Genomic DNA, 72,089 nt, shown 5'->3' on the forward strand with positions numbered 1-72,089 from the left:
TCTGGTGTTCGAGCTACAGTCATCCTCGTTCCATACCGATCGGGCCATGATCACCTACATCATATCTCTGCTCTCGTGCAAGGCCCTGGCGTGGGCAACGGCGGTGTGGGAACAGCAGCCACCATCCTGCAGCTCCGTATTAGCCTTCACTGCCGAGCAGCGACGAGCCTTCACTGCCGAGCAGCGACGAGTCTTCGACCACCCAGTCGGGGGACGAGAAGCGGCCAGCCGACTGTTCAACATCCGCCAAGGGGCCAGACAAGTGGCTGACTTCGCTATTGAGTTCTGCACCGTCACCGCCGAGAGTAGGTGGAATACGGAGGCACTGGTCACCACTTTCCACCAGGGGTTGTCTAACTCCATCAAGGATGACCTGGCCTCTCGGGAACTGGAAGAGGACCTCGAGTCCCTGACAATCAGGATCGACAACCGCCTCCAAGAACGCATGAGACAGTGCTTTTTTTGACACCAACCAAATATCCCGGTTTCCTGAGCACCCCAAGCCCCCCGAATCCAGCATTGAGGAGCCCATGCAGCTGGGACGCGCACGTCTGAGCCCACCAGAGCGTGACCAGCTTATGCACGAAGGCTGAGCCTCTACTGCGGAGGTCCAGGCCACCTCCGTGCTACATGCCCAGAGCTGACGGAAAACGCTAGGGCTTGCCAGGACAAGGGGAGACCCTGACGTGCTGTGCAGTTACCCCCCGGCTACCCAGTCACCGTCTGTCACTACCTGTAACTCTCCACTGGGACAACCATCAGCACCAGATTTAAGCCTTTGTAGACTCCGGAGGCCGGCAGATAATTTAATTGATCAAGACTTCACCAGAGAATACAAATTCCCTGCGTGAAATGTCCCTCAATGGAGATTCAAGCCCTCAATGGACGCCCCATTGGCTCCAGCCAGGTGGAATATCAGACCAAGCCCATTCTACTGCAGGTTGGGGTGAATCACTCAGACTCTTAGTTTTCTTTTGATCACAGCTCCTGAGAACCCCCTTATCCTAGGGCACCCCTGGCTAGTGCTACATAACCCACTACTATCCTGGTCCATGGGACACCTACTAGACTGGGTTAAGAACTGCCAGACAAAATGTCTAAGACCCCCACCGAGAGCCTCACCACATCCCCCTGCATCCATTGAAGACCAATACTTCTTTGCTCTCCCTCCCCAATACTTCGACCTCCGGGAGGCCTTCAATAAGAGGCAAGCCGCCACCCTCCAACCTCATCGTCCATATGACTGCGCAATAGAACTCCTACCCGGCTCCACCCCTCCTCGGGGCCATCTTTACTCCCTCTCGATCCCTGAAGCTGCAGTCATGGACAATTACATTTGGGAGTCACTGCAGGCAGGTTTCATTCACTCCTCAACATCCCCAGCTGGTTCAGGTTTCTTCTTCGTGGGAAAGAAGGACGGAGTTCTGCATCGACTACCGAGGGCTGAACAGGATCACGATTAAGAATCCCCTCCCCCTGATGTCCACCGCCTTGGATCTGGCCCAGGGGACCAAATTCTTCACCAAACTGGACCTCCGCAATGCTTACAATCTGGTGAGAATCAGGGAGGGAGAAGAATGGAAAACTGCCTTTAACACCCCTAGTGGCCACTGAGTGTTTAGCCATGCCATTTGGATTATCGAACTCACCGGCAGTCTTCCAAGCATTGGTCAATGACACTCTTAGGAATATGTTGAATCATTTCACATTTGTTTACCTCGACAACATCCTGATATTCTCCAAGACCCTTCCAGAACACATCCTGCACGTCCACCAAGTCCTAAGATGCCTTCTGCAGAGTCAACTATACGTCAAGGTTGAAAAGTGTGAGTTCAATGTATCCCAAGTCTCTTTCCTGGACCACATTATCTCTACCGCCGGCATCCAAACGGACTCTGTTAAGGTTAGTGCGGTCACTGACTGGCCCCCATTCCGCCTCACTCAAACAAGTCCAGCGGTTCCTCGGGTTTGCCAATTTTTACAGGTTTTTTATATGCAACTTTGATGCGGTGGCAGTGCCTCTCACGGCCCTCTCACAAGTCCCAGACCCGTTTTGGCTGGACCCAAAGGCTGACAGGGCATTCATGTAGCTCAAGGGAAGTTTCCGGACCCATTGTTCATCCTGATTCTACTCGTCCCTTCGTGGTAGAGGTGGACGCCTCAGACAGTGGAGCAGGGGCGGTCTGTCACAGTGGAATGAGGGGGACAGAAAACTGCACCCATGTGCCTTTCTTTCTTGCCAGCGTAACGCAACTACGATGTAGGCAACCGGGATGTCTTGGCAGTCAAGTGGGCCCTTGAGGGGTGGAGACACTGGTTGGGGGGGGAACCTCATTCTTTCGTGATCTGGACAGACCATAAGAACTTGGTCTCCATTCAAAAATCCGAGAGGTTGAACGCTCGCCAGGCTAGGTGGGCTCTGTTTTTTAACAGGTTCAACTTCACTCTAGCTTATCGCCCGGGATCCAAGAATCAGAAAGCAGATGCCCTGTCCCGCCAACACGATGTCTCTAACGAGGAGAGGGACTCTGAGCCCATCATCCCCAGCTCCCGCACTGCGGCTCTTGTGTTATGAAGTATAGAGACCACGGTACGACAAGCCCAGACCCAAGATCCTGACCCCGGCGGGGGTCTCACTAACAGACTTTATGTTCGGCGATCAGCCCGTTCTCGAATGCTACAATGGGAACACTCCTCTAAATTAAATGGGCATCCAGGGGTTAATCGGACACTGGAGTTTCTGAGGCGGAAATTCTAGTGGCCCAACATGATTGAGGATGTGAGATCCTTTGTTGCGGCCTGTTCCACCTATGCCCAAAGCAAGTCCTCATGACAGTGACCGGCTGGGTTGCTCCAACCTCTGCCCATCCCCAGCCAGCCCTGGTCCCACCTGTCCGTAGACTTTATTGCAGGGTTACCTCCATCCCAAGGGCTTACCACTATCCTGGTGGTCATTGATTAGTTCTCCAAGGCAGCCAATTTCATTACCTTACCCAAGTTGCACTCAGCGAAGGAGACCACTGATCTCATGATTACCCATGTCTTTCGACTACACAGACTTCCCCAGGACATTGTCTCAGATCGTGGGCCCCAGTTCTTCGCTCGGTATTGGAAAGCCTTCTGCTCCCTGTTGGGCAGGGAGTCTCTCCTCGGGGTTCCACCCACAGTCTAATGGGCAAACGGAGCAGGCCAACCAGGAGCTGGAGAAGTTATTTTGCTGTTTCGTCTCCAACCAGGCCTGCAACTGGAGCAAGTTCCTCTTCTGAGCGGCGAATGCTCAAAACATACTGCCGAACTGTCACCATTCGAGTGTCAGTTCGGATTCGCCCCCCCCCCTCCCATGTTTCCTGAACAAGAGGCCGAAGTGGGTGTGCCATCAGCCGAGGATGTCGCCGCACCTGGATCAGAGCGCGATCCTCCTTGCTACGCTCCTCTGCCTGACACCAACACCAGGCAAGCCGGCACAAAAGGCCTCTTTGGCTCCTCCGACCGGGGCAACGAGTGTGGCTGTCCGCCCGTGATCTTCCCTTAAAGGTGGGCTCACGGAAGCTAGCTCCACGCTACATAGGACCATTCAAGATCCTGAGTCACCTATCGTCTCCAGCTTCCCAGGTCTATGAGGGTCTGTCCATCCTTCCATGTCTCCCGTCTCAAACCCTTCTCTCCCCCACACCTGCCCCTCCACCCCCTCGACTTGTTGATGGTCGCCCGGCCTACACTGTCCGGCATCTGTTGGAGGCTCGTCAGGTCCGAGGCACCCTGCAGTACCTGGTGGACTGTGAGGGCTACGGCCTCAAGGAGTGGGCGTGGGTGCCTACCCCGGACATCCTGGATCCGGGACTTGTTCGGCACGTCTACTAACTACGTGGTGCTCATCCTGGCTCTGCATCTGGAGCCGCTCCTAGAAGAGGGGGGGGGGGGGGGGGGGGGGTACTGTCATGGTTCCACCTGTCACCAGAGGGCGGCAGAGACCCTCCTAGAGACATGAACAACACTCAGGTGTGTCCTATTCACTCATTATGATTTCCCTGTTAAAATAGTTGTTTTCTGTTGTTCTTTGCAGAAGCTTGATTTGTGTGCAGTGCGTGTTTGTCTCCTGAGTGAGTTTGAGACTTAGTGTTTGTTGTTTTCCCAATGTTACTGTGATCCTTCCGTTACCGTTTCTCAGTAAAGTATTATGTTTATCCTTATCCACTGATTCCTCGTCTGGTCTCTTCTCTGCAGCTGGGTCCAAACTCACCATATCACAATCAATGGACGATTACATGCCAGCGGGAGCGCAAAATATTTGGAGTATCTCAGATTGTTCTGGTAATTCTCACAAACTTCATTTGAAGGAAGGATGTTTAAAATGCTTTTTATATTTGTATCACCATTTATGTGAATATCATGAAGACGTCTTACAGGAGGCATGTACACCTTATGATCTGTGAACCGTACATGATTAAGACAACATCTTACAGTGTGCTCTAACATATGGATTATGTCTAGATTCTAAAATAAAAAATGTTCACAATAATTTATTCAATACAAAAAAATGGAAGTGTTTGAAGAGTATACTGTTCCCCAAAAAATATCTTAAAAATGAACCAAATCTAAAAGGGTAGTTTAGAGATATTAATATTTTTTATGTTAAATAAATGTGTATTTCATGATCTAGACATACTCCAGACTATAAGGAGTATAACAACACCAAGATGTTGTCCGGATCATAAGGTCTTACAGGAGGCATGTACAGGTCTAAAAAGGTCCTGACATGTTCAATTTCATCCTGATTTTCAAAAACATGGTTTGTGATACAAATGTAAAAAGCATGTTAAAAAACAATCCTTTCTCCCAAATAAGTTCCTAACGTTGGATTTACCAGAACAATGTGAGATAGCAAAAATATTTTCCGCTCCCGCTGGCGTGGAATCGCCCCAATAAATGTCACAAAGAGCAATGAAATGACAACTGAAAGCATTTATTTGCTAGATGATATTGTTCATTTATTAGGTGTTTTTCTAAGTTCCTGCTCCCTAGTCAATCTGAGCACACTTGTTTCATACTGACATAACTCAAAACTGGCTTTCTTTGTAGGTCTAGTTACAATTCCCTTTGAATGTTATTAATACTATCAACAAATGACAAGGAAGACAATTGGTATCTGAGTTTGTGTCAAACTGAGTCAAATAGACATCAATAAGGATGAAATAATGAATGCACCCTCAAAGTGAGCTGCAGCTATCTTACTACAGCTCCTTTCATCAACACCCCAACCTCTCATGTCCTGCATCCTCAGCCAAGCCAACAGAGAGCTCGGAACAGAACAGCCAGTCTCATTATTTCTATTCCATTTCCACATAACATTTTCATGCCAACTGTCCACTGTGAGGCAGCATTGTAGGGATGCACCCACAGAGCTGATAGAGGACGCAGCAGTATAACCTTACCAAATGGAGAACTTTGTGGAGAGACCTTTCAGTTCACCCGGTAAAAAAGAGAAAGGTTTATGATTGTCAGATATTTATATATGAGTACATCAATTACATAATCCCCATTGTAGTTGCTGTGATTATGTATCACACCTGCCTTGCAAACCCCCTGACACACCACATTACAAGTACTGCATGCAAGATATGGTTACATACATTCTATGTATTATTATTCCTCTGTAAAACAGAGTATAAAATGAAGGTAAAATGTCTCAATTGTAGAACAGTAGCATTATTATTCATTGCTTGAATAATGCATTACTTTTGGGCAGTGGCATCCCTGCTTTCCTTGCATTGTAATGTTTGGTTTGACCTCTCTCTTATACAATCAATTATGCCCGCCTGGGTGCCAGTGTCCCACTCCTGGGCAATAAATACTCATCTGGTAGGTGAGAGGCCCGGAAGTGGGTGGAGGTCAAATCTTTAGCAGAATTACCATACCACTTTGTTAAAACGTTAACTCAGTAAATTATTGATTAGTGCCAACAGTGTTGGTGCATTGTGAGCTGGAAGCAAGAAGATGCTTACTGTTTTAGCAAGCATCACATTATTGCTGTCTGTCAACGTCTAATATAGTATTTCTGCATGCAGGAAATGGTAATGGCGCAATGACATTAAGATATTCACAATTAATATGGGCACACACATAACCACACACCACCACTGCAGCATGCACACTAGCACGCGCACGTACGCACACACACGCACACACAGACAGACATACACACACACACAGTTTGAAAGTCTGAACATCCCTTCCACACTAGACTCTTCCTTCAGTGTCTATATTAGAGTTTTTAAGTGCCAACTTCAAAGAGGCTTTTAAAAATAGCCTTTGGGGTAAAAAAGTAAAGTTTCCAGAGTTTGTCTCTCTGGGCAAGGTCATGGATTGTCTGAGACTGTCGTCAATGCTCTGCCCCACTAGTACACCCCTTCCCCCTCTGTCTTTCTGGGCTATATATCTCACTCCTACTATGCATTGGGGATCACACATTTTGGAGACGCTCTGGAGATGTGATAGTTGGCTAATATCATACTATGTTGCCCACAGTATGACCTATACACCACTTTTCCCTTTGACAGCTGTCTCCCAACCCAAAATTTTATTGGGGAGATTGAAGGACTAAAGGACCAAGGACTGCAGCTCAGAGAAGACTGTTTCTTTTTACGACTTAAGGGGGTAGACTAATTAATCAAGTTGACCTGCTAAGTTACTGTAATTGACCACTGCTTAATTCATCAAGACCACTCAATACGGAGCTATCAGTCTTCCTCCACTGACTGAAAACAAGATGTCAGCCTCCGTACACTCACTGGGAAAATAAGACAAGAATAAGAATATAATGTAGATATGACCAACTATTGTACAGTCTGTTATAATGTTGTACAGGAGACTCCAAGATTCCAAAATGGCAATGTGCAATACTCCTTTACTCCTGTGTACTGAGAGACGAGAGAATAATAAGGGATGAGAGAGGAAAAGAGAATACAGTAAGGGAGACAGATATTGGAAATGCCATTTCCTCCACTGTGCAAGTCAAAGGGAATACTCTATGACCCCTGGGAGCGGAATCACCCTGGTAAAAACTGTTCCACTGTAAATGAGCAATTCTCTCCCCTTCCCCCTCTCCTTCCCTCTCTTTCTTTCTTTTTCTCCATCCCCTGTTCTCTGTCATTGTTGCAGCACATAGCACAATCGATATGTGGTGAGCTGTCCAGTGATGGGCGAAGTAATGAAATTGGATAACAATTAGCCTGGAACTAATTCGCAGGCTTCCTGTGAGGAGGAAGGAGGATATAGGATGAAGGGGACAAGGAAGCTGAAATCTGAAGTTCTCAAGCTAACCCCTAGTTCTAGACGCAGCATTTAACAACAAGCACTTCAAAGTAAAAGGCGAGAGTAGGCAGTGACTCCAAAACAGTTTTTACTGTATCGTCAACATCACTAAAGAGACATCTTTAGAGCGAAGCAGATTACTTTTAAATCACATCAAAGGAGGTCTTTAAACTTTTGTCTCTTCCTCTACTGAGCAAGCCCCTCAGAGCATTCTGACACCCTTATCTCTCCCGACCAGACCCTGCTGCAAATACATCACTTGGCTGCAGCAACATACAGTACACCACAGTCAGCATGGACTTTTTTTTGTTATGATTTTATTTTTCAACTGTGTTTATTACAGATGGAATGTGTTTTGGCATAACCAGGTTGAATGAATGGTTTCCAACTCACTGCAATCTCTCTTTTGACTTGGCAAGGAACAGACATGCAAAATAATTGGTAAACATTAGACAAGCAATACAGCTCTTTGCAGGCAAAGCTCTGCCTCTTATCAGGATCCATAAAACGCTCCAACATTTGTGTGGGTTTCAGGTTTAATGTGAGAAGAAAAGCATGATACTTCAGACTGTTGACACCAGCTTGTGTCCATTTGTCCTGAGTGGCTGTTTGCTCCTCTATGGCTCTGTGCTTAACGCTTTGGTGTGTGAGTCAGCATATCATGAGGATTTTAGAACTCACTGCAGTAATGGTAACGCATAGCGGAAAACTGGCAGACCTTCTGAATTTAGCTTTTGATCATTTCAAGCACCCATCACTGTATTTTACTGTTTGTGAAATAAATGGATTTGATTTGGTTGTAATATCTCACAGGTCCAATTGTCTAGTCTAGTCTCATGTGAAGGGGCCACACTGTCATCTAGTGGGCATAGGTGGTACTACCTCTGTAGAGGCAGCCCTCTCTAGTACCATTCCAGATGAGTCATTCAGTGTACCGTCTGCTGTCGTCTCAGAGGAGGAGGAGGAGGAGGAACAGTTGCAGGGGACTGAATACATTTCCTGTGGAGAATGTGTACATCAAAGCAGAGCCGTCAGTGCGTCTGCTGTCATTAATCAGCAAGGCTTTGTGTTGCCTAACCCCGTGGGACACCAGCCTTCCTCTCTGCTCAGGTGTTACCCTCAAACAGACACCTTACATTTCTCCTCCGAGAGCGATCTCTCTCTGCCGTGGCGTGAAGGAACACTGACTACAATGCAGATACACAACTCTCTCTGTGGGGAGGGGGAATAAGGATTATTTTTTGGCCAGGGGAATTCAGGAGGAATGTGCTATTCTCATACACCACATGCAGCACCTTTTAACAGTGCTAATGCCTCAAATATTTCACCTAACCAGAACTACTACAGGTTAGGACACCTTTTTCAGAAGTGAAGTAAAGCAGTAGCATACTGTACCTTTCCAAGTGTTTCTGGGATTGATTTGTAAAAGTAGTTAATCTGTAATAAATATTACAAAAACTATTCTAATCACATACTGTGAAATTCTAATGGAAAAGTCTATAAGTAATTTGAAAATCCAATCTACAAGAACATATAATATATGGTTTAAATACATACATGTACTTAGGACAAGTATTGTACTTTTCGGGTGTTTCCAAATGTGTTCTCCTGTGTTAATAGGAATCACTATAAGCCAGGTCAGAGCTGTTTACAGAATGCAATTAACCCAAACATTCTGACTACCCTGCATTTTCTGGCCTCCATCGTCTTCAAAGTGCATTTGCCCCTAAACATTTGGCAATTCATTATAGGCTACACGTCCACACAAATCTATATTCCATCCATGGATATATACAATGACGTTGTCTAATCTATGCATTTCCCACAACATTACCGGTGCATACACATATCAGCAACAGCATTAATGTTAGGTGTCGTGCAGTAAAAGTGAAACTGCCCATGGATAAAAGTGCCACAATGTTATAATTAATAAATAATAATAATTTGGTGGGTTCTTGCATCATTGACAGAGGCGTCAATCATGCCTATAGGAGGCACAGGAGCACGTGATCCCTCAGATTTGTCTTCTAAAAATAAATAAAAATGTGTTGTTTTTTTGTCTGTAATATTAGCCACTTAGCAATTTTATCATAACCAGCTACCAAAAAGCAATTGCAGGCTATCAATCTAGTTAGAGTAGCTAGCTTGTCTAACTATCTTAGCGGGCATGCCTCCTGGCAAGGTTGGTAGACTTTAGAAAAACAAGCAATAACTAAATGTACTGAATAAGACTCACATTCCTTTCAATATTTTACCCAGATTTGAGCTGAGATGCTTTAACAGTCAAAGTGTCAGGGTTAGAAGTTCCAAAATCCTTCTATGGATTATATCTATTGCCACAACGCAACAAGCTGTTCTATATTTGGCTGCGTGCTGCCCAAATTGCAGCCTTCCCGACTGAAAGTGTTTTTACTCCACAGCTATTTTTTAGAAGCTGTTGATCCTGTGTAGGCAAAATTATTTCAATTTATCAAGCACCCCTACTTCCCGCGCCTATGAGAGGAGCTACTATGTATCCAGTTTTAGTGGCCATTTAAGCAGTGCAATCAAACAATTTCAGCTAGGCCTATATCTTTAGGCGTTCTTGTTTGTACAGATTTATAAACTGTCAACTGTCATCTGTATTTATAACCCCCTTTTTATACTATAATTAGACTATAATGTAAGGTGTTAATGTTTTAATTCCACAAGGCTATGCCTGATAAAGCTTTGAAAACACATGACGGGACACATACATGGAGTGACGTCACTGACTGATCGGCCTGGTCTCATAGACCAGACATAACATAGTAAATGTAAATCCAGGACACTCAAATTAGTATGATATGTTATTTGTGGTATGGTTACATAAGATAGACCAAAACAGCCTGGTCTCAGAGCATTTCATATTATTCTGTATGTAAATCCGAGACACTCCATTTAGTATGATATGTTACGTTTGGTATGGTATGTATTAATTTGTGAATGTCCATCACCCATTTTGTATAATATATTAGCTAGGCTAGGGGTTAGGGTTAAGTTTAGGAGTTAGGTTAAAGGGTTAAGGTTAGGGTTAGGTTAGGGCAGTCCTTCTCAAATAGTGGGGCGCGCCCCCCTGGGGGGGCTCGGAGCGATGCCAGGGGGGGGGCGCGTGTGACCCCGGGGAACATGCTTTTTTTTGCCGCAGGGAGCAGGTTTTTTTTGCACCGAACAAGAGCACACAGCACAGAGCAGGAGATATGAAGTGCAGATAACAAACCCTTAAGAGACACCATGGAAAAATATTTAACAGGGATGAAAAGAAAGGCGGAGAGAGACGGAGATAATGAGACAAACGTAAGTCTCCCGAAAGCTAAGACGAGGAAATATGACGACGCGTATATGGAGCGCTTGGCTTCACTGTGACTACGGTGGGAGACGAGGAAAGACCGGTATGTTTACTGTGTCTAAAAATGTTGGCAGCGGACAGCATGAAGCCAAATAAATTAAGGCGTCACATAAAGACATTACACCCCAATCACGCTGATAAGCCGCTTGAGTTGAGTTTTTTCAGCGAAAACGTGCCGAATATTGCCAACAATCGTCCCACTTTGTGAATGCTACTTCAGTAAACCAGCGAGCACTGTTAGCATCATATAAGGTGGCGTACTAAATTGCTCAGTGCAAAAAAAAACTCCATAGCAAAAGAGCTGATACTGCCTGCAGCATTAGACATGGTCTCTGTCATGCTGGATGACGCAAGTGCTGCAAAAATAAAAACTATGACTTCCTCATTTTGATTTTAAAAAATCAGCACAAATTGTTTTATTCATTTTTGTTTTATAGGTCAAAGTGTTTCATATATTGTGCTCCTGAGTTAATGTTGCTGATCAATTTGAATGTATTATTATTTATTGATTATATTTTATTTTATTTTTCAGTATCAAATAGTTTTTAAAAAATTACAGTTTAAATAAGGCTTGAAATGTATTTTTTTTCAGGCAAATCGATGCACTTTAAGTCTTTTCTGTTACAGACTAAAAAACAATGTTAATAAAGTTATTCTTTGTTGTAAATTGATCTATATTTCTTTCTTTTTTGTTTTCTTTAATGTTAATACGGATACAATGTTATGCAGAGGTGTACTTATAACAATTTTATAGACAAATGATACTATTTACAGTCGCGGCGGAGAGTTGGGGGGCGCGAAATGTTTACTTCTTCCTAGGGGGGGCATAACAGAAAATAATTGAGAAGCACTGGGTTAGGGGAAGGGTTAGCTAACATGCTAAGTAGTTGCAAAGTAGCTCAAAAGTAGTTAGTAGTTGAAACATTTTTGTTGCTAGACGTTCGCGTTTTTGTACCCAACTTTCGTTTTTTGTCTTAAATAACTATCTGTTTTATGTAAACATATGAAATGTAACATATCACACTACTTGGATTGTCCCTGATTTACGTACAGAATAATACGAAATGCTTTGACACCAGGTTGGGCAAAATGAAAGTAGGGTGGTTGGTCGTAGCGGATGGGTAGTTGTATAATGTGACGGTCTAGCAACACAAAGGTTATGAGTTTGAATCTCATCACAGACAACTTTAGCATTTTAGCTAATTAGCAACGTTTCAACTACTTACTACGTTTTAGCTACTTTGCAACTACTTAGCATGTTTGCTAACCCTTTCCCTAACCCTAACCTTAACCCTTTTAGTGAACCCTTCCCCTAACCATAATTCTAATCCTTTAACCCAACTCCTAAATGTAACCCTAACCTTAACCCTAACCCCTAGCCTAGCTAACGTTAGCCAGCTAGAATTCATAACATTACATACGTTTGGCAAATGCGTAACATATAGTACGTTTAGCAAATTCGTAATGTATTCTACGTTTTGCAAATTCGTAATATATATAATACAAATTGTAATTATGAAATGGGTGATGGACATCCACAAAATAACATATACCATACGAAATGTAACATTAAATGGAGTGTTTTGGATTTATATACAGAATAATACGAAATGCTCTGAGACCAGGTTGCAGTGATGGGATGGGGTAGCCTACTTTTGATCCTCTTCTTGTAACATGACTGTAACACAATCCAACGGGAAAGTCACTTGCAGTGACTCATGCAGGCAATATTAGCTAAATTTGCCTCGACAATACTTGCTCTTGTTCACTCTTGCATCAGTCTACTCTATAACTTCCGACCAATAGCATTGGCTGCGCATCTTAGAAGTGAAGCACCCCAGGATTCCCACTCCAATAAACCACGTTTCCTATGGGCAGGGCACAACAGCATTGGGAGGCAATAGAGAGCAGAAGTAAATTTACAGTAGTACAGGAGCTAAACCAAAGCGACTGAAATATTCTATCTAGTGTAGGCCTATTCTTCTCATAAACATTTAATAATACGTTTAGAAGATTTTTGAAGTGACACAGGACTGTTATGAACAATGATGTTGAATTATTTTGATCTCACTGCCAGTTTTATCATAGCCTTTAATTGTATGCTACAATAGAAATTTACAAAACATATGATCTATATCAAGTGTGACATTTCAGGGTGTTCTGGTAAAGCAGATAAATGTTATCGTTCTCCTGGCATCCGCAAAACCCAGATTCATCCATCGGACTGCCAGATGGTGAAGTATGATTCATCACTCCAAAGAACAGTATCCACTGCTCCATAGTCCAATGGCAGCGAGCTTTACACCACTCCAGCCGACGCTTGGCATTGCGCATGGTAAACTTAAGCTTGAGTGTGACTGCTCGGTCATGGAAACCCATTTCATGAAGCTCCCAACACTGTTGTTTTGCTGAAGTTACTTCCAGAGGCAGTTTGTAACTCGGTAGTGAGTGTTGCAACCGAGGACAGATGATTTTTACACGCTACGCGCTTCAGCACTCGGTGGTCCCCTTCTGTGAGCTTGTGTGGCCTACCACTTCGCGTCTGAGCCGTTGTTGCTCCTAGATATTTCCACTTCACAATAACAGCACTTACAGTTGACTGGCGCAGCTCTAGCAGAACAGAAATTTGACAGACTGACTTGTTGGAAAGGTGGCATCCTATAACGGTGTCATGTTTGTTTTTGTATTTATTATGGCTCCCCTTTAGCTACTGCCAATGCAGCAGCTACTCTTCCTGGGGTCCAGCAAAATTAAGGCAGTTATTAAAAAAAATGTAACATTACAATACATTCACAACAGATTTCACAACATATTAAGTGTGTTCCCTCAGGCCCTTACTCTACTACCACAAATCCACAACACAAAATCCATGTGTACGTGTGTGTAAACTGCATATGTTATTGTGTGTTTGTATGCATGTTTCTGTGCCTATGTTTGTGGTGCTTCACAGTCCCCGCTGTTCCATAAGGTATATTTTTGTTTGGTTTGTTAATCTAATTTTACTGCTTGCATGAGTTACTTGATGTGGAATAGACTTCCATGTAGTCATGGTTCTATGTAGTACTGTGCACCTCCCATAGTCTGTTCTGGACTTGGGGACTGTGAAGAGACCACTGGTGGCATGTCTTGTGGGGTATGTATGGGAGTCCGAGCTGTGCCCCAGTAGTTCAAACAGACAGCTTGGTGCATTCAACATGTCAACACCTCTCACAAATACAAGTAGTGATGAAATCACTTTGAGCCAGGAGAGATTGACATGCATATTATTAATGTTAGCTCTCTGTGTACATCCAAGGGAGTCCATGCTGCCCTGTTCTGAGTCAATTGCAATTTTCCTAAGTCCCTCTTTGTGGCACCTGTCCACACGACTGAACAGTAGTCCAGGTGCGACAAACCTAGGGCCTGTAGAACCTGCCTTGTTGATAGTGCTGTTAAGAATGCAGAGCAGCACTTTATTATTGACAGACTTCTCCCCATCTTAGCTACTGTTGTATCAATATGTTTTGACCATGACAGTTTACAATCAAGGGTTACTCCATGCAGTTTAGTCAACTCAACTTGCTCAATTACCACATTATTCATTGCAAGATTTAGTTGAGGTTTAGGGTTTAGTGAATGATTTTCCCCAAATACAATGCTTTTAGTTTTGAAATATTTAGGACTAACTTATTCCTTGCTACCCATTCTGAAACTAACTGCAGCTGTTTGTTAAGTGTTGCAGTCATTTCAGTCACTGTGGTAGCCGACGAGTAGTGTTGAGTCATCCGTATACATAGATACACTGGCTTTACTCAAAGCTAGTGGATTGTCATTGGTAAAGATTGAAAAAAGGAAGGCGCCCTAGACAGCTGCCCAGGGGAATTCCTGATTCTACCTGGATTTTGTTGGAGAGGCTTCCATTAACGAATGTGTTCTGTGTTAGACAGATAACTCTTTATCCACAATATAGCAGGGGGTGTAAAGCAATAACACATATGTTTTCCAGCAACAGACTATTATCGATAATGTCAAAAGCCACACTGAAGTCTAACAAAACAGCCCCCACAATCTTTTATAATCAATTTCTCTCAGCCAATCATCAGTCATTTGTGTAAGTGCTATGCTTGTTGAATGTCCTTCCCTATAAGCGTGCTGAAAGTCTGTTAATTTGTTTACTGTAAAATAGCATTGTATCTGGTCAAACACTATTTTTTCCAAAACTTTACAAAGGGTTGGTAACAGGCTGATTGGTCGGCTATTTTAGCCAGTAAAGAGGGCTTTACTATCCTTAGGTAGGAAAATAACTTTTGCTTCCTTCCAGGCCTGAGGGCACACACTTTCTAGTAGGCTTAAATTTAATATATGGCAAATAGGAGTGGCAATATCGTCTGCTATTATCCTCACTAATTTTCCATCCAAGTTGTCAGACATGGGTGGCTTGTCATTGTTGATAGACAACAATATATTTTTTAACCTCTTCCACACTTACTTTATGTTGAAAGTCACTACAGTATGCTCTTCAGTAAGGCCATTTTACCGCCAATGTTTGTCTATGGAGATTCCATGGCTGTGTGCTCGATTTTATACACCAGTCAGCAATGGGTGTGGCTGAAATAGACAAATCCACTCATTTGAAGGGTTGTCCACTTACTTTTGTATATATAGTGTATGTGTATTAGAGCCTTTTGTGAGTAAATGATCAATAATGTATTCAATACTGTGAAGTGTGTTGAGTTTTAGACATCATTGTATGTATAGTAATCATTGACCAATGTATCTCAGCTCACAGCAGTGTGCAGGTGTTTGGATTAGATATGGCAGGACATAGTGGTCAGCGTGGTCCTCTTCTACTGGGTTCAGTAACTTTCACTGCTTTTCTGAGGCCAGAGGGGCCTGCAGAGGGCAGTGAGGCTGGAGACTCCCAGAGGGCTACAGAGGACAGTGAAGTTGGAGCCTGTGACCCCAGGGCCCTCTCAAAGCTGGCCACAGACATGGACATCCTGGTGCATCTGCTGGACTATGATGACAGACAGAGGCAGAGAGTGTTTCATCCTGCTGTGCCAACATACAGGTAAGCCTGAGCCCTATAACCAGCCTATTGTAACTTTGACATTGTTTGGCATTCCATGGCTTGAATTCATCCTCTTGACCAGTGTGTATCCTCTTATTACAGAAGAATGGTGGCTGCAACAAGATGGCCTGTTTCAGTGGTCAGTACTTCTGCTGGGTGTATGCCTTATTATCCTGGACAAAAATAACCCTTACAAGCACTATGAAAACCCGAACACTGCCTGCTATAATGCCACATTTGGTAGACAGTAAGATTGTGCTACAGTTTGAGAACCCTGTGCATATTATTTTACAGTTCATCAAGTTCAGATCAGGTCATCTTTACAGTCAATGTTATCAGATTACTATGAACTACATGAACACAAAAGCATGTGGAAGAAATGCGTGCCAGGACACGCTTTTAAGATCATTGACAAGTTACGTATATTTGTAGCAAACAGAGTGCACAGTGGTGTGAATGGGAGCCTCAAGCAGCACAGCACAGGTGTCAAAGTCATTCCACGGAGAACCTAGTGTCTGCGGGTTTTCGCTCCTCCCTTGTACTTGATTGATTAATTAAGGGCACTAATTAGTAAGGAACTCCCCACACCTGGTTGTCTAGGGCTTAATAGAAAGGAAAAAACTAAAATGTGCAGACACTATGTCACGCCCTGACCGTAGAGATCCTTTTTATGTCTCTATTTTGGTTGGTCAGGGCGTGAGTTTGGGTGGGCATTCTATGTCTGGTGTTCTATGTTGTCCTTGTTTTGTATTTCTGTGTGTTTGGCCTTGTATGGTTCTCAATCAGAGGCAGCTGTCTATCGTTGTCTCTGATTGAGAATCATACTTAGGTAGCCTTTTCCCTCCTGTGTTTGTGGGTGGTTGTTTCCTGTTTAGTGTTTGTTTCACCTTTCAGGACTGTTCGTTTGTCGTGTTTGTTGTTTTGTCAAGTGTTGCGTATTTCATTAAATAATATGAACACTTACCACGCTGCACCTTGGTCCTCTTCTCCTCCCGACCACGTGCGTTACACACTAGGCCCTCCATGGAATGAGTTTGACACTCCTGGTGTATAGTATAGCCCTCATTGATTCAAGTTGAGTTTGGGAACGGAGAAAAAATATATATATTTCTTTAAGACATCTAAATCTTTCTCTAATATATACCTCAAAGTCTTTTGCCAAATATGCAGTCAATAATGAAGCTTCATGCTATGCTACAATACAGTGTAAATTAATGTCTAAAACCTAATGCTTGATGGACTCTCGCAGTGTCTGTATGTAATGTCATGCTTATATTTTAATCATGTACACAATTGTTTGTTCATTTCTCTCTTTAATAATAAATAACCTCTCTTTAATAATACATTTTCTATGAACTCAGAATTCTATAAATGTTTAGGATTCAAAATGAATAAATTATTCAGAATAATGACTAGTGAGTAATACTTTATATATGAGACTTGAATGCACAACTTACACAATGCTTGGAGCAAATACAACATTAAGGATTTGTGCTCTAGACTAGAGTAATGATTTCCTAACCGTCTCTTTCATGTATCAAAGTTAATTCTTGATACATGAAAAGTGAGATGTATATGGAGGGTGCGGGGCAACAGAAGATGAACAGCATAGGGGCTAAGGATCTTAGAGATGGGGAAAGGTCCGATAAAACGGGGGGAAAGTTTGCGGGCCTCCACCAGGAGGGGCAGATCCCGAGTGGACAGCCATACCCTCTGCCCGAGACGATAACGGGGAGCCGGGGTCCGGTGGTGAGCCGACTGTCATTGATACCTGAAGGTGGTATTGAGAAGAGCAGACCGGGCTCTCTTCCAGATACGGCGACAGCGGCATCTGGGCAGGGGGATGCTGACCTCTTGCTCAGGAAAGAGCAGGGGCTGATAATCCATCGAACACTCGAAAGGCGAGAGACCAGTGGTTGAGCAGGGGAGGCTGTTGCAGGCGTATTCCACCCACACGAGTTGCTGGCTCCATGTGGTAGGGTTGGCAGAGACGAGGCAGCGAAGAGTTGTCTCCAGGTCCTGATTGGTTCGCTCTGACTGGCCAATAGACTGGGGGTGAAACCTGGAGGACAGACTGACCGACGACCCAATGAGTGTGCAGAACGCCTTCCAGAACCAGGACGAGAACTGAGGACCACGGTCAGAGACCATGTCCACCGGAAGTCCATGGATCCGGAAGACGTGCTGCGCCACGAGCTGGGATGAGAGTAGCTTGGGGAGGGGAATGAAATGGGCGGGTTTGGAAAACCTGTCCACCACCGTAAGGATAGTGGTGTTGCCTTCAGATGGAGGGAGACCAGTGACGAAGTCCAGGAAGCTTTACAGCTGGAAACCCCAGGAAGCTTTACAGCTGCAATCAGGAGGTGGGTTGTGGACAATCCACCACTGCTCTCACCTTTCCAGGATCCATCTGTATGTTGCCTACAGCTATGATGTATCCAAAGAAGGAGATGGTGGAGTGATGAAATTAGCATTTCTCTGCTTTGACAAACAGCTGGTTCTCCAGAAGAAGCTGGGGTGCTTGTCAGATATGGATGACAAGTTCTTAAACCAGCTCAACATGTCACGGAGAACGTCGTTAACCAGGGCCTGGAACACAGCAGGAGTGTTGGTCAGTCCGAATGGCATCACCAGGTATTGGTAGTGCCCGCTAGCCGTGCTAAAGGCAGTCTTCCACTCATCCCCTTTTGGTATCCGTATCCCCACAGCAGGATGGCATGGAATGAGGTACGAATAAGGGGAGACTGGACATTCGTAATGCCCATCAGCATACTCACACTTCCTGATGAGCCGGGTCTTTTTACAGGACAGGTAGAAATGTAGTGACCTGCAGTCCCACAATACAGACAGCTCTTGGTGTTCAGTCTGTGTAACTGTTCGGCAGGAGACAATCTACCTCTGCCAAGTTGCATAGGCTCCGTAGTGGGCGAGTCGGCAGACCTCTGTGATTCCCGGGGGAACTCGGGTAATCTCGGATTCTCTCGTCAATGTAGATGCCAAGCACTTCCAGGATTCCTCAGAGGCGAGGTGGGATCCATTGACGAGCAAGGGGGAGTGAAAACAGACCTCTCCCTCCAACGTTCCCGTAGGTGCCCAACGATCTAAATGGTCAAGGCGATGAAAGAGTCAAGATCGATGGGCAGCTCCGGGCTGCGAGCTCATCTTTCACCTCTTCTGATAACCCGTGAAGGAATGTGTCGAACAGGGCTTCCGGGTTCCTGGCACTCTCGGCTGCCAACGTGCCAAAATTGACTGCATAGTCTGCCACACTACGGGAGTCTTGGCGTAGCGGGAGTAGCTTCCGAGCAGTCTCTCTCTGACAACAGAGAATCAAACACTCCCCATGAACTCCTCCAGATTGAAACACAAGGTGGCTTGTTGCTCCCACACTGCTGTAGCCTAGGCGAGAGCCCTCTCGGACATCAGTGTTATAAGGTATGCTAACTTCGAGTGGTTCGAGGGAAAGAAGAGGACTGTAGCTCAAAGATGAGGGAGCACTTGGAGAAAAACGTCCGACAGGTCCCTGAATCTCCAGCGAAGCATTCCGGAGGAGGTAAGCAGGGATCTCGGGAAGCCGGGATGGGCTGGGGGATTTGCTGCTGACAGCTGGGTTGCTGAGAGGCTGGGAGGTTACGGTAGTGGTTGGCTTTCTAATGGACTTGCTCCAGTAATGTATGGAAAGCATGGTCGTGGCATTCCGCCAAGTTCTGGAATCCTTCCAGAAAACCTTGAAGAAACTCCTCGTGTCTCCCAATGGTGGCTCCTTGGGAGGAGACAACGTTATGGAGCTGTTCCGACTCTGCTGGGTCAGTCAGAGCCAGTTCATACTATCACGACTCAGGATAAAACCCAGATGCAGACCGTTCGAATCATGGATGTTTATTGACCAAACAGGGGGCAGGCAAAAGGCAGGTCAAGGGCAGGCAGAGGTCAGTAATCTAGGCCAGAGTCAGAAAGGTACAGAACGGCAGGCAGGCTCAGGGTCAGGGCAGGCAGAATGGTCAAAACCGGAAGAACTATAAAACAGGGACTAGAGAGAACAGGAGTACAGGGGGAAAAACGCTGGTAGGCTTGAGGAGATAAGACGAACTGGCAACAGACAAACAGAAAACACAGGTATAAATGCACATAGAATAATGGGAAAATGGGCGACACATGGAGGGGGGTGGAGACAAGCACAAGACTGGTGAAAAAGATCAGGGTGTGACATGGGGTATTTTTTCCCCTTAATCATATCACAAAAAATTATTTGATGTCTCATTAATATGCACATATTTTTCTGGACACTGGATGAAGTCAACCTAAATATTTAGTTTTAATTTTGTAAAACACTCCAGGACCAGATTTACACATAGCCAATTGTAGATTAATACTTTTTTCATCTTTCTATCTGTAAAATACTAAAGAAAGTAAAATGCATTTTTGGTGAATTCTTTTGAAGAACATGTCATCAAGAAAAATTTGACAACATATCAACAATTCCCTATGTATAAGTATGAAGAATATGTCTAAAGATAACCCCACAACATTTGGTGAATGCAGATGCTTCTAAGGCTGAGAAAATGAGTTGGCGTGTGGGAAATGACAGTTAACCTCTGAATTGCAGGGCGCAAAATATTACTACAAATATTTATAATCATGCAATCACAAGTGAAATATACCAAAACACAGCTTAGCTTGTTGTTAATCCACCTATCGTGTCAGATTTTGAAAATATGCTTTACAGCGAAAGCAATCCAAGCTTTTGTGAGTGTATCAATCAATGCTACAACAGCTAGCCCCAAATTAGCATGGTCACGAAAAAGCAATAAAATTAATCGCTTACCTTTGATAATCTTCGCAATGTTTGCACTCACGAGACTCCCAGTTACACAATAAATGTTATTTTTGTTCGATAAATATTACTTTTATAACAAAAAAAACGCCATTTGGGTTGCGCGTTATGTTCAGAAAACTACAGCCTCGTTCCGTTCGACAAAAATTCCAAAAAGTATCCGTAATGTTCGTAGAAACATGTCAAATGTTTTTTTATAATCAATCCTCAGGTTGTTTTTAACATACATAATCGATAATATTTCAACCGGACCGTAACCTATTCAATAAAAGAGAGAAAGAAAATGGAGAGCTACCCCTCTCGCACGCAGGAACTAATCAAAGGACACCTGACTAGTTTTGAAAAATCTCGCTCATTTTTCAAAATAAAAGCCTGACAGTATGTCTAAAGCCTGGTCACAGCCTGAGGAAGCCATTGGAAAAGGAATCTGGTTGATACCCCTTTAAATGGAAGAAAGACGGGAAATGAAACACAGATTTATTTATTTTTAAATCACTTCCGGGTTAGATTTCCTCAGGTTTTCGCCTGCAAAATAAGTTTTGTTATACTCACAGACAATATTTTGACAGTTTTGGAAACTTTGGAGTATTTTCTATCCTAATCTGTAAATGATATGCATATTCTACGATCTGGACCTGAGAAATAGTCTGTTTACCTTGGGAACGTTATTTTAAAACAATTTTAAAAATCTGACCCCTAGTGTCAAGAAGTTTTAAAGACAAGGACACTGAATTCAGACTACCAAACGCCAAACACCTATTTAGACCCAATCACCATCTCTTCAAAGGAGGTTACTACATATAGTCCAGTTTGTAACATTCTCTATGACTGTGGTTCCCAGCCAGGGGTACTAGGACCCCTGAGTGTACTTGGCCTATCCACAGGGGGTACTTGAGAAGACTCATGAGATCATAGGCCTACTGGTAAAATGTACATGAGGGGGCACTTCAGGGGTACTCTGGACAGAGCAAAATTCAGTTGGTGGTACAGTAACCGAAAAAGGTTGGGAGCGACTGTTCTATGAAATGGTCTTTTAAATTATGTGTGAATCATTTATGGATGTATGTCCATTTTAAAAGTGTTTACAATTCATTACATTTTAATGACGGCAGTGTGATAAACTAACGAAAAGATAAATGTTTATCGTCTTTTTTACATAATCTTTTTAAAAATTATAATATTAAAGTGGAGCTGACAGCCGTTTTGCACTGTTTCACTAAGGCTTTAGTAATCAATCTAGCAAGAGGGCAATATTTTATTGAGATGGTAGTGTCACCCCCCCTGGAAAACTATGGCCTTTGGCTTAAACCTGGAATATGTCTGAGAAAAAAATTAACTATTCAACCCATATGATCTAGTACACAATAAAAGTATAATAAAACATATACAAATATGATGATATGATTTTTTTAAATGAAATGGAATGAATAAGCCTTTTCATATTTTATAATAGGTCCATATATACTGCAGTTATCATCTTTTTAGGAACATCTACCCAAAATATTTCACCTTCTTTACTACTTTACCAAAGATATCATGACATTAGAAATAGTCCAAATCTGTTAAATTCGTGAATGTTTAAATCAACATTTGTGACATTTAAACAGCATGCGTCCCTCCTATAGACAAGGGGAGAAGGGCTGTCTATGTAAGGGCTCGATTTTGTAATTCTGAGCATATGCAATGTGTCTGCCTCCGACGTAAAACAAATGTTTGACTTCCACACAAAATTACTTCTTTACTTATTTTAGATTTAAGTAAGTGTGTAGGTCGCATTATTTATCATAGAACTATGAAAGTTATGTATTTAGATCCACCTGCTCTAGAAAAATTTTGCAATTTCTTTGCCTTGTCTGTGCCGTGAAGCAGTCGAGCTGGATAAATATGACTTAACGTTGCAGTGAAGTGATTTAAATTGATGTAATGATGCAGGGTGGTCGGCTGCATCGGAACTGGTCAGATGACGCAGATGCCATGCTACAGGACTGTTTTGCTAGCACAGACTGGAATATGTTCCGTGATTCATCCAATGGCATTGAGGAGTATACCACCTCAGTCCCTGGCTTCATCAATAAGTGCATCAACGACGTCGTCCCCACAGTGACCGTACGTACATATCTCAACCAGAAGCCATGGATTACAGGCAACATCCTCACCAAGCTAAAGGCAAGAGCTGGGGACACTAATCCAGACAGTTAAGAAATCCCGCTATGCCCTCAGACGAACCGTCAAACAGGCAAAGCATCAATACAGGACTAAGATTGAATCCTACTACAACGGCTCTGACACTCGTCGGATGTGGCAGGGCTTGCAAACTACAAAGGGACACCCAGCCGCGAGCTGCCTAGTGATGCGAGCCTACCAGACGGCCTAAATACCTTTTATGCTCACTTCGAGGCAAGCAACACTGAAGTATGCATGAGAGCACCAGCTGTTCCAGATGACTGTTTGATCACGCTCTCCGTAGCCGATGTAAGCAAGACCTTTAAACAGGTCAATATTCACAAGGCCGCGGGGCCAGACGGATTACCAGGATGTGTACTCAGAGCATGCGCGGACCAACTGGCAAGTGTCTTCACTGACATTTTCAACCTCTTCCTAACTGAATCTGTAATGCCTACGTTTCTAGCTGATCACCATAGTCCCTGTGCATCGGAAAGCTAACTTTTTAAACACATTTCATCAAGCTTGGAGTTGCATATTTACAGTATTTAACTTTTTAATGTGTATAGTATTGCTTACTAGGTGTTGTCAAATTAATGCTGTAACCACTCCCTCTTCAAATCAGGGATGATTGGAAAAAGCTGTTCTAATGAGGACATTGTATTATAATTTCTTTGTACTCCCTGACGAAGGCCATGCAACCGAAACACGTCAGAGTTTTTAAACTTTGTTTCCATTGAACATGCCATACAAATAAATACATTTTAATTAATTATATGAAGTGTCTTGGTCCTCCTTTCTTTTTGATGACCGATTTACCCCTTTTACCAAGAGCAGCTTCTGTCTACCAAAATCTACTATTGTGTACCTTAACAGCATTTCCCTTCCTCCTTTTTCTACATTTCATCAAGGCTTTACATTTAACCTTCCTGTTCCAATAAAATGTGTTTTTCCAATCTCCCTAAAGGAAATTGTTCTGCGCAGCCGGCCCTGTGCTGTAAAGGCACTAACGTGAACTGCTTCAAAGGGTGCTTCTGTGACGAGTCTTGTCAGACTCAAAATGACGGCTGTCCCGACTATGCAGATACCTGCACAGAAGGTCAGAACCCTTGATACCTATTTTTGAAATCATTGATTACAGTTACAGTGTACATGACGTGATTCATAGTATTTTGTTTTATACCTATCTTGGGTAACACCAAAAACGCCTGAGTTTCAATGTCAAGTGTCTTAAAATCACAGGACACCAACATCAAAGCGGAGTGGGTGAAATAGAAAAAAATGTCTGCCATTAACTCAAAGTATGTCATACCAACTCAGTGGCCTTGGGATTAGAGTGCCCACCCTGCGATTGGAAGGTTGGAAACTGGGTTTGATAATCGACCAAATCATACTAAAGACTGTAAAAATGGGACCTGATGCTTGACACTCAACATTAAGGAGATAGATTGGAGGTAAGGCCCTGTGATAGACTAGCGTCCTGTCCAGGTGGTGTATTTGTACATCAAGCTGCCTGCCTCACTCTACAGAAACAGGTGATAGGCTCATGATCCTCTGAGCTTTTCCAGTTCGCTCGTGCAAAGCTACTTATGGCATATCTTTTAGATATTCAGACTTTGATTGGTAGTTTGAAGGTATCCATTCTCGCTCCATCCCATTCAACTGATGCATTTCTTGAAGTGGCAATTCAGAATGTAAGTGCATCTGTTTTCTCTTTGCCTATCTCAATCCTCAGTTTGAAATAACAAAAAATGCATAAGTTACACACAGGTGACATAGATCGGAATAAGTCAAAGAAGACTGGAAAGACTTGATTTGTGAATCTTCTCAAACACTTCAGAAATATGTATTTAGGTTTTATCACTCACTTTTCACTTTGTCCATCTCCCTGTCAACAACGCATTCCTCTACCTCCTCCATCTCAGGCTGCTATACGGCAGCAGGCCTATCCCACTGGGCAAAAACTGGTTGAATCAAAATTATTTCCCCATCATTTCAACCAATTAATTAATTAATTAATATTAATTATATTACATTGTATTGATTATATTACATACGCCACTTGTAATAGACGCTTCCGATATACAGTACCAGTCAAAAGTTTGTACACACCTACTCATTCAAGCGTTTTTCTTTATTTCTATTATTTTCTACATTGTAGAATAATAATGAAGACTTCAAAACTATGAAATAACACATATGGAATCATGTAGTAACCAAAAAAGTGTTAAAAAAAATCAAAATATATATTATATTTGAGATTCTTCAAAGTAGCCACCATTTGCCTTGAGGACAGCTTTGCACACTCATGGACGAGATGTGTATCTTTAATGTGATTTCTCAAATAATTTGCCAAAATTTTAGGATTAAACATTGAACATTATATACTATAAATCATATAATAGTGTTCATCCCTGAACAAGCAAGAAGCTGCCAGCAGAGGTCCTAGTAACACAGTGTTCCATTGCATGATGCCCCGCTCCTGTCTAGAACACAACCACCTTTATTGATCTGGGTAGCTTCCTAAGTCTTACCAGCAGGCGACCCCAGTCCCCTATACAGTAGTGGACATTTTTCGTATGCCTAAAAATTGCTTTTTGTCTCAATATCCTGAAACTCTAAGACACCACCTAATTTGCCTTTGGATCCAGGGATATTTGTGTTGTGTTTATCCCAACTCACAGTGTTTGTCACATAAGCCCATTGTGGCCCAAAATGGGCATATATTGAGAAACACCTCATGCATTTAAACTAGTTAATATCACTGATCACATTACTCACTCATTGTATTTGTCTCTCATGAAGGAATATAAGGATCCAGTCATGGATTACCACCTACTATCCTAAATCCTAATGGTTACAATCCTCCTTCTCCTCCTTCCCCTCCTCATTAAAATGGATTAGGAAAGTCTGGAATAGATCACAGAAAACAAAAGGCAAGAAGGAAACAAAGCAAGTGTAACAATTCAACTTTAACGCTGTTATGTGATCCATTTGAGAGAGAAAGGGAGGGGCTAGAGACGAGGAACGTAGCGAATTGGATGACACCGTACGAGCGCAAGAAGGTTGACAAGATAACATAGGATGTTAAAGAAAAAGGAGAAATCCTGATTCATCAAAATAATTTTGCATTTTTTGGATTACAAGTCTATCGGCTTGAAGCTTCTATTTTGGAGTGTGGCCGTATACTGTAGCCTTCACGTATCGGTTATTATTCTTTAGCCTATTTATTTGCGGGGCCCTCTGCCATAATAATGGCTCGACAGTAGCCTTGGACAATGTGTTCAAAACGTCGGATGTGTCGTTTACCGAGGAGATCCCGTTAGAATATGATTTTAACGTACCAATATATACGATATATATGTGATTCCCATCAAAATAATAACGCGCTCTTCCGTGCGGATCCATTCGAAATCTGGGCGATTGTAATTGTATAGCGCATCTCTACATCCTTATCTGGTATGTGCCCACCGATGGTGCCTCTTTTTCTTTAAAAAACGGTGATATATTGTGGACTGGGCAGTGTGTATTCTAATGTTTAGTCGTTTTTATCACAGTGTAGGTTGTATCAGATATTGATTTATTGTGGTAGTGTATTGTTGTAGGCTACATTATCAGCCTACACAATATAAATAAGAGGAATCGTGTGAGTAATTATGATATAACAACGCATGACTATTATTCATTATATGTTATTACTTATTAGTAGTAGGCCTAGTAATAACATTATTAGTGTTCATATTTTCATAAATTAGTTGTAAGCGGTGGTTGTGTAGCCATCTGTCTAGGCCTAGATATAAATAATTATCATCTGCTGAATATTTGCTATGATTCATTTTTGGCATATTCTCATCCTCTGACTTATTGCAGTTACAATAGGCTACAAACCCCAAAAGGCCTCTCATATGCAATCAGTGCTATGAAGTCAGGAGCATCAGATCTTAGAGGCATGGCCATGATAGGCTTCTTTTACAAAACATATCAATACCACCATGGATGCTGCATAGCCTATTCCCCTGGAGCTACATCGCAGCTGAATGCCTCCAGGCCCTTGCTAGGTGTCAGGCTTATTAGAGGAAGATGCTCACTGTCTGGAATTGACCTCATCTTCTCCAAGGAAATGTTGTGCTTATCTGTCAACACAAGCCTGTACTTCCACAGCTGCCTGCAGCAGCAGCTTATGTTTGGAGGGCAGGCAATGGAATCTTCCTAATAAAGACTCCTCAATATTGTTTTAGCGTGCCTAATCAGTTTGTGAAAATTAAGTGACCCTTCATTAGCCTACTGAAGTGACACAAAGTTAATTTCCATCCAATTTGTTTGTGACATTTTTTTTTTACAGTCATCATCCGAAGCCACATACAAGTATAGCATGCCTTACATGTAAGATGCATAGAAAATACATTAATTGATAGAGTAGTCATTTAAAAAAGACCAACTATTATTTTTGACAGTCTGGTGAAGTCAGCCCAGAAGCAACCTGGATTAATATCATAGAAAGCAACAGCCATGTAATAAGCTGCCCTTTTTTCTGATCTGATTCTATGTGACACTGTATTCTGTCAGCATGTAACATGAGTACTGACACTTGCATTTTGTTTATGCGCTAGGGCAGAACATTTTGGGGCCCAGTTTTTCCGCTCAAAATGCGTATCAGCTAATTGAAATCGTTGATTTACTTGCACGTGACGGAACACTAAATTGTAGCTGGTCCCATCAGATAACATGGCACAAGTTAGCCCTTTGCTAACCTCACCGGGTGGCAGTGATTATATCCTGGAACAAATTCTCCATCAGCCTATCAAAGATCTTAGCCTTTATATCCACCAACCAATGGCATTTCTTAAAATAGGTCAACCCGGGCCACTAGAGGGACATTTTAAGCTAACAAATTCAAGGATTACTCTTGTTCCATTGGTCTGTAACAAAATGTTGTATGCAAATATTGCATTGATGCATCCTTGACTAGGCTACTAACTACTACCAGCATTAGACCAAATTTTTAGATACGACAAAATCCAACGTTTTCGTTTATCTGTTTCACACACATCCATGTTTATTTATTTATTTAATTTTTTATTTAACCTTTATTTAACCAGGTAGGCCAGTTGAGAACAAGTTCTCATTTACAACTGTGACCTGGCCAAGATAAAGCAAAGCAGTGCGACAAAAACAACAACACAGAGTTACACATAAACAAACGTACAGTCAATAACACAATAGAAAAGAAAAATAGAAAAATCTATGTACAGTGTGTGCAAATGTAGAAGAGTAGGGAGGTAGGCGATAAATAGGCCCTAGAGGCGAAATAATTACAATTTAGCATTAATACTGGAGTGATAGGTGTGCAGATGATGATGTGCAGGTAGAGATACTGGGGTGCAAAAGAACATGTGCTTTTATGTAAAAAATATAAATACTTTTATGTAAGTTTATCATATATCGTTAAAAAAAACGAAGAGCCTTATGTATTTGTCAAATAGCAGTCATGTAGGCTACTATTATCAACATCGCTTTTAGGTGGCACACATTTCGGTTGACTCTAAATCAATAGTGCATTAACCATGGGTTTGAGGGGGCCTCAAACCCATGGTTAATGCACTATTGATTTAGAGTCAACCGAAATGTGTGCCACCTAAAAGCGATGTTGATAATAGTAGCCTACATGACCTCGCATCAAGCTTTTTTGTTGAGGATTCTTTTTTTTTACTGCCGGTCCTTGATGCTCAATTCAGAACGCATGTGACAAAGTGGATGATTATCATAATGCATAGCCTATAAAATGTTGTAAGGCTAAATGTAAGTGTAACCACATAGCATCGGGCTAACGTGCCATTTTATCTGACTGGACCGGCTACAATTTCGCATTCTGCCACGTGCAAGTAAATCAACGATTTTAATTGGCTGATACATATTTTGAGTCGGAGAAACTGTTTACATTTAAATGGTTGCTTATGTTCGCAAGTATGGCCCCTTTGAGTTCACAATAACATATACAAATGACCAGATTGGGATATTGTCAACAAAATTATATATTTCTTTGTTACTTTAACCAGATTTACCCTGCCCTCTCTAAACCAATGTCCCAACTCCAGTCCCCCAACAGTACCAATTTTTATTGAAGCCCTGGACAAACACACCTGATTCAACTTGTCAACTTATCATCAAGCCCTTTATGAGTTGAATCAGGTGTGTTTGTCTGGGGCTTTAACAAAAATGTGTACTGTTAGGGATACTGGAGGACTGGAGTTGGGAAACACTGCTTAAACCTCCATTTCTCTTTCCTCAATCTGTCTGTCTCTCTTTCTAGGATCTCTGTCCTATTGGTGCGATGGCCTTCTCTCTTCTGGCTATCCTGATATTATCTCTCCACGCTCTCCCATCCATTGGCTGTCCAGTGGGATGTCGCTGCTACAGCCTGACTGTGGAGTGTGGCTCTACAGGCCTCCGGGACATCCCCTCACATGTCCCAGCTTCTACACAGGTTAGCATTGACTCAATATGTCTATATGTCTGTTTCCCAGATACCACCCACCACACAATATAGCCATAATTGAATCATCCATACACTCACTCAGACGTATCTACTCTTCTTAGAGTTTACATAAGGAGTTATGCCCATTGTTACTTATGCTCATCTATTCCATTTAGACCATCTTCCTTCAGGACAATGCTATCGGGCAGATCCGTCTGTCAGACCTCTCCCAGCTGGGCCGTCTGCACTACCTGTATCTGCAGAACAACAGTATCTCAGCACTGGAGCCCGAGGCCTTCCAGAGCCAGGGTCAGCTTCTGGAGCTGGCCCTCAACGGGAACCGCATCCACCTGGTCACAGCAGACATGTTCAGGGGCCTGGATCACCTCCGCATCCTCTACCTGGCAGGAAATGACATCACTCGCCTACAGGACTATACCTTCAGAGGCCTACAGGTCAGTCCCCATATTATCAGTAACTCAGTTAATGTTTTGTCAAACCAATGCTAGTGTTCCCCTCCTCCCTTGTAAACAGACTGTTTGTCCTGATAATTATCTAGAGTTCCACCACAACAATCAACGCTTCAACTTAAACCACTTCCTCTACATTATATTCATTACTAATAATGATTACAATCCCTGCTTCCATAGCGTCTTCAAGAGCTTCACCTGCAGCAGAATAGCATTGAGATGCTGGGAGACCAAGCTCTAGTTGGTCTGTCCTCTCTGGCCCTGCTTGACCTCAGCCGGAATAACCTGCACACCATCGGCCCTGCCACCCTGCGGCCCCTCGTCAGCCTGCAGGTGCTGCGTGTCACAGGTGAGGGCCAAAGGACAGGATTTGGGCTAGGGCTGTGGGACCAAAAAAGAAGCCTACAGTAAATATATTGACCTTGTTCTTCAAATAGAATTACCTCTTTCAAATGTTTTGTCTTAATTGTCTCAATGTTGTGTTGCATCCTTTCCATTACCCTTTGTTGACTTTGCCACACCTCCCCCCTCAAATTATAATTTCCTACTGTAGACAATCCGTGGCGTTGCGACTGTGCCCTGCACTGGCTACGCAGCTGGATCGATGAGGAGGGTCAGCGCCTGCTGAGCTCGGCCGAGCGGCGCCTTGTCTGTTCTGAGCCACCCCGCCTCTCCCACCTCAGCCTGGTGCAGGTGCCTCTTAACAGCCTGGTGTGCATCCCCCCTCTGGTGCAGCTGGAACCCCGCCGCCTGGCCGTGCGCCTGGGGGAGAGCCTGCGCGTCTCCTGCCATGCATCTGGTTACCCCCGGCCGCAGGTCACCTGGAGGAAGGCTTCCCAGGGTAAGGTGCAGCTCTCCCCCCGGGGGCTGGTGCAGGACCTGGGCGGTGTAGGGACTGTGGGGGCTGAGGATGCAATACATCCAGCTGCAGGACGGGTGAGACTCCAGAAGGAGGATGGGGAGCGCTTCGATCCAGACACGGGCAGTGGGATGCTGTTCCTTAGCAACGTGACAGTGGCTCACGCCGGGCTGTATGAGTGCGAAGCTTGGAACGCTGGAGGGGTGGCCCGTGTGACCTTTCAGCTCGCAATCAACTCTTCGTCCTCGTCCAGTTGGTCCCCTGCCTCCTACGCTCCATCCTGGCCTCGTCTGCGCTCCAATCGGCCGACGTCGTCAGACGTGAGTCGAGAGCCCTTGTACGCCCTTGGCAGCATGGCCTTCAGCGCACTGGGAGCTGCTACTCAGACTGCCATCGCCATAGGGATCTCCCTGCTGGCCCTCACAGCTCTTCTCCTGGTGGCCATGATCTACAGCCGACAACGACATCGGCAGAAGGACACAGATGACAAGGAGGAAAGCATCCTGTATGTCAATGATTACTCGGACGGACCAACAACCTTTGCCCAGCTGGAGGAGTATCGGGATGAGCGCGGGCACGAGATGTATGTTCTGAACCGGGCTAAACCCGTCCTCCCACCTTCCAGCACAGCCACTACCACCACCCTGGGGTACCAACAGCAGGAAACGCTGTCTCCCACAAAGCCCCAGATAGAGCCGGATATACGGACAATGAGAAGGATGGCAGGGGAGGGCGGGGAGGCAGAGCCGGTGACAGCCGAGTCGGAGGGCTTGTTTCTGAATCACACAGGCTTGTTCCTCGACTCACAAATTGCATATGAGATCCACTGCTGAAGGCCCCTAGGACGACGTTCACAATGAGCTAGTCCAGAGTGCTTAATGTCACTTGGTGACAACACCTCCAGACTGCAATGAGGGTTCAGATGAATCATAAATCCTGATTGCTCTGGCTCCAGAGTGACAAGTTTGCGCAGCAGTATGATATAAAGACATGGCAGGAGACATGCCTCCCTCAACCAAAACCCTCACTGTACTGTACCTTACTGTGATATGAGAAAATTAGTCCTTTGTCCAGCTTGAACATATACTGTAGCTACTATAGTAAGTATGGAGAACCATTACAGTGGACTGAGTAATGTGTGGTGGAGAGACCCTTATTGTGACACTTCTGCTGTTTATATAAAGTAAACTGTAATAGGGGCCTAAACAGGCTCACCTGGTTGGACTCTGGGGTTTAGAAATGTAAGAGGAAGGTGCATCATAAGTCTATAAGAAAGGAGTACTTTGTGGCAGAATACTGCTGACCAACCCGGATCCCTCCATCCTACAGCAAGTTACTTCCAAAGATTTCATCAATCAAACAACGGTATACAGTCAGTAAAACAGGCTTTCTCTCCTTCAAGTTCTGTTAATTTCCTTATGTTGGTGACTATATGCACACATGAATGAACTGAAGATAAGGAGATGTATTACATTTGCAGGCAGTACCATAAATCAGTCATCTCCTTTAACTTTAAAATAATAATTTTTGAAATATATGAAAGTACTGTAGGGCTTAGCTTTATGAAAGTATTTTTGTCGCTTGTACCTCAACATGTTTTTTAGTTGACCAAACAAGGTAAACCTAATGTGATTCAATGTGTGTGTTTTTCTCATGATCAAGTGTTTCAATAGCATTTAGCTTACTGTGTTTGCAGTATACCTCAGCATATGTATTGGTTTCAATGGAATCTGGTAAAATGTCTGTGGTCAGTAGGTTTTGGTGTGTGACATATGCTGCATACATATTTGCAGTGCATTGCTGTATGGCACTCAGTTGGGACTATTTACTGAAATTCCACCAGGAACTACCAAATCCACAACAATATTAGCTTTCATTCAAACTGTGTTTTTGCCATTCAGATGTTGAAAAGTATTTGTTTGAAAGAGGAAGTGCAGTGGACCCCAGCGCAAGCTTCCCCCAACAGCTGTAGGTTACAGGGAAAGAGTCTGGTATCCCATTGCATGCTGGACATTGGTGTGTTTGAGGCGGAGCAGTGATAAAAGCAATACAGTCTAGAATTAAAACACTGTATTGTCCTACCCAGATTGTCACTGTAAAACTGCATTTCAAGCTTTTAGTTTAATTTCAGATATTTTGAATACTTTTATTTGAAAATGATTTATTTGTGGTTTGTATTGACATACAGTTGAAGTCGGAAGTTTACATACATTTAGGTTGGAGTCATTAAAACTAGTTTTTCAACCACTCCACAAATTTCTTGTTAACAAACTATAGTTTTGGCAAGTCGGTGAGGACATCTACTTTGTGCATGACACAAGTAGTTTTTTCAACAATTGTTTACAGATTATTTCACTTATAATTCACTGTATCACAATTCCAGTGGGTCAGAAGTTTACATACACTAAGTTGACTGTGCCTTTAAACAGCTTGGAAAATTCCAGAAAAGGATGTCATGGCTTTAGAAGCTTCTGATAGGCTAATTGACATCATTCGAGTCAATTAGAGGTGTACCTGTGGATATATTGCAAGGCCTACCTTCGAAACTCATTGCCTCTTTGCTTGACATCATGGGAAAATCAAGATAAATCAGCCAAGACCTCAGAAAAAAAGTCTGGTTCATCCTTGGGAGCAATTTCCAAACACCTGAAGGTACCACGTTAATCTGTACAAACAAGAGTACGCAAGTATAAACACCATGGGACCATGCAGCCGTCATACCACTCAGGAAAGAGACGCATTTTGTCTCCTAGAGATGAATGTACTTTGGTGCGAAAAGTGCAAATCAATCCCAGAACAACAGCAAAGGACCTTGTGAAGATGCTGGAGGAAACAGGTACAAAAGTATCTATATCCACAGTAAAACGAGTCCTATATCAACATAACCTGAAAGGCTGCTCAGCAAGGAAGAAGCCACTGCTCCAAAACCGCCATAAAAAGCCAGACTACGGTTTGCAACTGCACATGGGGACAAACATCGTACTTTTTGGAGAAATGTCCTCTGGTCTGATGAAACAAAAATAGAACTGTTTGGCCATAATGAACATCGTTATGTTCGGAGGAAAAAGGGGGAGGCTTGCAAGCCAAAGAACACCATCCCAACTGTGAAGCACGGGGGTGGCAGCATCATGTTGTGGGGTTGCTTTGCTGCAGGAGGGACTGGTGCACTTCACAAAATAGATGGCATCATGAGGCAGGAAAATTATGTGGATATATTGAAGCAACATCTCAAGACATCAGTCAGGAAGTTAAAGCTTGGTCGCAAATGGGTCTTCCAAATGGACAAAGACCCCAAGCATACTTCCAAAGTTGTGGCAAAATGGCTTAAGGACAACAAAGTCAAGGTATTGGAGTGGCCATCACAAAGCCCTGACCTCAATCCTATAGAAAATGTGTTGGAAGAACTGAAAAAGCATGTGGCCGAGCAAGGAGGCCTATAAACCTGACTCAGTTACACCAGCTCTGTCAGGAGGAATGGGCCGAGATTCACCCAACTTATTGTGGGAAGCTTGTGGAAGGCTACCCAAAACATTTGACCCAAGTTAAACAATTTAAAGGCAATGCTACTAATTGAGTGTATGTAAACTTCTGACCCACTGGGAATGTGATGAAAGAAATAAAAGCTGAAATAAATCATTCGCTCTACTATTATTCAGAAATTTCACATTCTTAAAATAAAGTGGTGATCCTAACTGACCTAAGACAGGGAATTTAAATGTCAGGAAATGTGAAAAACTGAGTTTAAATGTATTTGGCTAAGGTGTATGTTAACTTCCGACTTCAACTGAATGTTCTATTCCATGTCCAAATAAATACGGTTACTGTTGTCTCTCTCTCTGTTGCTGTTTCAGATGAAACTATATTTCTACTCCTTTTGTCTAAATTGGTAATTTGTGCAAAATTATCCATATATTATCCATGTATTGATTTAAACGAATGCATGGAAATAATGGAGGCCCAAAGCGTGTCATGAAATAATATAAATTAGACACAGTTGCATGAAAACTGGTTTTGATGTCAATGCAAGAATACAAAAGTGAAGTGTTTTTCTGCAGTGTGGGTTTGATTGATCTGCCCCATACTGAATGGCAACTTAACAGAAAGTAAGCATGGTCCAGTAAATGCACCTGTATGCCAGAAGTGCAAAGAGAAAAATAGGAATAGGCTACCAATGGCAGCGTTTATTAGGCTGTGTTTACACAGCCAGCCAAATTCTGATATTTTTTTCACTTATTGTTTTTTGACCAATCATATCAGATCTTTTCACATCAGATCTTTTTCAGATCTGGATTGGTCAAAAGACCAATTAGTGAAAATAATATCAGAGTTAGGCTGCCTGTGTAAACTCAGCCCTAGAGGTTTGGATTTCATCAAGGGACGTGTTTGATTCAGATCAATTTATAGGGCCAACGCAAAGCACGCCACCAGCAGTGAGGAGAGGCAAGGAGATGTGCACACTCTCACCCAACGTCAAAAAACAAAGGAGCTGATTGTGGACTTCAGGAAACAGCAGAGGGAGCACCCCCCTATCCACATCGACGGGACAGCAGTGAAGAAGGTGGAAAGTTTCAAGTTCCTCGGCGTACACATCATATTGAAATGGTAAACCCACAAGGACAGTTTGGTGAAGAAAGTGCAACAGCGCCGATTCAACCTCAGGAGGCTGAAGAAATTTGGCTTTGCACCTAAAACCCTTACAAACTTTTACAGATGCAACTGCACCGCCCTCAACCGCAAGGCTCTCCAGAGGGTGCTGCGGTCTGCACAACTCATCACCGGGGGAAAACTACCTACCCCTCCATGACACCTACAGCATCCGATCACAGGAAGGCCAAAAAGATCATCAAGGACAACAACCACCCGAGCCACTGCCTGTTCACACCGCTACCATCCAGAAGGCGAGGTCAGTACAGGTGCATCAAAGCTGGGACCGAGAGACTGAAAGGCCATCAGACTGCTAAACAGCAATCACTAACTCAGAGAGACTGCTGCCTACATTGAGACCCAATCACTGGCCACTTTAATAAATGGATCACTAGTCACTTTAAATAATGCAACTTTAATCATGTTTACATATCTTACATTACTCATATCACATATGTATTTTACACCATCTATTGCACCTTGCCTTTGCCGCTCTGCCATTGCTCATCCATATACTTATATGTACATATTCTCATTCACCCCTTTAGTTTTGTGTGTATTAGGTAGTTGTTGGGGAATTGTTAGATTACTACTGCACTGTCGGAACTAGAAGCACAAGCATTTTGCTACACTCGCATTAACATCTGCTAACCATGTGTATGTGAACAATAATATTTGATTTGATTTTGATCGATAATGTCAAAAGCCACACTGAAGTCTAAAAAAACAGCCCCACAATCTTTTTAGCATCAGTTTGTTGAATGTCCCCTATAAGCGTGCTGAAAATGTGTTGTCAATTTGTTTACTGTAAAATAGAATTTTATCTGGTCAAACACAATTTTTTCCAAAACTTTACAAAGGGTTGGTTACAGGCTGATTAGTTGGCTATTTGAGCTCGTAAAGGGGGCTTTACTATACTTAGGTAGCGGAATGATTTTTGCATGGGCACACACTTTCTAGTAGGCTTAAATTGAAGATATGGAAAATAGGAGTGGCAATATCGTTCGCTATTATCCTCAGTAATTTTCCATCCAAGTTGTCAGATCCCGGTGGCTTGTCATTGTTGATAGACAACATTTTTCACCTATTCCACAATCACATTACAGAATACAAAATTACAACGCTTGTCTTTCTTAATTTTGTCAAATATACTTGGATGTGTATTATCAGCCTTTGTTGCTGGCATGTCATGCCTACAGTATTAGTGATGCACCGATATTACATTTTTGACCAATACCGTTATCCAATATTTTCCTTGCCCAAAAAAACCCAGATGCCGATAACCGATATTTAAAATTTTAGTGGCCTTTCAAGCATTCTAGTACAGTTAAATAGTTAACACACACACACATGGACACAGCGGTCTAAGGCACTGCATCTGTGCAAGAGGTGTCACTACAGTCCCTGGATCTAATCCAGGCTGTATCACATCCGGCCATGATTGGGAGTCCCATAGGGAGACGCACAATTGGCCCAGCGTCATCCGGGTTTGGTCAGGGTAGGCCGTCATTGTAAATAAGAATTTGTTCTTAACTTCTTGTGGCTGCAGGGGCAGTATTGAGTAGCTTGGATGAAAGGTGCACAGAGGTGCCCAGAGTAAATGGCCTGCTCCTCAGTCATAGTTACTAATATATGCATATTATTAGTATTGTATAGAAAACATTCTGAAGTTTCTAAAACTGTTTGAATTATGTCTGTGAGTATAACAGAACTCATATGGCAGGCAAAAACCTGAGAAAAAATCCAAACAGGAAGTGGAAATTCTGAGGCTGGTCGATTTTCAACCAAGATCCCATTGAAATCTCAGCGAGATATGAATGAGTTTTCACTTCCTACGGCTTCCACTAGATGTCAACAGTCTGTAGAACTTTGTCTGATGCCTCTACTGTGAAGGGGGGCCGAATGAGAGAGGAATTAGTCAGGTCTGCCATGACCTGACCATTCTTTGACCATGCGCGTTCACATAAGAGGGAGCTCTGTTCCATCGCTCATCTGAAGTCAATGTATTTCTCCGGTTGGAACGTTATTCAAGATTTATGTTAACAACATTCTAAAGATTGATTCAATACATCGTTTGACATGTTTCTACTGACTGTTACTGAACTTTTGGACATTTCGTCAGCTTTTAGGGAACGCGCTTCGTGACTTTGGAATTGTTTACCAAACGCGCTAACAAAAGTAGCTAATTGGACATAAATAACGGACATTATCGAACAAATCAAGCATTTATTGTGGACCTGGGATTCCTGGGAGTGCATTCTGATGAAGATCATCAAAGGGAACATTTATCATGTAATTTCTGGTTTCTGTTGACTCCAACATGGAGGCTAATTTGACTATTGTTCTGAGCGCCGTCTCAGATTATTGCATGGTTTGCTTTTTCCGTAAAGTTTTTTTGAAATCTGACACAGCGGTTGCATTAAGGAGAGGTATATCTATAAGTCCATGTGTATAACTTGTATTATCATCTACATTTATGATGAGTATTTCTGTTGAATCGATGTGGCTATGCAAAATCACTGGATGTTTTTGGAACTAGTGAATATAACGCACCAATGTAAACTCAGATTTTTTTATATAAATATGAACTTTATCAAACAAAACATACATGTATTGTGTAACATGAAGTCCTATGAGTGTCATCTGATGAAGATCATCAAAGGTTAGTGATTAATTTTATCTCTATTTGTGCTTTTTGTGACTCCTATCTTTGTCTGGAAAAATGGATGTGCTTATTGTAGTTTGGTGTGACCTAACATAATTGTTTGTGGTGCTTTCGCTGAAAAGCATATTTGAAATCGGACACTTTGGTGGGATTAACAACAAGATTACCTTTAAAATGTCTGAGGAATTTTAATTATGAGATTTCTGTTTTTTTTTATTTGGCGCCCTGCACTTTCACTGGCTGTTGTCATATCGATCCCGTTACCGGGATTGCAGCCCTAAGAAGTTGCCTAGTTAAATAAAGGTTACACACACACACACATTCCACACTGACCAACAAGTTATTTTGTTGGCATTTCTGTATGTCGCCATTAACAGTAAAACATAATAAAACCTATTTCTTGCTACTTGCTGTGCTGTTTGGTTGTTCATTTGTAAAGTCGTTTCATTCTCAACTAATATTTCTATGGAACGTTGTTCAGGTCTTTGCATGTCAAAAAAGATACACATCAAATAACACTATTTGACGTGTCAAATAAGCTTCTTGACCCATCAGGACCTGAATATGACTTCACGTCACATAATAATTTAACGCGTTCATTCATTTTTTACGTAGTTATTACACATTGATTACACTATCACTCGTATTGCATATGTCACAACAATTCATTGATGCTATGATAATGGTAAAGCTGTCTCGCGCACCTACAGTGTTGGTCATTAAAAAAAAGCTAGCTAACTCATGGATGCAAACAATGTTCTTCCCAAAAACATAGCGAATCGACATCTGTTTCAGTAGCTAGAATTAGCTAGCTAACTATATAGCTAGGTGTCATCATCTAAAATAACCCTAATTTATATGACAGTTCTTTGTGTATTAATGGTGGTCGGACCCATTTGTGTGAAGCTAGCCACAATAAGGATTAGCCACAATAGTGGAATTTGCGGTTAGCCTTCAAAATAAAAGTATGGCATAATTCTACTATTTCTATTCATTTGCATCACTGTCAATGCCATACTTTTATTTTGAAGGCAAACCGCAAATTCCACTATTGTGCCTAATCCTTATTGTGGCTAGCTTCACAACACAACACGGTCCTGTCAAGCATTTGGGCAACAGGTTTAAGTAGCTGGCTAGCTATTTATTTTCATGAACTGAAGTTCAATTTCAATAGGCAAACAACAAGTGGAAACCTAGCTAATACTTACTCAAGGATTCCTAAATCATTGCTAAGAATAATGAAAATGACTGCAGTTTCTACTGGTCATTGTTTTCAGGCTGGTTGTATTGGTGCTAGCTAGGTATCAAGCTAAAGCTAGCTACCCCAGAAGTTGCGATCGAACAAATTATGCTTTATTACCAACGCAGTATTGTTAACACATCATTCGTGGCCGGTGTTTGCTTGTTTGCAGACTTTTTTGTACAGCTTTGACAGTGCTACTGTATATTTTTTGACACGTAAAGACCCAAACGGCATTCCATAGTATGTATGTCGTGAAGCTAATAGCAGTGACACTATTACTGTGTAACTCCGATAGGGCAACATCTGAAAAATAGCGCAGTTGGTAGTGTGTACCGGTGCTCGACCAGTCGGCGAAAGCCAACATCACCCACGACAGAAAACAGTTGATTGTCAAGGGCAATGAATTCCATTATCTTTGCTTTAATGGATTTCACCTTTGAGTTGTCTCGCTGACATTTTCTTACTCTTTCAAATGACTTCTCGATTTGTTGACTGCTCGATCCACACAGCAGACATTGTGGGCTAGGTTAGGAATATTGTGTTGCACGTGTAGCGCAAGATTTTACGTGGCGTCATTACGTCATGTACCTACTTTATATATGTATGCATGGCAGCTTTGACATCGGTTTTTAACATCGGCGTTAAACTAGACATCAGGCCAATACTGATGTTGGCAGTTTTAGCTAATATCGTCCGATTCTGATATGTTCACCGATATATCGGGCATCCCTATACAGCAAGTTTGCTAATCTTGCCAATGAAACATGTTTTTTTTTTTTTAAATATCTGTCGGTTTTGTGATGAATGAGCCATCTGAATCAATGAATGATGGAGTTTGCCTTTTTTCCCCCAAAATGTCATTTAAGTTGCTCCTAAGGTTTTTACTATCATTCTTTGATATTAATCTTTGTTTCATAGTGTAGTTTCTTCTTTTTATTCAGTTAAGTCACATGATGTCACGTCCTGTGTCAGGACCCGGTGTGAGAAACAGTCACTAATAGTCGGCAGAACCCAGAAGATGAGGCAGACACAGCAGTACTAGAGACGGTGGTTTAATAAAGGAAAAAGATCTTCAGGCAAAAAATATAAATCCACAACGTCAAAAGTAATGCCAAGAGAAAAAATTAATATCCTCCAAGATACAATGAAAATCCACAAAGTGGTAAGAACAGCAGGGAAAAAACAAACCTCAAAAGAATAATCAAAAATAAACAAGAACAAAACCAGAGAACCTCAGGAAAATCCAACTAGAGAAATAAATGTTCACAGCATGGCTGGGGCTGGGTGCTAACATACAAACACAGAGCAAAGAACTGAGGAACACTAAGGGTTTAAATACCTACAAGGAAATGAGGCACAGGTGCAAATAATAACTAGAACAAGGGAAAAACAAAAGGTTCAAAAAGGGGCAATGGGGGCATCTAGTGACCAAAACCTGAACAATCCTGGCCAGAACCTGACAGTCCTGACCATAGAGAGCCTTTATTTTCTATGGTGGAGTAGGTCAGGGCGTGATTGGGGGGTGTTCTAGTTTATTATTTCTATGTGGGGTTCTAGGTTAAATTTTCTATGTTGGTGATTTGTATGATTCCCAATTAGAGGCAGCTGGTAATCGTTGTCTCTAATTGGGGGTCATATTTAAGTAGTGTTTGTGTCTACCTGTGTTGGTGGGATATTGAATTTTGTATTTTGAGTAAGTGTATGTAGCACCGCTGTAGTCACGTTTCTTGTTTTGTTTAAAGTTTCACGTTTAATAAATTATGTGGAACTCAACATCCGCTGCGCCTTGGTCCGTTTCTACAAACAACCTTGACACATGATTTCTCAATTTGCAGGGATTTAACAGTTTTTACAGTCATTTTCTTAATGGATGCATGCTTATTAGTAACTGGGATAAGCAATTTCATAAATGTGACAAGTGCAGTGTCTGTTTGCTCCTCATTACACACCATGGACCAACAAATATTCTTTACATCAACAACAGGAATTAATACACAACTTATTGTATTACCTCTTATACACTATATTAGGCCCATCCTTTGGTACTTTGGTTTTCCTAGATAGGGCTACTATATTGTGATCACCACATTCAATGGATCTAGATACTGCTTTCAAGCAAATTTCTGCCTCATCAGTGAAGATGTGATCAATACATGTTGATGATTTCATTCCTGTGCTTTTTGTAACTTCCCTGGTAGGTTGACTGATAACCTGAACCAGGTTACAGGCACTGGTTGGTTACAGTTTGAAGCATTTTCTTGAGTGGGCAGCTTGATGAAACCCAGTCAATATTTAAATCACCCTGAAAATATACCTCTCTGTTGATATCACATACATATCAAGCATTTCACACATTATCCAGAGACTGTTAGCACTTGGTGGTCTATAGCAGCTTCGCACCAAAATGGGCATTAGGTGAGGCAGATTAACCTGTAGCCATATTACTTCAACAGTATTTAACATCAGATCCTCTAAGCTTTACAGGAATATGGTTCCGAATATAAACAGCAACACCTCCACCATTGGCATTTCTGTATTGTCTGTAAATGTTATAACCTTGTATTGCTACCACTGTATCAAAGGTATTATCTAAGTGAGTTTCAGATATAGTCAGAATATGAATGTAATCTGTTACTAGCAAGTTATTAATTTCATGAACCTTGTCTCTTAAGCTACATGTGTTAACTTTGGCTATTTTGATCACTTTTCTGGGATGCTTGCTTGTTTTTACTGCTTTACTGGGAAGCTTAGCAGAATTAGATATGCTCATGTTATGTATGTTAGTCCAGGGTGAACTGCAGACAGTGGACTTCCTACTAGGGCACACTGCCTCAGTGCTAACAGCATAAATCTGGTTCATAGGCACATGATTGCTGCATACAATAACTGTAGCATCAGCAGAGACGTTCAGAGCAGTTAGAGGGACATACAATTATCTTACTTACATTGTGTCTACCAACGCTCCTGGTATAATGTACATTTGCTAAAGCATTATGACAACTCAGCAACACAATGGTAGAGATAAACTGAGCTGGGATTGGTTCATTTATAAGTCATTGTCTCAATGCAGCCTGTGAAAGGATCCCATCCTCCTTATTTTAAAAAACGTGTTTTGTTTCCAAAAGGTATCGAAATCGTCAACAAAAGTTACATCCATTGAGCTGCAATAATCACACAGCCAGTTGTGAAGAGAAAGAATCCTGTTAACTTCACTAGGGTAGGGGGCAGCATTCGGAATTTTGGATGAAATGCATGCCCAAATTAAACTGCCTGCTTCTCGGGCCAAGAAGATATGATATTCATATAACTGGTAGATTTGGATAGAAAACACTCTAAAGTTTCCAAAACTGTTAAAATAGTGTCTGTGAGTATAACAGAACTGATTTGGCAGGCGAAAACCTGAGAAATCCATTCAGGAAGTAGTTTTTTTTTTTTTTTTTTAGTTTTCTATTCAATGCCATTACAGAATCCATTGATTTAGGACTCAAATTGCAGTTCCTATGCCTTCCACTAGATGTCAACAGTCTTTAGAAATAGTTTCATGCTTGTATTCTGAAAAATGAGGGAATAAGAGCATTCGGAATGACTGGACGCTAAAGTGTCGCAGAGCTTTTTCATGCGCGTGACAGAGAGATAGCAATTCTTGTTTACCTTTTAAATTGATGACGTTATTGTCCGGTTGAAATATTATCGATTATTTAGGCTAAAAACAACCTGAGGATTGAATATAAACATCGTTTGACATGTTTCTATGAACTTTACGGATACAATTTGGATTTTTTTGTCTTCCTGTTTTGACTGCGTTTGAGCCTGTGGATTACTGAAGAAAACGCGTGAACAAAACTGAGGTTTTTGTATATAAAGAGACTTTATCGAACAAAATAAACATTTATTGAGTAAATGAATGTCTGCTGAGTGCAACCATATGAAGATCATCAAAGGTAAGGGATTAATTGTATCTCTATTTCTATTTATAACCAAGAACCAACCAAACTAACCAAGAAACAACTTCATCAGATGACAGTCTTATAACATGTTATACAATAAATCTATGTTTTGTTCGAAAAATGTGCATATTTGAGGTATAAATCAGTTTTACATTGCAACTACCATCACAGCTACCGTCAGAAATAGAACCGAAGCAGCCAGAGTAATTACAGACACCAACGTCAAATACCTAAATACTCATCATAAAACATTTCTGAAAAATCGATGGTGTACAGCAAATTAAAGACAAACATCTTGTGAATCCAGCCAATATTTCCGATTTTTTAAGTGTTTTACAGCGAAAACACAATATAGCATTATATTAGCTTACTACAATAGCCTACCACACTACCGCATTCATTCATCAAGGCACGTTAGCGATAGCAATAGGCACGTTAGCGATAGGGAATAAACCAGCAAAAGATATTAATTTTCACTAACCTTCATAAACCTTCATCAGATGACAGTCCTATAACATCAGGTTATACATACACTTATGTTTTGTTCGAAAATGTGCATATTTAGAGCTGAAATCAGTGGTTATACATTGTGCTAACGTAGCATCTTTTTCCCAGAATGTGCGGATATTTTTATGACACTCCAACTATTCTGACCAAATAACTTCATAAACGTTACTAGAAAATACATGTTGTATAGGAAATGATAGATACACTAGTTCTTAATGCAATCGCCGTGTTAGAATTCTAAAAATAACTTCATTACGACATCCAGCTTAGGTATAGCGAGAGAGTACCCAAAATCTGGGCGCAAACGACTAGTACAACATGTTCGACAGATATATGAAATAGCATCATAAAATGGGTCCTACTTTTGATGATCTTTCATCAGAATGTTGTACAAGGGGTCCTTTGTCGGGAACAATCGTTGTTTGGATTTAGAATGTCCTCTTCTCCAGTCAATTAGCACGGAAAGCTAGCAAAGTAGCCGAAGCTCTCCTTCCTGAACAAAGGCACACAACGCAACACGCCTAACGTCCCGAATAAATTTCAATAATCTAATAAAACTATATTGAAAAAACATACTTTACGATGATATTGTCACATGTATCAAATAAAATCAAAGCCGGAGATATTAGTCGTCCATAACGACAGCTTATCAGAAGGCAATACCAGGTCCCTTCACGCGCTCTCCAGAAAACAGGAAACTGGTGACACGTCATGCCGAGAGCTTGTATTCGACCCCAGATCAAGTTATTCACTCAATTTCTTCTCTCACTTCTCTCACTTATGTAATCTCACTGTCGACATCTAGTGGAAGACGTATGAAGTGCATGTATACTGATATATATGAAGGCCATTTATTGGCAGGCCCTAGAACAAAGGATCGATTTCAGATTTTCCACTTCCTGTCAGGAAGTTTGCTGCAAAATGAGTTCTGTTTTACTCACAGATATAATTCAAACGGTTTTAGAAACTAGAGAGTGTTTTCTATCCAATAGTAATAATAATATGCATATTGTACGAGCAAGAATTGAGTACGAGGCCATTTAAATTGGGCACGATTTTCCCCCAAAGTGAAAACAGCGCCCTCTGTCCTCAACAGGTTAGCCATCCCAGTCTGGTTAGTTCTTTCAGTTTTGCCCAAAGGATTGTGTTAGTGTCCACCTCCCTTTCAAAAAAGCCTGCCTTGGGGAGGGATGGGGCCAGAGCACAAAGCACTGCCACACATGAGTTGTAGTCTTTCAGAGACTGGAAAAAATGTGTCAGTTTGTAAATTTAGCAATTAATCCACATAGGGTGTATCTCCTGGGCAATTATGTAATCTCACTGATTTAGAAATGCCTCAGACATGATGAAAACAAGCCCAGATTCCCCCAGGGTGATTTTCTCCTTTTAAATCTCAGCCAGTCACACTTCATATTCAATGTAGGCTATCAGATGGTAGCTAGCTAACTGCACAGAGGCAATGCACACAACACTAAATACTTAATCTAAACTAGCTAACCTGTAGCTGGTGTAAACATTATAATGAAATCACAATGGATTAGTTTCCATTAGACAGCTAGCTGTGTAGTGTCCTTAGCAGGCTAGCTATGTTGTGCTAACGTTAACTAGCTAGATAAACATTTGGCTATGGGCTGGCACTGGTAGTATGGGGTTATGGAGAGTGAATTCAATTGTTTCTTCGTCATCTTGCAAATGAGCAAAAAAATAAAAGCAATATGTAAAGTCTTGGTCCCATGTTTAATTTAATGAGCTGAAATAAAAGATCCCTGAAATGTTCCATACTCACAAAAAGCTTATTTTTCTCACATTTATTTACATCCTTGTCAGTGAGTGTTTCTCCTTTGTCAAGATAATCCATCCACTTGACAGGTGTGGCATATCAACAAGCTGATTAAACAGCATGATCATTACACAGGTGCACTTTGTGCTGGGGACAACGTTCCAAAGCCCACAATCAACAGCCTGATCAACTCAATGCGAAGGAGATGCCGCGCTGCATGAGACAAATGGTGGTCGCACCAGATACTGACTGCTTTTCTGATCCACGCCCCTACTTTTTTTTAAAGGCATCTTTAACCAACAGATGCATCTCTGTTTTCCCAGTCAAGTGAAATCCATAGATTAGGGCCTAATGAATTTATTTCAATTGACTGATTTCCTTTTATGAACTATAACTCAGTAAAATCTTTGAAATTGTTGCATATTGCGTTTATATTTTCGTTCAGTAACGGATTTCCTTATATAAACTAACTCAGTAAAATCTAACTTTTTCGTTTATATTTTTGTTCAGTGTAGTTTTGACCCCATCCAGTAGGGTGGGGCAATACACAATTGTTGCATGTACTCCGCCGAAAAATCCCACCGAAGAAGAAGTTCCGACATTTTTCTTTAGCACGCTTCTGTCAGACAGCTAACTGCTATTTTAATAATTGGCGTAAATGTAATGTACATCTGCATGGGAATGAACCACCGGGTGTCGAGTACTGTGGTAGAGTGTAGCAGCTGCAACGAACGTCGTCAGCTAGCGTAAGAGCCATATTAACAGTTTCGAAACTTGTCTTTGGCCATGACATATTTACAGCTGGCTAACTTAGTTAGCTACTGTATGCATGTTGCTCTCGTACGTTGCTGGCTATGCTAAATTTTAATAGTATTTGTGATTCTTGGCTAACTACTAGTTAGGCTTTGATCATTACTGTAACATTACACATGTCATTGTTGGATGAAGGCGTCTTCTGTACGGAGGAGTTTTGTTAATAGCCCCGACTGAACATAAACACGCATCGCTTGCGTACGGTACGGTTTTGGAAGCATAAGGACCTTATTTCATATCAGTGAGAAATCATTTTCAAAAACAAAGTTAAATTGATACACACCTTTTATAGGTTAGGGTTCCCACACGGCCATATTTCCATGTTACAGCGCTTGTTTACCCAGACGGAATACTGAGTGGTTTATTTTGATGCGATATGAAAGTATAGCGGTGTATGTTTCTAGAACCGTACCACAATTGAGAATCGTTTCACGTTTAGCTGGAGTATTTGGCGCAGGAACGGGCAACCAACCTGATTGGTGTCACACTTTTGGCCCAGCCACAGCTAACACACCTGACCCCAATAATTAACATATGATTTTCAGTTTAGAATGCAATTTGTTTAATCGGCTGTGTTTGCTAGGGGGGAAAGTGTGACACCACTCCAGCCCCAGAGGACTGGAGTTGCCCATCCCTGATTTGGCTGTTTTGGCATGCAGAGCCATCTCACCTTTTATTTAAACAGAACATGTCTGGTCCTTGGACTCTATGGAGAAATGCTAGGCTCCTTTAGTCCATTATTGGGCTAGCTACTACTGTAGCAAGCTATTATGCCATGTTTTTCTTCTGTTACAGGATGTTGTTCATACTAGCTAATCGGGCTGAATTCTGATGCCAATAACTGAAAATGGATAGAGATTTACTGAGGCAGACTTTGTCTCACCATGGACAAAGCCTGTTTACCCATCTCTCATGTGAACAAAGTGAAAATACAGATTTCAAAGCTATTGAACTGGACTTGTCTAAGGCCAGCTATCAAATGTAATTTTAAATGAACAGTACAGTGATTTAGCTAATGGAACACCAAGTTGGCAACACTGTCAATTGCAAATTTCCAGAAAATGTGTACATGATCATTAATATCCATGTTTTACAGAAAATATGGAGGGGAGGACAATGCTTTAGTGGAGCAGTTCATTGCTCGAAAAGCAGACATCCTATTTGCACCATCATGGAAATCCAGTGCAACAGTGGAGGATGTGTTGGAGGAAGGAGAAGGTAGTTGTTACTGTCAAATTGAGGTAAATTAACATATTGTACTGAGTTTGGCCTAATATCCTTTTCCTAGGGTCCTGTGCCATCATGCCCCCTCTGGAGCAGTTCATGGAGGTGTCATTTGAGGAGCAGAGGAATCTGTTGTACAGGGACATGGAGCGAGGGGATATTGTGATAGGCAGGATCAACTCCATCAGGGATTTTGGCTTCTTTGTAACACTGATCTGCATGGCAGGTGGACTAGAGAGAGACATAGAGGATCTGGAGCTCACGGTAAGGCTTGTGGCTTTGGCCTGGTGGTCAGTGTTTTTTATTGAAGAAATAGGAGCACATGTTAACCTCTCTCTGCTTTCTTTCTCTCCTCAGGCCCTGTGTCCCCTTAGAGATGTACCTTCTAATGGCAATCATGACGATCCGCTATCGTACTATCAGATTAACGATTTAATAAGAGGTGAATGCACACTGCACTAGCGAACTGTGTTGGAAATGTAAACATGCTCACAATGCAGTTTTGTGATAAGTCAACAAACTGACCCATATACCATGTGCTGTGCTCTAGCTGGAGTGAAGGATATTGACCGATACCATGAGAAGATAACCATTTCACTTCAGCCCACCTCCCGTGCCCCAAACCTGATGAGCCTAAAGCTCGGAGTGTTTAGTAGAGATTATCTTCCACTTCAATACAGGTAAGACGGATATATTCTAGTTGGCAGAAAACATGGTAAAAAATAGTTCAGCTTGAACTTAGGCTGTCTTTGCTCATTGTACTGTTTTACCCAGTCGCAGTGTGAGGGTTGCCAATGACAACACTGAAACCTATGAGAGGGTTTTAGAGGATACTATTGGATACTCCAACCCATCTAATGTGGAGTATCTCCTGGGGAAGATTGGGATCAGTGACACACAGCCTCCCTCACTCATGAGAGGGCTACAGAGGTAAGAAGACAAACTTGTTGTTTTGTCACTCTTCAGCAGACACGCTTGCCAGAAAATGATACCCCTAGCCCCCTTTTATCAGCACTTGACTGTATTTTGGGACTCCTTTACAGCAAACATTTCCTTGAGGAGGACTTTGCCACAATTATCCGAAAGAAGCAGTCTGCGTCCTGGGCTCTTAAATGGTATGCCTGACATTTTAACTCCCATTGCATATTGGAGAAAAACAGAGGAGGTGGTGACTAGATCAGTGCTAATCTATTTACAGAATGCATGAACTGATCGTGCTTTGTTTTTGTCAATATACGTTATGTCTGGGTTACAGTGTGAGGGTTGGTGTGGACCACTTCAAATCTGGTCGCCACGTTGAAGCAATGAATGAATATAATAAGGCCTTAAATATTGACACTAACAATGTGGAAGCCCTTGTGGCACGTGGTGCACTGTGAGTATCCATCTAATTTTATTGATAATGATGTCGCGTAGTAGTCAGCACTCCCAGCCTCAACTCTGCTAGTTATTTCTGTTTAAACACAGGTTTTTAAAATGCTTTTAATTCTAACATAAAATGTAGTTGTCCTACATGCAGTTAATATAAACCTGCCAGTTAACTTCTCCCAGTTATGCCAACAAAGGGAGTTTGCTAAAGGCAATAACAGACTTTGAGCTGGCATTGGAAAGCTGCCCAACCCACAGAAATGCTAAGAAATACCTATGCCAGACCCTGGTGGAGCGAGGTGGCCAGTAAGTAGGAATGTTTTCCCTCTTCCTTTATTATCCTGTGTTTCTAAGTGACAACCACTCCTCTAAAATACTTGTTTCCTTCTGTTAGACTGGAGGAGGAACAAAAGTTAGTTACAGCTGAGGGCCTCTACAGAAAAGCTCTGGCCTTAGAAGACTCCTTCCCGGATGCCAAGGAAGCATTGAGAAAAATAGAGCTACTTATCCAGGTGAGTTGGTACATTCCATGGGTTATGCCAACTATTCCACTTGTCTCCCATTTTAAGAAGCTATGCTTCGATTGGCAAGTCTGTTTCTGACTGTTTTAACACCCTCATATAACTGATACTTTATCTGTTTACTTGACATATTTGAACATGAACATTTGAAAAGGGGCCAGTTAAAAGTTCACTCATTTTTGTGTGTTTGGCGTAACACACAGGGAGCCTTGTAATACTGATGAAGTGTTTTGTTGTGTGCGTGTCTGCAATCTGGGACCCTGCCCTTTGACTCTGCCCGACTGCCTTGATTGTCACGTGTCTATTGGTGAAACAAACAACCTTACTGGAATGAAAATGATTGGTACGCTGGACCTGGTCTCAATGCGGTAAATGTAAACTTTTTTTGTTCACCTGGAAAATTGCCATTTGTTCTCTACCTGTAATTATGATTTCTGGATCATGCCATGGTAAACTTGTCTGTATGTGCCGTTTTTCACATTCCTGGTTTCCTCCCATGTTTGAATTTTTGAAATATGGTGCAATTTTACTATGAAAACTGACTGCTTTAAAGAAATCCCTCAAACTGAGAGAAGAGGCAGCAGCAAAGGAAGCGGAAAAAGCTAAGAATGTGGAGACGAGTGCAGAAAAATTGCGTAAGATCTTAAAAGAAGAAAAAGGTAAATCCATACCAATCCAACATCAGGAAGGTAAACTGTCAGCTCATCGGTTGCCTTGTAAAACAAAATGCATACACGTAATTTAATTTGGCTAAATATCAATCATCGTTTAAGTCGCCAATATCACCTAAGTTTGATTTTGTAGCTACATAGTTTTTTTGCTACAACTCCCTCTAGAAGGAAAAAGAAACGGAAGATGTCTTCCTCTTCATCAACGTCATTGTCTTCCACCTCTTCGTCTGACCACTTCTCCTCATGGTGCAGGAAGTCAAAGAAAAAGAAGAGGAAACACAGACGGTCATCTCAAGGGGAGAAACGCAAGCGGAAGGTTTCATCCAGGGACGACAGGAGTGTGTCTGAGGAATGGTACCCTGCCCCACCCAACACCACCACCACCTCCTTCCTGGATCAGAAATGTAGCTTGGTCAGGCTGTTTGAGGGGCCAGAGAGGACTGAAGAGCATAGTCAGCCCCACAGCAAAGGCAGGCACCGCTCACATCACTCTTTATCATTAGTGTCCACAGATGCTCCGGACAACAGCAGAGGTAGGTTTGAAGATGACCCTGTTGACAGCTCTCCTCAGCAAGCTGAGAGCAGCAAGGGGAAAGGTGTCCGTGATGACAAGACCAGTGATGAGGAGGTGAATGAGAGGGAAGCCTACAGGGGGCATTGGAAGAGCCAGGGCCAGGAGGATCAAAGTATCCCACAAGAAGTTCTCAGCTCATTGGAGAAAGCCAAACACAGAAGAATGTCCTCATCTGCCAGCTCAGAGCATTCCTGCAAATCTGACCGGTAGGCCAACGACCTCACGTCACAGTCCCACATATCGAGTTACAGACGATCAGATAGTGGGAGGTATGGTAGCACAGAACAAGGAGATGAAAAAAACAAGGCCACCCGAAGGTCTGATGGCAGGGATAACAGGTATTCCACTGATGCCCCTCTGAATGGTAAGGGATCTGCAGGAGGAAATAAAGAGCTGTCAACTAATCTCCTAGATATCTTCAGCCAAATAGCTCAGTTTGAGAAGGAGAAATACTTCAAGCTGAAAAAGTGAATTCAGCTTTTCCGAGATGCTTTAACCATCTTATTTCATAACTATGAACAAATCAACTATTGCTATTGTAGTGTTGGACAAATTTCTAGTGTCCAATGCTGTCAATTTTGCATTGGTGATATCAAAAAATGTGCTCTGAAATGTTTACTGTTTTTGTGATAATTACACTGCCTTAATATCATATCAGATTGTATTTTCTGTGAAAGGACATGCTTTTTACGTGCCAGAAAGCAAATGAAAGACCTGTTAAGATATTTGCTGTCGGCATGCAGTTTGAAAATGATTTTGCTTCAATTAAAGGTAGACTCTGTGAAATTACATTGTTAGGAGCAGCACCGCAGATATTGCGATAGTCTACCTTTAACTAATTTTCCTCCTAAGTACAATAAACTCTGTATTAGTATCAGGAAACTCACAAATTAGATATATTGAGCATTTTTTTTATTATATTTGCTGGTAGTAGATTGGAAGATGTTATTCAATGACTGAAATATCAAATTTCAATATGAATCCTTTTCAATAAATCGGCTGTGAGCTTTGGCCAAAATTTCCCAGCCTGATTTGTTTGGTTTAAGCATTAATGTGGATATTTTGTGTAAATCCAACTTCGAACCAGATATTTGCTTATAAGAATGTGTGCTAATGCTGTTCTATAGACCCTTTTTCAGTACATGACGCACTGACGTAATGCACAGATACGCGCAACTCTTGGCGGCAGTAAGAAAGCCATCGCTGTCTGTGCCCATTCAACAGCCTAGCTTTGTTTTTATTACTTCTAAACAAAATAACTTGTGGGTTCTCATACCCTTACAATTATGTTTTGATTCTTGCTTAAATAGTGGCTATGATTATATTTGGCTGTGATCTTTGAAAAATAATTTTGGATGCAGCAGTTTGTTAGCTAGAATGCTAACGCTCATTGATTCCAGTTGTAGCAAAAGCTAGCCAAAGAGCCATTTTACTGGTTGAAGTGCTTTTTTAAAGTAAAATGCAGTTGATTTGCGATGACACAAACATATTAAGCAGGTCATTCATATGAGCCTTAATCCAATGATAATACAAAAGTAGTGTGAAATGCACTCATAAACTACATGTAAATAGCGATTTTCTTTTTGTTGACGTTCCCCCTTGGTCTTCCACCAACTTGCATGCATCGCACATGTGCGGCAATGTTTGCAAACGTAGAAAGGGTTCTATAGCTTTGTATGGATCTTACTGTTACATTTCTTGTATCTCGCTTCAGTGTTGAGACTAACTTAAACCCAATGGCATATTGGTAAGCTAATTTATGTAAAATTGCATGATTTAATAACTGGACACAGTATCCTTGCAAAGAGCACAACTTTCATGTCAACAGCCAAAGTGGCTTATTTACAGCTTAACTTCAACGTCTTCAATCACTATACTGCACATCAGTTAGACATGTTTTTAGTTCATCTTGTTACAAGGGATTACTCACTAATTCACAGGCACAGCTCTTTAGTCCGTCAAATCTATCACCCTTAAATGTACTAATGTTTTAATAAACTGATCCCTTTAACTCTAATCATGTTATGCACTGTTTACTCTGTGGTGGTCATGTCTTACCATTTATTTATTTATTTTTGCCTTAAGTGCACTCCTTTATTGGAATCACATTTTATGTATGCAGTGTGCTATTAATCCTACATTTGAAAACCTTTCATCTCACATGACCATTTGCATGTTTTTACCTGATGATTTTAGGAAATACAGATGTATACTGAACAAAAATATAAACGCAACATGTGAAGTGTTGGTCTTGTTTCATGAGCTGAAATAAAAGATCCCAGAAATGTTCCACATGCACAAAAAGCTTATTTCTTTCAAATGTATTGTTTGCATCCCTGTTAGTGAGCATTTCTCCTTTTCCAAGATAATCCATCCACCTGACAGGTGTGGCATATCATGAAGCTGATTTAACAGCATAATCATTACAAAGGTGCATCTTGTGCTGGGAACAATATAAGGCCCCTCTAAAATGTGCAGTTTTGTCACACAACACAATGCCACAGATGTCTCAAGTTTTGAGGGAGTGTGCAATTGGTATGCTGACTGCAGGAATGTCCACCAGAGCTTTTGCAAAATAATTGAATGTAAATTTCTCGACCATAAACCGCCTTCAACATTGTTTTGGGGAATTTGGCGGTACATACAACCGCAGACCACATGTTACCATGCTAGCCCAGGACCTCCACGTCTGACTTCTTCACCTACGGGATCGTCTGAGACCAGCCACCTGGACAGCTGATGTAATTGTGGGTTTTCACAACCAAAGAATTTCTGCACAAACTGTCAGAAACCGTCTCAGGGAAGTTCATCTGCGTGATCTGCGTGCTCGTCGTCCTCATCAGGGTCTTGACCTGACTGCAGTTTGGCGTCATAACCAACATCACTGAGCAAATGCTCACCTTCGATGGCCCCTGGCAAGCTGGAGAAGTGTGCTCTTCATGGATGAATTCTGGTTTCAACTGTCCCGGGCGTTTATCGTGTCATGTGGGCGAGTGGTTTGCTGATGTAAATGTTGTCAACAGAGTGCCTCATGGTGGGGTTATGGAATGGTCAGGCACACGCTACGGATAAAGAACACAATTGCATTTTATTGATGGCAATTTGAATACAAAGAGAGACCTTGATGAGATCCTGAGGCCCATTGTGCAATTAATTTGCCACCATCACTTCATGTTTCAGCATGATAATGCATGGCCCCATGTTGCAAGGGTCTGTACACAATTCCTGGAAGCTGAAAATGTCCCAGTTCTTCCATGACCTGCATACTCACCAGACATGTCACACATTGAGCATGTTTGGAATGCTCTGGATTAACGTGTATGACCCCGTGTTCCAGTTCTCACCAATATCCAGCAACGTTGCTCATTGAAGAGGAGTGGGACAACATTCCACAGGCCACAATCAACAGCCTGATCAACTCTATATGAAGTAGATTTCTCACGCTGCATGAGGCAAATGGTGGTCACACCAGATACTGACTGGTTTTCTGATCCACATCCTACTTTTTTAAAGGTATTTTTATTTTACGTTTATTAAACTAGGCAAGTCAGTTAAGAACAAATTCTTATTTACAATGACGGCCTAACCCAGACGACGCTGGACCAATTGTGCACCGCCCTATAGGACTCCCAATCACGGCCGGTTGTGATACAGCCTGGAATTGAACCAGGTTCTGTAGTGACGCCTCGTGCACTGAGATGCAGTGCCTTAGATTGCTGCTCCATTCGGGAGCCCCAACAGATGCGTATCTGTAGTCCCAGTCATGTGAAATCCATATATTAGGACCTAATTAATTAATTTCAATTGACTGATTTCCTTATATGAACTGTAACTCAGTAAAATCTTTGAAATTGTTGCATGTTGCGTTTCTATTTTTGTTCAGTGTAATATGACCCAGTGGCGAGCTCAACTGAAAACATGCACTTTTGATACTTTCCACTGGAGGGCAGTACAACACTAGCTCTGCACACAGTTTTTTTAAGTACTGTGTGGCCAATTATAAAAATAGTGAAACAACTAGATAGTCCGCCCAATTATTTTAGTATAATCTTTCCTCTGTCCTCCACAGTTATGACATTTATATTTACTTCAAGCTACACTTGTCTAACCTTAATAGTAAAAATAGATTGAAAATGAGATTTTATGAGAGTAATATGTGTCTTCTAGTGATGACAAAGGTAAGCTTTTCTCCATCTCAATTCATCAGAGAACGTAATATTTTAACCACTTAATTCACTTAATTCACTTAACAAATGTTATCTGAAAACACTGGGTCACATCGGGGTCTTATAAAGTCATAATAGTCATTAACCTTTTGACAGCAGTAACCTTGATTGTACACTGTCAACTCATTCTCTGGGTCCCACAATGGCAATATTGCATTCTAAGCAAAGAGATTGAGGTAGGGGGAGACATCATAGTGTGAGGAGTGGGCATTGTGCCAATCAATGGGCTATGTTCAAATTAAAATGAAATTCCACCTAGCACTCCATTGTTCCAGTCTCAGTGGGGGTTAGGTAAAAGCATGTCTCTAGCGGCATTTAAGATGCTGGAGATGTGCATGCACAGCCTGTTCTCATAGACTAGACGTAACATAGTAAATGTATATCCGGGACACTCAGATTAGTATTATATGTTACATTTGGTATGGTTACATAAGACAGAAGGTTTCTTAAGGCAAAAACGGAAGGAGGTTGGATGGGTGGGCGTCAGTGGGAAGATAAAAGCATGTCTGTCTAGCGGCCGGTGCAGTTTATGAAGAGGGAGGACAAAACATTTTTTTCATGTGCATGGCCTTATTTCTATTACAGCATATTGGATGACTGTCATTCATATTCCATTTACCCTATTCAACGTAAAATTGATAGGTTTAGGCTACTACATGATACTTGAATTTTCCCTATGCCTATGAATGAAAATTTACAACGTAGTAGGTTTGCACACTCTTGCCTTCATCTAGCATATCTAGTGTGTACTCATTAGTCCAACAGTTGCAAACACGTTTCTATTGGCCAAAATCAGGTATGTTTATCCCCGTTTCGTTCCGTTTAATAAATGGTTTTCAAAGAATCGGCTAAATGAATACACCCCTGATCACGTGTAAACAGTTCACTTTCATAGAAGCCAAGTTGTATTCCTTCATTTGTGGACTTCCTTCGTTTGTGGACTATTCCAAGCCAAACCATATCATAACCGCCACACACAGCCTACAATGTTGTCACCATATTAGCTAAAGTAACGTCATAGTCAACATAGCTAATAGAACTAACGCGTTAGTAAACCCGCTACAATCATGCAGTAACGTTATAGTGTATAGTCAGTCAGCAGTTTAGCAGTTACACCGGCAGGCCCCGGTGGCAATAAATTAGTCAAACCAAACGCTTACCTTGACTTGGAAGAGTACCACTGTTGTGTTGGATATAGTCAGCTAGCTAACATAGCATTCCTCTGTTTGAGCAGGGTGTTTGAGTAGGCTAAACTAGCTAGCTGCATTTGCTAGCTAAGTAAGTGAAACTGAAAGGGGGAAAAAATTACTCTCTCTCTCTTGCTTTTCCTTCATTTTTGAATCAATTAATTGGTTCAAAACTGTTCAACTATTGTCTTTCTCTCTCTTTGAGTCAACTACTCAGCACATTGTATGCACTGCAGTGCTAGCTAGCTGTGGCTTATGCTTTCAGTACTAGATTAATTCTCTGATCCTTTGATTGGGTGGACAACATGTCAGTTCATGCTGCAAAAGCTCTGACAGGTTGGAGGACGTCCTTCGGGAGTTGTTATAATTACTGTGTAAGTCTATGAAAGGGGGTGAGAACCATGAGCCTCCTAGGTTTTGTATTGAAGTCAATGTACCCAGAGGAGGACGGAAGCTAGCTGTCCTCCGGCAACACCATGGTGCTACCATACAGAGTGCTGTTGAGGCTACTGTAAATCTTCATTGCAAAACAGAGTTTTAATCAATTATTTGGTGACATGCAAATATATTTAGTATAGTGTTATCTAAAAAGGATGATTTAAAAAATGTTTTCCTATTTTTATGAAATTCACTAAGGAGGATGATCCTCCCCTTCCTCTTCTGAGGAGCCTCCACTGGTGGGCGTATAACGCAAACGTCGAGCAACCGAAAGGTTGCGTTTTTCCGAATCTCATCACGGACAACTTTAACATTCTACCTAATTAGCGACTTTGCAACTACTTACTACTTTTTAGCTACTTTGCAACTACTTAGCATATTAGCTAACCCTAACCTTAACCCTTTAAACTAACTCCTAACCTTAACACTGGCCTAGCTAACGTTAGCCACAACAAATTTGAAATTCGTAACATATCATACGTTTTGCAAATTTGTAATGTGTCATACGAAATGGTTGATGGACATCCACAAATTAATACATACAATACGAAACAATCTCATACTAAATGAAGTGCATGGCACTAGATTGACGAGAGCAGCATTTTCTGATTTAAGCTGACCAAGACCACCAACAACAACACATAAAACCTCACATAATTATGCCCAAAACAATGACAATTTCTCTCAACCAGTGGCATATGAGCTTTTTAGTTGAGCACTGATGCCGCCCTTCGGTAAGAAGTGCCCACTTTGTCAAAGGCTGGTGCGCAAAATATTTTGCGTGTCCATTCCCAGCACACCTCTCCAGGGTGCTGTTGGAGAGACGCATCTCTGCAGTGCTCCACCAACGTTGCGTAAAAAACCCCAACATAAATCATGTCGCAGATATAGGATATGGTGGAAAGAGTATGTGGCCTTTTCTGTAGCCTACAGGCTGGAAATAAACGGTATGACAATGTAATGAGACTGACACTTTTTACATCATGCAGGTTTCTCCGATCAAATAGCATAACCTAAATAGCACTCATTAAAATACAAAATGATCTGTCATGTTAACAAACAACATATCCTAAAAATATATGGAATGGACAATAACAATATGGAATGGACAATAACAACTGTTGTCCAGGAGTTTCACCCCACTGTCATGATCAGTGGTTTCAAGTTTGTATCCTACATTTTTGGCAGGCTGATCATAGGGAAAAAGAAAATACTTCTGCATTTCCTACTGTGTAAACACATTGCAAATTGGCTTGCGATAACTCCTGGTAAAGTTGGCTTGCTGATATTCAGAGCTTAAATAGCCACATTGATTATTCACAGGAATCAGGACTATTAAAGCCAATGCAATGGCCCTTTTTTTTCCACAAACGGTGGGCCTACCACATGTATGTGCATTCATAAAATTTCATTGCAGGCCGACGTGGTAGGCTACACCCCAGTAAGCACGAGCCAACGTCTTTTATTTGTGTTTTACAAATGGTAGGCTTACCACATAAATGGGCATTCATAAAATTCAATTTCAGGCAACACTGTAGGCTACACCTCAGTAAGCATGGACTGATGAGTCTCTGGGTTCGCGCCCAGGCTCTGTCCAGCCGGCCGCAACCGGGAGGTCCGTGGGGCGACGCACAATTGGCATAGCGTCGTCCGGGTTAGGGAGGGTTTGGCCGGTAGGGATATCCTTGTATGTAAAATGTAATGAAATGTAAAAAAAAAAAAAAAAAAATGTAATAAAATGTATGCACTCTACTGTAAGTCGCTCTGGATAAGAGCGTCTGCTAAATGACTAAAATGTAAATGTAAATGATGCCGACGTCTTTTGTTGGTGCAGTTCCGGACCGGCCTTAATTTTTGATCCGTTCCGGAACTGTGTTTGGTTCAGATCTTGTCCGGTCTGGACCAGCCTTGATTTGGGCCAAACATAGACGTCTATAAATGACTTATTTTCAACTTTCATTCAGAGCCTGATTTCAACATCCGTAAAAAAAAATAATCTAAATTCAAAGTCTGTAAAATATGTATTTTCATTATCCGGAAATAAGTATTTTTAAATTTCATTCAGAACCGAAAAGAACCAGATAAAAAAAAAAAAATCAACGTCTGGAAAATACGTATTTTCTCCGTAATCTTGCTTAATGAGAGTATTCTAGTTTTATAGAGGGCGGCATTTTCTGGTCTTGCCTATGGCGGCAGAACGGCAAGGACTGGCCCTGATGGAGTGTCTTGGATTTCCGTTCAGCATAATACGAAACGCTCTGAGACCAGTTTGTAGTGTATGCATGACAATGAACTCTGGTTCATCTCCCCACAGAAACTCACAAAGACCTTTTCGTTGCATCACGTTAGTGAACAAATTCATAGGCTCTCTGCTAATGTAGTGCCACGGTCCATGGCGGTAATGCATTTCCCCCACCGCTCTCCAAATGTGTACTGTTTGCACAGCCGAAGAGTAAAGGCCCGTCTTGTCTTGCATCAACTGACAAAAACGATCAAAGGTTTTTGGGCTAATTAGTTTGATAGACAGTCAGCTGACGTTTCTTCATTGGGCTTGGGCATGCTTATATTTTGCATTTATTCATTGTTCCTCTCAGGTCATTTGATTTACTAAGCATTTTTCTCTGTTTCCCTTGGGAATAAACAGGTTAAGCCTTTTTGTCTGAAGGACCTTAAGTCCTTGGATGAGTCTAAGGCCTTTTCTCATTTGGGTAAAAGTCCACCCTTAAGAAAAAAGTGCCGTATAACTCCATTACACTGCAGTTAGAGTGCAATATAACTGCAGTATGCTGCAAATACTGCGTCCAAAAAATATTTTTTGTCTTACTAGAGTGCAGTATAACTGAAGTTCAACTGCAGTTATTCTGCAATTACTGCATTCAAAATACCACAGTCGACTGCAATCTTTTTTGTAAGGGCGTTCTCCACCCTCTCTAAGCTGTGACCCGGAAACTAATAAGTGGTCGAGGAGATGTCAATTCATTAGTAGGCAAACGGAAGAGTGTCCACCCGTCCTCGTTAACTATCCTCGATGAAAGGTGGCTATGTGTATCCTACCTGAGTCCTTCGCCGAAGAGTTTTGTTAAACACTTCATTTCACGGGGTCCTTATTACAGTGTAATTACATGAGTAATTATGCTGTAATATGTATTGAAATTCATTGTAAAAATACATAGTTATATATAACAACATGTAACTGGTGGCAGTCTGTAATTGCAGAAGTATGACAATGAATGCTTTTTACCATGTGTGTTACAAATGTTTCCAATAGCATCCCAAACATACTTTTGGTCATGTAGTGTATGTGGACACCTGCTTGTCGACGATCTCATTCTAAAATCATGGGCATTACTATGGAGTTGGTCCCCCCTTTGTTGCTGTAACAGCCTCCACTCTTTGGGGAAGGCTTTCCACTATATGTTGGAACATTGCTTCAGGGACTTGCTTCCATTCAGCCACAAGAACATTAGTGAGGTCGGGCACTGATGTTGTGCGATTAGGCCTGGCTCACAGATTATCTGGTCTGATGAAACCACAATTGAACTCTTTGGCCTGAATGCCAAGCGCCACAACTGGAGGAAACCTGCCACCATCCCTATGGTGAAGACACGAGGCTGTATTGGCTGCCAAAGGTGCTTCAACAAATTACTGAGTAAAGGGTCTGAATACTTTTGTAAATATTAAAAAAAATATATATACATTTGCAAAATTTGAAAAACCTATTTTTGCTGTATCATTATGGGGTATTGTGTGTAGATTGATGAGGGAAAAAATGTAATCAATTTTAGAATACGGCTGTAACGCAACAAAATGTGGAAAAGTGAAGGGGTCTGAATACTTTCTGAATGCACTGTATGGTGTAGCATTAAGATTTCCCTTCAATGGAACTAAGGGGCCTGAACCATGAAAAATAGCCCCAGACCGCTATTCCTCCTCCACCAATCTTTACAGTTGGCATTATGCATTCGGGCAGGTAGTGTTCTCTTGGCATCTGCAAAACCCAGATTCATCCGTCGAACTGCCAGATGGTGAAGCGTGATTCATCACTCCAGAGAACGCGTTTCCATTGCTCCAGAGTCCAATGGCGGCGAGCTTTACATTGCGCATGGCGGCCGATGCTTGGCATTGCATAGTGGCCTTAGGCTTGTGTGCGGCTCCTCGGCCATGGAAACCGATTTCATGAGGCTTCCGACAAACAGTTATGCTGCTGACGTTGTTTCCAGAGGCATTTTGGAACTCGGTAGTGAGCGTTGCCACCAAGGATAGACTTTGTTTACACGTTATGCGCTTCAGCACTCGGTGGTCCCATTCTGTGAGCTTGTGTGGCCTACCACTTCGTGGCTGAGCCGTTGTTGCTCCTAGACGTTTCGACTTCACAATAACAGCTTGGAAAGGTGGCATCCTATGACGGTGCCACTTGAAAGTGACTGAGCTCTTCATTCTACTACCAATGTTTATTTATGGAGATTGCATGGCTGTGTGCTTGATTTTATACACCTGACAGCAACGGGTGTGGCTGAAATTGCCAAATCCACTAATTTAAAGGGGTGTCCACATACTTTTGTATATACTGTATATACACAGTGCATTCTGAAAAAAATTCCACATTTTGTTACATTACAGCCATATTCTAAAATTGATTAAATCGTTATTTTACTGGGGTGTATGCATGGCTGGAGAGGCCTACAAGCCACAGTGTCTCGCACCCACTGTGAAATTTGGTGGCGGATCGGTGATGATATAGGGGGGCTTCAGCAAGGCTGGAATCGGGCAGATTTGTCTTTGTGAAGGACGCATGAATCAAGCCACATACAAGGTTGTCCTGGAAGAAAACTTGCTTCCTTCTGCTCTGACAATGTTCCCCAACTCTGAGGATTGGTTTTTCCAGCAGGACAATGCTCCATGCCACACAGCCAGGTCAATCAATGTGTGGATGGAGGACCACCAGATCAAGACCCTGTCATGGCCAGCCCAATCTCCAGACCTGAACCCCATTGAAAACCTCTGGAATGTGATCAAGAGGAAGATGGATGGTCACAAGCCATCAAACAAAGCCGAATTGAATTTTTGCACCAGGAGTGGCATAAAGTCACCCAACATCAATGTGAAAGACTCGTGGAGAGCATGCCAAGACGCAGGAAAGCTGTGATTAAAAATCAGGGTTATTCCACCAAATATTGATTTTTTTTTTTTTTTTTTTTTTAAATAAATTTGACCCCCTTTTCTCCCCAATTTTCGTGGTATCCAATCACTAGTAATTACTATCTTGTCTCATCGCTACAACTCCCGTACGGGCTCGGGAGAGACGAAGGTCGAAAGTCATGCGTCCTCCGAAGCACAACCCAACCAAGCCGCACTGCTTCTTAACACAGCGCGCCTCCAACCCAGAAGCCAGCCGCACCAATGTGTCGGAGCAAACACCGTGCACCTGGCCCCCTCGGTTAGCGCGCACTGTGCCCGGCCCACCACAGGAGTCGCTGGAGCGCGATGAGACAAGGATATCTCTACCGGCCAAACCCTCCCTAACCCGGACGACGCTAGGCCAATTGTGCGTCGCCCCACGGACCTCCCGGTCGCGGCCGGCTGCGACAGAGCCTGGGCGCGAACCCAGAGACTCTGGTGGCGCAGCTAGCGCTGCGATGCAGTGCCCTAGACCACTGCGCCACCCGGGAGGCCAAATATTGATTTCTGAACTCTTCCTTATTTAAAACATTAGTATTGTGTTGTTTAAAAATGAACTTTTTTATTTTCTTGCGTTATTGACCAGTTGTCATTTTCTGCAAATAAATGCTCTAAATTACTATTTTTATTTGGAATTTGGGAGAAAGGTTGTCAGTAGTTTATAGAATAAAACAAAAATTCAAATTTTACCCAAACACATACCTATAAATAGTAAAACCAGAGAAACTGATAGTTTTTCTGTGTACTACTGTGCACAGCAAAAGTGAACAGTGAAGAGGCGACTCCGGGATGCTGGCCTTCTAGGCAGAGTTGCAAAGAAAAAGCCATATTTCAGACTGGCCAATAAAAAGAAAAGATTAAGATGGGCAAAAGAACACAGACACTGGCCAGCATCCTGGAATCACCTTGTCACTGTTGACTATTTTTCCAACTGAATTGAAAATAAGAACAATCCTAAATGTATTTTTGATACTGTCGCAAAGCTAACTAAAAAGCAGCATTCCCCAAGAGAGGATGGCTTTCACTTCAGTGATAAATTCATGAACTTCTTTGAGGAAAAGATCATGATCATTAGAAGGCAAATTATGGACTCCTCTTTAAATCTGGGTATTCATCCAAAGCTCAGTTGTGCTGAGTCTGCACAACTCTGATAGGACCTAGGATCAAGGGAGACACTCAACCCTGCTGGTCATCTATGAACATTTGAACATCTTGGCCATGTTCTGTTATAATCTCCACCCAGCACAGCCAGAAGAGGACTGGCCACACCTCATAGCCTGGTTCCTCTCTAGGTTTTATCCTAGGTTCTGGCCTTTCTAGGGAGTTTTTCCTAGCCACTGTGCTTCTACACCTGCATTGCTTGCTGTTTGGGGTTTTAGGCTGGGTTTCTGTACAGCACTTTGTGACATCAGCTGATGTAAGAAGCTTTATAAATAAATTTGATTGATTGACGTTGAGACTAGTGTTTTGCGGTACAATTTAATGAGCTGCCAGTTGAGGACTTATGAGGCGTCTGTATGTCAAACTGGTCACTAATGTACTTGTCCTCTTGCTCAGTTGTGCACCGGGGCCTCCCACTCGTCTTTCTACTCTGGTTAGAGCCAGTTTGTGCTGTTCTGTGAAGGGAGTAGTACACAGAGTTGTACGATATCTTCAGTTTCTTGGCAATTTCTTGCATGGAATAACCTTAATTTCTCAGAACAAGAATAGACTGACGAGTTTCAGAAGAAAGTTCTTTGTTTCTTGCCATTTTGAGCCTGTAATTGAACCCACAAATGCTGATGCTCCAGATACTCAACTAGTCTAAAGAAGGCCCATTTATTGCTTCTTTAATCAGAACAACAGTTTTCAGCTGTGCTAACATAATTGAAAAAGGTTTTTTTAATGATCAATTAGCCTTTTAAAATGATAAACTTGGATTAGCTAACACAGTGTGCCATTGGAACACAGTAGTGATGGTTGCTGATAATGGGCCTCTGTATGCCTATGTAGATATTGCATAAAAAATCAGCCGTTTCCAGCTACAATAGTAATTTACAACATTAACAATGTATTGTATTTCTGATCAAGTTGATGTTATTTTAATGGACAGAAAATGTGCTTTTCTTTCAAAAACAAGGACATTTCTAAGTGACCCCAAACTTTTGAACGCTAGTGTATATATATATATATATTTTCTTTTATTAACCTATCCACCACCCCCCTTCTTCGGAGGACAGATATCTTTTTCTTTTTTTTCAGCTTTTCTGCTACATATACATACATTATATACATTATACATATACATTATAGATATACATTATACATATACATTTTACATACACATTTTACAGAGCGCAGATATTGGTAATGTGATCAGTCTGCCATTTTGAATATATTTGTGAAAACATGGCTTAGGTTTTTGAGCTGAAATGAGAAAATCAACTCCCGTTTTGGAGTGAAATGTTGGCCATTCACGTCTCAAATGTTTCCGCACTGCAGTATTTGATCAGGATACGTTAACACATACATACTGATGAAAATATCCACACTGGGGTGTAGGCTAATCAATTAACCCATGCTAATCGAAACCATGCTAAATCAATTGGACAAACAAGCTAATTCGCTAGCTAGCCATGTAGATTTTACATTTCATTTTTCGTTTTGTTATTTTATACTAGCTGGCTAGCTGAATGAATATCATTTACACTTTCTAGCTTAGAATTGTGAAGTAAAAAGTTTGCTAAATCTAATTATGTCTGCATTGACTTGACTGGCAGTAGGTTGAGTGAATGCCCAGGGCAGGGGCAACACCTCATTGTTGCTTGTTTGCTGATCATTTCCAGTACAACAATCAACAGGCAACAACATGTATTTTATTTATTTAACTCGGCAAGTCAGTTAAGAACAAATTCTTATTTACAATGACGGCCTACCCCGGCCCAACCTGGACGACGCTGGGCCAAATGTTTGCCGCCCTATGGAACTCCCAATCACGGTCGGATGTGATACAGTCTGGATTCGAACTAGGACTGTAGTGACACCTCTTGCACTGAGATGCAGTGCCTTAGACCGCCACTCAGGAGCCCAACGTGCTGGAAGTGATGATTAAATAAATAGGGAAATTGAGTTTTAAGTTACTGTATTATGCCCTATTATTCATGTCCATGTTACTCATTGCTGATCATTGCTTCAGTGTCTCATACCCCACTCCGTTGCCAGCAACATTGCTCGGCAATATTGCCTGACAAATTGCTAGTGTATCATCAGCTTAACCCTTTTCCTAACCTTAATCTAATTGTCCTAACCTGCTATGTTATGTTAATTCTGTTAACCTGCTGAGTAAATTCTCCTAACCTGCTTCGAAGTCACTTCTGACACTGGCGTCATTAAGTCAAACCATGACGTGTGAGTGGAGAAGGAGTCTCATTCTATGCAAGCACATTTTCGTCCATGTTCCCTCTCCTCACTGCCTCTCCTCGATTACCTTTGACCTTTTTCAAAAGAAGGTTAGAGAGGGTGGAGGAGAGAAATCGCAGGAGTTCAGCAAATCCAATTAAGAAAAGGCCTCAGGGATGACACTAGGCTCTGGCTTAAGGGCAGACCTGACTGCTTTTGATGAAACTGCAGATTTTTTGCATTTGAGAATCATTCATTCCTTTTCTTTGACTCATAGATGGAAAAACCAGTGGTCCTTTTCAAAACGGAACTTCCATTTCTATGAAGTCATTTTTTCATGGGGCAATCAGACAGTTGAACATGCAGAGATGACACGTTTTAAATTAATGTCCAAAAAAAGTATTTCAGTTTAAAATAAAAGTATTACATTGAATTCCTAGAGCATGACAATATGGATGAGGTTGAAAATGAAAAGTAAATGGAAGTGCCTTTAAGTTCTTCGATAATTATGAATTGAAAGCTTTTTAACCCCAGCATATCTACCTCCAGGCAGTTGTTCAATCAAACCCGCACTCCAACAGGCCTTCACTGTTTAGGCCTTTAACTGTAACCAAAGGAAATGTACAGCTCGTACCACCCAATGTTAACTTGACTACAGAGGAGTTTTTCTAAAATAATCATATTTCAATGCAATGCTTGTAAAGCACTCTGAATCTGACCCCATTCCAACACTTATTATTTTTCTAACAAGTTATTATTATCCTCTGCAGAGCTACAAGCGTTCCAGGTTCCATTTCAGATTGATATCTTTCAACCATTGAGCTTTTGCTATTGTCTCTTGCAACAACAGAGGACACGTTGTACAGCAAAAATAAGTTTGAGTCCAGCGACAAATACATTCTAATACACACATTGAAGAAGTCTGAAAATTCCATTACACTTGTGATCGTAAAACGATTTAGGTCAATTTAGTAAACACAGGGTCACAGCTCCTACAACAAAATAGAAATGCAGAGATGAGGGGAGGATTTTCAGGAGAGCAGAATTTCAGAGATAAATGCTGACTGTGTTAGCTACAGCCCTGCCTTGGCTAAATCCAGTGGAGATAGGAAGACTTTCTAATTTGCTTTCCCTCTATTTTAATAATGGCTGTGCATAAGTAATTTATGAAAGGCCAACCAGGCACTGGGCAACAGAAAATTAAACAAATTTTATCTGAAAGCAGGTGGATGTCTATGTATTATTAACATGTATAGAATTTGCAGTGCATTATGCTATTTCTCCTAGTGATGGAACGTATCCAATAATGTATGAGGGGTTTTTGCTTATGCTCAAATGAAATTCATAGATAAAAGTACTAGCCTTTTGCAATTTTCTGCAAACGTAAACTAATTCTGGGAAACTTCTTATTACAGGTAGCCTAGTGGTTAGAGCGTTGGACTAGTAATCGAAAGGTTGTAAGATCGAATCCCCGAGCTGACAAGGTAAAAATCTTTCGTTCTGCCCCTGAACAAGGCATTTAACCCACTGTTCCTAGGCCGTCATTGTAAATAAGAATTTGTTCTTAACTGACTTGCCTAGTTAAATAAATATGTATTTTTTTTAAACAACAGAGCACAATTTGGTTTGCATTAAAGTCGGATATATGTCACATTAGGATAATTTCTCACACATTTCATGAGATGCTTTGCTTTCTGTTTAATCATTAGTCCTGCCCCTCCCCCCACTTAATTTATCTAATTACAGACATAAAACAATTTCTATTCATTTGTCCTATGGTATAGCTTGAATATTTCATATTAAAAGATAACACTGTGTAGAAAAACCAACCCAAGCAATAAGTTATCTTACATGTACAGTGTCTTCAGAAGGTATTCACACCCCTTTACTTTTTCCACATTTTGTTGTTATAGCCAGAATTTAAAATGTACTGAATTTAGATTATGTGTCACTGATCTACATACAATACCTCATAATGACAGGGGAATATTTTTTTAATTAACAGCTGAAATGTCTTGAGTCAATAAGTATTCAACCTCTTTGTTATGGCAAGCCTAAATAAGGTCAGGAGTAAAACTTTACTTTACAAATCACATAAGTTCCTTGGACTCGTTCCGTGTTTATTAATAGTGGTTAACATGATTTTTGAATAACTACCCCATCTCTGTACCACACATATACAATTATCTGTAAGGTCCCTCAATAGAGTAGTGAATGTCAAGCACAGATTCAACCACAAAGACCAGGGAGGTTTTTCAATATCTAGCAAAGAGGGAAACGAAAGGTAGATCTGTAAAAAAAAAAAAAGCAGACGCTGAATATACTGTTGAGCATGGTGAAGTTATTAATTACACTTTGAATGGTGTATCAATACACCCAGTCACTACAAAGATACAGGCGTCCTTCCTAACTCAGTTGCCGGAGAGGAAGGAAACTGCTCAGTGATTTCACCATGAGGCCAATGGTGATTTTCAAACAGTTACAGAGTTTAATGGTTGTGATATGAGAACGGAGGATGGATCAACAACATTGTATTTACTCCTCAAAGACTAACCTAAATGACGGCAGAGTGAAAAGATGGAAGCCTGAACAGATTAAAATATTCCAAAACATGCATCCTGTTTGCAACAACTCACTTACTGCAAAAAATGTGGCAAAGAAATGAACTTTTGGTCCTGAATACAAAGCATTATGTTTGGGGCAAATCAACACAACACATCACTGAGGACCACCCTTGATATTTTCAAGCATGGCGGTGCTGCATCACGTTATGGGCATTTGTCATCGGCAAGGACTAGGGAGGGTTTAAAAAAAATAAAAAAGCAGAATACAGCTATAAACATGCTAAATCCTAGAGTCTGCTTCAGTCTGCTTTCCAACCGACACTGAGAGAAGAAATCTCCTTTCAGCCGGACAATAACCTAGAACACAAGGCCAAATCTACACTGGAGTTGCTTACCAAGACCACATTGAATTTTCCTGAGTGGCATAGTTACAGTTTTGACTTAAATCTATGGCAAGACTTGAAAATGGCTGTCTAGCAATGATCAACAATCAACTTGACAGAGCTTGAATAGATTTTGTTAAGAATAAAAGCTCTTAGAGACCCAAAAAGAAACAGCTGTAATCGTCGCCCAAGGGTGCTTCTACAAAGTATTGACTCGGGTGTGAATAGTTATGTGAATGAGATATTTCTGTATTTCATTTTCAAGAAATGTGCAAAAATGTTTAGAAACATGTTTTCACTTTGTCATTATTGGGTGTTGTGTGTAGTTAGGTCAGAAAATATCAATTTAATACATTTTTAATTCAGGCTGTAACACAACAAAATGTGGAATAAGTCAAGGGGTATGAATACTTTCTGAAGGCATTGTATTTCATTTTAACACAGTTCAGAGATTGGATTAGTTATTAACTGTCGCAAAGAGAAATGACATGAAGGTCAGTCAATATGGAAAATTCAAGAACTTTGAAAGTTCCTTCAAGTGTAGTCGCAAAAACCATCAAGCGCTATGATGAAACTGGCTCTCATGAAGACCACCACAGGAAAGGAAGACCTAGAGTTACCTCTGCTGCAGAGAATAAGTTCGATAGTGTTACCAGCCTCAGAAATTGCAGGCCAAATGAATGCTTCACAGAGTACAAGTAACAGACACATCTCAACATCAACTGTTCAGAGGAGACTGTGTAAATCAGGCCTTCATGGTCAAATTGCTGCAAAGAATCCACTACTAAAGGACAACAATAAGAGGAAGAGACTTGCCAAGAAACACAAGCAATGGACATTAGACCGGTGGAAATGTGAGATTTTCGGTTCCAAACACTGTGAGACGCGGTGTGGGTGAACGGATGATCTCCGCATGTGTATTTCCCACCATAAAGCATGGAGGAGGAGGTGTTATGGTGTGGGGGTGCTTTGCTGGTGACACTTTCTGTGATTTATTTAGAATTCAAGGCACATTTAACCAGCATGGCTACCACAGCATTTTGCAGCGATACGCCATCCAATCTGGTTTGGGCTTAGTGAGACTATCATTTATTTTTGAGGACAGGACAATGACGCAACACACCTCCAGGCTGTGTAAGGGCTATTTTACCAAGGAGAGTGATGGAGTGCTACATCAGATGACCTGGCCTCCACAATCCCCTGACCTCAACCACATTTAGATGGTTTGGGATGAGTCGGACCGCAGAGTGAAGGAAAAGCTTCAACAAGTGCTCAGCATATGTGGGAACTCCTTCAAGACTGTTAGAAAAGCATTCCAGGTGAAGCTGGTTGAGAGAATGCCAAGAGTGTGCACAGTGGTCATCAAGGCAAAGGGTGGATATTTGAAGAATCTCAAATATAAAATATATTTGGTTTGTTTAACACTTTTTTGGTTACTAAATGATTCCATATGTGTAATTTCATAGTTTGATGTCTTCACTATTATTCTGCAATGTAGAAATTAGTAAAAATAAAGAAAATCCCTTGAATTAGTTGGTGTTCTAAAACTTTTGACTTGTAGTGTAATATAAACACAGTCTTGGTGCTCCACAACACCAGAGTAATATTACAGTTGTTGCTTACTGAATCTTTTGTTATGACTGCTTGCGCAAAACAATGCACTGAATAATGCTGCTATTTACTCATTATAAATCAAAGTGCAACCATTACTCAGTCACTCTACCATCCAACCACTTCTAATAATAATAATAATATCTGCCATTTAGCAGATGTTTTTATCCAAAGCAACTTATAGTCATGCGTGCATACACTTTTGTGTTCTGTCTGCAGTCTTAGAGGACATGGTAAGGTTACAGAAGATCATATGATGTGATCTCCTATTCACACCAGTCATTATTCAGATACTAAACCATGATGTTTTTTTCTGTTTGCCCCAGCAAACAGCATACCTAACCTTACCCATAAATATATTTTACATGCATTGTTTAGTCATGTGTTTCAGACTGTCTGCACTGATCCTTGGTAAGGTACTTATGAAACCATTGGTGTTTAAGTATGTTATTTTCTGGCTGGGCACCTCCACTATAGATTCTGGGGTTTCAAAGAGACCTTTGTCCCAGCAAATGGAATGCTAATCCCAATATGATATGTACTGTATGTGTCAACAAAGGAATCCTATAAAGCTGGTAACCCTTTCAAAGAATGACCTTGGTATTTTCTGATAGTATAACATATTCATTTCCTCGTGTCTAAAGTTGCCTCGAGAGACATAACTTGAATATTTTTCAAAGCTTGAATACTTTCCTGGTATGCAGCCACACAGTAGTAGTGATGTTAACACTGCTCTATAGGTATAAGGTATAAAAGAGGAACTTCCTTAATTGTTACAGTTGATTAATTCATTTCACTATGTGAAGAAAATGGTATGAAGAATATTTCTGTTCTTGGAGAGTTTTTTTTTACCCAAACCATTTTCTTATATTAATAGTTAAGTGTCCATCTGTCACTTGGTTATGATTGTGGAACAGTTTTTTGGGGGGAGGGGGAGAAAAAGCAATAATATAGAATGTATTTGAACCCTGGCCCAAAGTAGATTATAAACATTTATTATGGCTTGTTATCATAATATTCTGTGCAGCATATTGCAAACTTCTGTCAGACAGTTTTAAACATGCTGTTGAAGATCATAGTTAATTCTGCTGATTTATGGTAATGCAGCGGCCATATCACCTACTGCATCAGAAATACTAACAAGCTTAGTATAAGCTTTGGCTGAAATGTTATGAGGTTTGAATTTCTGGAACGACTACGGGCTGTGGAGCAAAATCTCACTTCAGCAGAAATAGAACGATTCCTGTGCTTAAAAATTAGTGCTACTGCATATATTTTTTGCAAGGAAAGGAGGTCTGATCTTGTGAAAACGCATTGCATGTAGAAATGTTGGGGAGCAAACATTTTTCAGAGGAGTAATCAGTTGAGAACTTACTAAATGTATTGTGAAATACTAGGTTCATACTATAAGTAAAAGCTAAAGTTGAGATCATTATTGACTCATCTCTGATTGCAAGATGTTTAACTTTACAAATGCATACATGTTAATTTGATGTATACTCTGTACTTTAAGTCTCACAAAAATCAGGCATATCTGACATAAGCATGTTATGCTTACATCCTCATCATTTTTCTATGATGCATTACAGGCCGGGGAGGTGTGCTTCTCTTGAACATAATAAATCCTGTTTGTGTCCCTGGGTTGCTCTGGGGTCTTACATTAATCTGACAATCCTTGCCCCAATGGCATTTTCTTCATTTAGAAGAGCAAGCTAATGTGTAACATTTAAGACCACGGAGTGAGAGATGGTCTGAATTGGACAAACAGTAAAGGTGTACAGCCTTCACTATTGAACAGCTTTCATGTTATAAATGTGTCATTTTTAGGAGTAGAGACTAGAGAGTTGAAGTAGTGGAAGACCAACTGATATCCCAGCTCCAAATGTCAGCTGACAACAAATCAGTGCAACTACACGCTCTTCTCAATAAATAATTGGCAGGTTTTTATAGAATAACAACAGAAATACAGCAGCTGTAACCATTCTGTATTGGGTTCCCATTTCATCCCCCAAATCACCCCCCCCCCCCTCATTGAATAAGAATTCCGTCCCTCACAGATTTGGCACTTGTGGCAGGTAACTAGAAAAATGAATTTATGTAAACGCTGTGTTATCAAAATTATACATTTGGAGCTGTTAGCATGGCCTACAAAAAGAGACAAAAAGATGAGGACAGTCTCATCTCATTAAAGAAGCAGAAATAGTGGAATTAGCCTGAATCTAATTACAGGCCACACTATCTAATGTAAAAACATGCCTGTTTTTTCATTCTCATTCATTTTGACTAGTAATTCGTTTTGGCCCCAAAAATGCCACCCTTTAATCATTGAAAGGCAGATGTGATTTGCAGTGCAATTTAATCTTGCTTTAATGAAGAACTAATGGACGCATTGCAAATTACTTTTTTTGCTGTTGAACAGGGAGAAAATCTATTTCCTGCTTTTGAAAAGATCAAGAGTATCTTTGATAATGGCGAGAGCGGCCCAGGCAGCTCTCCTGCATCGAGCCAACAAGCTCTTTTACTCGACTCACAATTCAATAGAAGGGAGGCCACAATTAGCAACAAAGCAGTGAAAATGCATCACTACAGCATAATTGCTCTCCATGGCTAAACCCTCGAGCTACCAACGCCTTGTTAG

General features: G+C 41.5%; 1 protein-coding gene and 1 pseudogene across 1 annotated transcript; both read left to right on the forward strand.

Annotated features, from left to right (window-relative positions):
- Positions 1–15,471: 15,471 nt before the first annotated feature.
- Positions 15,472–31,362, forward strand: LOC120055211 (leucine-rich repeat-containing protein 24-like). The gene is made up of 6 exons (XM_039003132.1): positions 15,472–15,728; positions 17,294–17,477; positions 29,036–29,209; positions 29,377–29,655; positions 29,851–30,019; positions 30,224–31,362. Exons 1-6 carry the CDS (start codon positions 15,472–15,474, stop codon positions 31,360–31,362), a joined length of 2,202 nt encoding a protein of 733 aa, XP_038859060.1.
- Positions 31,363–46,096: 14,734 nt separating this feature from the next.
- Positions 46,097–51,507, forward strand: LOC120054845 (annotated as a pseudogene).
- Positions 51,508–72,089: the final 20,582 nt, after the last annotated feature.

This window comes from Salvelinus namaycush, chromosome 10, assembly GCF_016432855.1.
Source record: "Salvelinus namaycush isolate Seneca chromosome 10, SaNama_1.0, whole genome shotgun sequence".
Taxonomy (NCBI): domain Eukaryota; kingdom Metazoa; phylum Chordata; class Actinopteri; order Salmoniformes; family Salmonidae; genus Salvelinus; species Salvelinus namaycush.

What these genes read in the sequence shown, in the direction of transcription:
- LOC120055211 (XM_039003132.1), top strand. Translation starts at nt 15,472, where the DNA reads ATGGCAGGACATAGTGGTCAGCGTGGTCCTCTTCTACTGGGTTCAGTA. An exon ending in ATGTCCCAGCTTCTACACAG is followed by an intron (nt 29,210 to 29,376) that starts GTTAGCATTGAC and finishes TATTCCATTTAG; the next exon opens with ACCATCTTCCTTCAGGACAA. An exon ending in ATACCTTCAGAGGCCTACAG is followed by an intron (nt 29,656 to 29,850) that starts GTCAGTCCCCAT and finishes CTGCTTCCATAG; the next exon opens with CGTCTTCAAGAGCTTCACCT.